This window comes from Pieris napi, chromosome 14 (genome assembly GCF_905475465.1).
Source record: "Pieris napi chromosome 14, ilPieNapi1.2, whole genome shotgun sequence".
NCBI lineage: Eukaryota > Metazoa > Arthropoda > Insecta > Lepidoptera > Pieridae > Pieris > Pieris napi.
In genome coordinates this window covers 1,585,817-1,638,278 of record NC_062247.1, presented here as the reverse complement: position 1 = coordinate 1,638,278, position 52,462 = coordinate 1,585,817, and the positions used below count along the sequence as shown (strand labels likewise).

General features: G+C 33.6%; 2 protein-coding genes across 2 annotated transcripts; both read left to right on the top strand.

Annotated features, from left to right (window-relative positions):
* Positions 1-16,559: 16,559 nt before the first annotated feature.
* LOC125056202 (piggyBac transposable element-derived protein 3-like) lies at positions 16,560-19,056 on the top strand. Its single transcript, XM_047659207.1, has 2 exons — positions 16,560-16,872; positions 17,010-19,056. The coding sequence occupies exon 2, from the start codon at positions 17,013-17,015 to the stop codon at positions 18,972-18,974; it is 1,962 nt and encodes a 653-aa protein (XP_047515163.1). The 5' UTR covers positions 16,560-16,872; positions 17,010-17,012; the 3' UTR covers positions 18,975-19,056.
* Positions 19,057-36,813: 17,757 nt separating this feature from the next.
* Positions 36,814-39,312, top strand: LOC125056201 (piggyBac transposable element-derived protein 3-like). The gene is made up of 2 exons (XM_047659205.1): positions 36,814-37,128; positions 37,266-39,312. Exon 2 carries the CDS (start codon positions 37,269-37,271, stop codon positions 39,228-39,230), a length of 1,962 nt encoding a protein of 653 aa, XP_047515161.1. The 5' UTR covers positions 36,814-37,128; positions 37,266-37,268; the 3' UTR covers positions 39,231-39,312.
* The last annotated feature ends 13,150 nt before the right edge of the window (positions 39,313-52,462 follow it).

Genomic DNA, 52,462 nt, shown 5'->3' with positions numbered 1-52,462 from the left:
CGTTGAGCGAGGAAAGCAGCTCTGAGGTCACCGGTTTAATTTAATTACATTTATTACTCGTCGTTAAAGATATATTAATTAGTTCAAGTGAAGTAGAAATTAAGAAAATCATTCGTTGACTAGTGAATTAAAATTGATGTAAAAGCAATTAATATGTAAATGCTTGCTAATGCTTTAGTTCGACAAAATAGATATAAGCAAAAGTTTATTCGATTGTACTTTGATCGACGATTTGCAAAGGTATCAAAAAATACAATAAATAACCTCATACCTTTTCATTTATTTTCACATATTGAAAGTATGCTTGTTGCTTTGCTGTAATTTGTGTTATAGACAATCTACGTAACCATGGCCAAAATTGTGTTGAAAAATTAAGTGATATTAGTTTGAAAAACATTAGAAATACAAAACTAGAACAGTGAAAATGTGTTTTCAATTCAACTTTTATCGTAGATATTGTCTAGTTTACGCAAACAAAACCTTATTATTTTTATAATTGGACATTCGAGTCCTTTATGACTCTGCTATCTCTGGTGGTGACCTTTTACTTAATTACTATAGACTAAAGAATAAATTTTAAACGTATCAATTCCGTTCAGTAATAATAACTTGTTAATTGCTAATGACAAATTACCTTGAGCTTGTAAACGATGAGAAATAGGGCGGTAAAAATTCCACACGAACGTAACGCCTATTTAAAATTCATTACCGCACCTGTACACGGAATAAGCAATAAAAACTGTCAAATTAACCGTTGTACATGGAATAGATGGGGGCGGAGGAATGATCGAATTCATGGAAAGAGCAGTGTCGCATGACGCTACGTCACGACGGATTGCCGCGTTTTTGAATTGTCATAGTCGAAAATAAATGATAAATTAATTGTCTATGGTTGTTTATAAATATATTCTGTTGTACCATGTATTTGCTATTACGCCATTTTGAATAATTCCTTTTAAAATTACATGCTTGTCATCGTACTTACAAATTGAAATTTAAACTTAAAATATAAAACCGTATTAAAATAAAACAATTATTAATTAGTAAAACGTAATAAGTACAAATTCCATGCAGATATAATTGAAAAAAGATAAATCTTATTATATTTTAATTTCACGTTTCCTTTTATTAAGACTTTAAAACAAAAACAAAAGAACTATTAAACTATCATTTAAATAAATCACGATACAATCTGTAATAAAATATCATCTGTCCTGTATCTCATACCTCGAAATATCTAAGGCAATTGCTATTCCGCTTCAATAAATAAGAAATTGATTGCACTTCCTTGACGTATTTCGAAAAATTAATTGAGCTAAAATATATTTTAGCTTAACAGTGTTAGGAATAAGTTATATATTAATATAATAAAGTTATATGTTAATTTAAATATAATAGAAGGAATTGCGTGCGAAATTTTACAGACATTTTAGGACGAAAATAATGTTGTATACAAAAATGTATGTTTCCATACGTAGTAATATATTTGTTAGTTAATTTTAATATAACTGTCTTTTATAACATCAGTACACAGCGAGGTTTCCAGTTTCATTAGCCGCCATGTAACAAATGAACTAAAAAAGTACATTTAATTTTTTTTCTAAACATTAAATCCTCCTTCTTAATAAACCTTTTTTGTATAAAAAAATAACTATATGTTACATTCGATATTTGAATTTAGTATTGAAATGGAAAAACTGTTTTGTATGCACATGAGTGGGAAAGTGTTATATAGTGAAAATGTAAAATATTAATCGTTTAAATACATTTATTGAACAATATAAATCTGGGCACGTTGCAACACTAGTACTGAATACTGATCGCACTCGCCTCGAGGCATAATGAGCTCAGTCTGTTGTGATACTTTATATTGATAATATAATTGTTCTCGCATTTAGCTCGTGACTATTTGTGAGCAAATACAAAATCGTATTATTTTACGCGATCACTAAACTACACAATTTCATTATAAAAAACAAACGTTTTAATATGCAAAGTTTATACAGATTTATAAATTATTAAATTAACGTTAAAAACACCGTGTTTATAAAAACTGCATCATTTCTCATCTCTTTAAAGTCTACTCTTTCGTTTCTTTCTATCTAATCGTGTAAACGCTGTGATGAAAAGAGCCAGGTGAGTATTTTATTTGAAACGGTGCAACTAGACTTGTATTTTTCATTAAATGCGTTGATCAAACGTAATTTAATCTTGTATTTATTTAATTGTATTTAATCGGCTATTTGCGTAATAACAATTGAAATTCTCCGAAATTTCGTAAACCTGATCGAAAAATCGTACATTAAACTTTCAAGCATAAAAATTAATCGAAAATTCAATATTTACCTCGGAAGAAAGCTTAAAAAGCTTTTAAAACTTCGTGTCATTACACAATTATTTTTAGATTCTCGTGTGATTTTGCTGGAGTCAAAAAATGAATGCAAGCAATGTTTCCCACGGGCACAGAAACCATGGGAAGGGAATTTTAGACGCATTCCTTGTTAACTTAAACATTTCTTCAACATTTTAGTTTTTAGCTATTAATCGTAATAATGTTTCCACTAGTTAAGATAAAACGTACGTAATCATTGTTTCAGGTAAAGGAATCTTAATACATTAATTATTACTATTAAGGACCTATCCTATCGCTAAACTCCAAAAAAGTACATTGTTTCTTTCCATTTTTCGTCATCGTTTCTTGAAGTAGGGCGAATGGAAAAAATATATGGTGGAGTTGAGTAGTTTATGTATCCATTTTGAAAGATCGATACACGATTTAAATAACTTCGCTCGATAGAAAAAAAATCCAAACATAGCCAATTTTTAACACTTTGAATTCATTTTATAACGAAAATGTATATAGAACATGATTTGGAAATTTACACGATATATTTAATCGCAAGCCAAGTAATCCATTTCAGAAAAAAAAATGATAAAATTACATTAATTTAATGTTTTACATAACTAATTGTTATTACGGGCCGACGCGACGCGCCTCTCTGCGCACCGCAGTCCACCCCGAGACACTGACACAGCAATTCGTGCTGGGATAGGGCCTTAATTAAGAAGACTACATTCAAGCAGTAACCAAGATCTTTATGGGACATGGGGTAAACGGCCTGCTCAATTGCCTGCTGCTGCACTTTGAATAAAGTAATAGCAGTCATGGCCACCTGTAACGGTCTTTTCTTTAACCAAAATGCGAATATGAAACTACTAATTTGGTTTTATATTCTTGTTCTGATTAAGTGTCTTAATAGAGACGTAGAAGGAAAACAAATTTAATAAGTTGTTCCCTCTATGGCAGTCTTTACTGCTGGCTTGCAATACATACTTATTTGTTTTAGTTTTCTTTTTTCCCATGTTTATTTCTAATACTATGTAGGTTAAGAATATAGTAAATAAAAAAGAAAGTAGTAAAAAATATAGTAATGCTGTATATTTGTGTGTTATAAATAAAAATCTTAGTATTTATAAAAAAGTCTTTGGTTAGATAATTTTAGGTCAGTCAATGCTTAACGCTCAACCCCATTAAGGGGACTTAGGACATAAACACAAGACGGATTACCTAAATTTACCCGGACCAAACAACAATTTTCTATCCCAGAGAGCCGTCACCGCAGATCGTTTAAATGTCATTATATTCAAGTTGCTTTTTATACCGCAAGCTAATAACGAGTACTTAGAGGGTGTAAAGGGGGAGGGGAGGTCATTGACCTTTGGCTTTAAAGCTTTTAAGCTTGTCAACCTTTAAGGCATTTTTAATCTCATTCGTAAAAATGGAAATTTCTCAATATTTCTTCAAAATTAGGAAAAAAATTAACAGTGCAGCATTTTTTGGAGTTTGGATCTAGTTAATGCTATATTTACTGTTACTACAACTATGTATTTAATGAAATTTGGACGTTTTAAGTTTAATATACTTTATGTGACTTTAATGGAAGGAAACACCCGGGCCCAAAAGAAGGTGGACTGATGACTTGATAGAGATAGGAAGAGAAAGACTTGCAGACTGTTGGCAAAGATCAAGATAAAGTGACATCTGAAAATGGTTGGAGGAGGCCTTCACCCAAGAAGGATCCACACCCACAGGTGACTAACATTTTACTACTATCATTTAGGTGTAAATACTAACAACATTTGAAAATAACTTAAGGATATGGAAATAAAAAAGGCTTTATTGTGTGAAATACAAATAAAATTAATACATAGACAAAGAGTTCAAATTTCGAAATGCGAATCCAAGTTATTTTTTGTTTCCTTTTCAATTTTGAGTATTTTCTGAAGTGGCGAGTCTCACGAAATTTTGAATAATCATTCCATTGTATTCGATTTGACGTTATCCAATACATGAAATTACAGCTTCCGAACAAACGTAACTATCAAATTTAATTGTGATTATTATACTACGGCAATTAGACCGTCATTGATACGTGAGAAAAGTTTATGTGAATCATAAGTTTTTATATGTGGAATTTCGTAGTTATATATTGTCTCTTCTATGGCCTACTTGAATGTCAACTGTCAAGTCACAGACTAGCTATACGTTTTCGAAATCACAATGGCCTTCCATAGTTTAGTCTGTTATTCTTACATCCACACCATTAAAGACACCATTCTAAAATTAACCAACAAAACCCACATTTATAGACTTGAAGAAACTAAAAGTACTTTTTACATATAGTATTCTATTTATACTTCGGATGTGCAATTCCAATAAATTTCTCACCGCGGTATTTATTTGGTTTCATCCATATTCCGCAGACAGACTTTAGCAAGTTTTTAGTATAAGAAGTAAAAGGAAAGAGCAAGAACAGAGCTGTTTTTAAAACTCTTTTGATTTGGAGTGAGATAATAATCGGTTATTATTTTTAAAAATTCTTATAGCCGAAAGCTATGACAAATCTATGTGACACGACTACAACCAAATTTGATGCCCCTAATGACCGAAAATGCTTAGCTTTCGGCGTTTCAGTAATGAATATTTAATTGCTTTGAATTTGTGTACATAGTCAAAGAATTCTTATGTATTTTAAACTAACATAAAGGAACATATTTTTGATTCATGATTATTTATAAATTTTAACTAAAGGGAAATTGCTCTAAAATTTATTCCTATCCACGTGTACCTAGTATCTCAATAGTAAGACTAAAACATATCCATAAAGAGTAAGTTTATATGCTATAAAAATTCGTAGGTTTTTATATATTAACGCTTCTAGGGTCTTCTTGATTGTGATTGGACTGTATGACGTGTGTGTCAAAGACTATTTCATTTTTATTTGTTCTTCAAGTCGTTACTAATGTTAGTCTTTAAGTTTTACTAAATAAAATGGATATGTATCTATCTAAATGGAATAAATTATTATTACGCAACTTCAAACTGTTTAAGTGTAGTATCTACAGTGCAAGACTGTATCTGTGCGAACTGCTACTGAAAAATATTTTATCTTTGATTTTAGAATTATTTTAAAATTAGAATTTAAAAGAACAAGACCTGGCTGTATGGACTAAAGTCCTTTGCCTCTCCCATAATATCATCATCACTTAGCATTTAAATGAGAATGTGGTTAAAATTTTCTCTATTTGAAAAAGCGGTAATCGTGGTCTGTCATTGGCATAACGGTATCCGAATGGACGGCATGATGGCGCATGATTCTATTATAATTGAGGCCCACTTTAAATATACGTGGATGTAATTTCCTTTTATATGTTGCTAGAAAGCAATTCTGATAACAAGCGATCTACGGATGAGGTTTGATAATTATTATCGGAATATGACGGTATAATTTCCTTCATTCAGAGCATGTTTGTGATCTATTAATAAAAATCTATCAAACCGGCAAATAACTTATTTGTCTGTGGTTTTATTTGAAAAAATCTAAACATGTTTCGAAAAGGACTGGGGAATGAACACACCTTTCGCAGAGTTGGAGGTGCTCCTGAATCCTAATGGCCGATTTACATTATCTTAGTGTTTAGGAGAGTGCTTTAGGATAGTACTTTAGTTGAAACATGTAAACGCTACTTGCTTTAGTAAACGCTACGCTAAAGAACTTGCCTTTCAAGTTGTACTAAAGCACTCTCCTAAACACTAAGGTAATGTAAATCGGCCTTAATATGTAGTTACACATTATGCTCACTCACTCACATGCACCCACACACCCAAAAGACTCACGCGTGTTGTAAACAGTTTAAAAATATATATTTTTTTATGGAATTTACTATTATGTTTATTGGGAGATGGGAACCCTGACACCGGTATTTTTTTACTAAAAAGGGTTCCCAAATCACACTCATAATAAACAAATACATTTTTAGTTTTACGGCATTCATAATAGAAAACCTCGGGGAAATTATGTCTATTTGATAGCATCGAGAAGCATTACACAACTATGAAATAGATATAAATAATTTCTAGGTAAATTGCTTTATATTGGCAACACCGAATCTTTTTAAGGAATATGGTAATACTGAGCCACTTCCTTGACAACACTTACATACTAAATGATATGCTTTATTTGGTTAATGTTGCTTCTGTACCATTGTTAGCGGTAACAAGCGAGTATTTAATCACTAAGCCCATTAAAATCGGTGACAACTGAATACTAAATCTTAAATAATAATATGGTATCGTTCAGATAGAACTAGCATAGAACTATCGTGTAGAACTAGCATGGAATTATGGCAATACAAGAAATTGATATTATTTTGGATTCATCATCATCTCTCTTCGTCTCGTCTCTTTATTTTGTCAATTTCTGGACGTAGACCAATTTAGATTTCGTCCAGTACGCCCTGTCCTGTTTTGAATTAAAACTGCTTTAATTTAATACTGTTAATTATATGAACCTATAAAATACATTATTATATATCATATTAGAGAAATTCTTGTTGGATATTAAAATCCGGAGAGATTCTTGCAAGTTCTCGTCTGTTCTACTGTTGTAAGCCGTCAATTTATAGCTATATTTTTTATATGTATGCACGTTCCTCACATCAACACCGACTAAGCAAAATACCCGGTTTAGTATCGCGCAGCCCGGACATAAAACAACCACTATTTAAGCCTTGACTTCTTTATGTGTATAGCGCTAAATAAAATGCATCATGAGCACACTCCAAGTACATCCCCTCACTTTACACAATCACACAACACAGCCGAATCAGGTATTACTTAGTTAAGTATATGTTTTTAAAAATTTTCATTGATTTTTCCCTTCGCAAATGTTTGAACCTTTTTGTATATATAAAGTCTGTCTTTGGGTACCTATATCTTTACTATAATTGTCTTTTGTAATATAACATTTATGTTAGCTGTAGGATTTTTTATTTCTTAGAATTGTTTAAACACAACATTTAAAACACGAAATTAATATTCATGCACAACTAAGTAAAAAATTATAAAAATGGCGTGGGAGCGCTTTACTTATTCATTACAGTTAAATTTGCTGTCTTGCTTATATCGCTGAAATAAGAGAGCGAACACAACTAAATTACTACCTTGAATGTTGCCAAATAAAATGTAATTTTAGTTTTTTTCAATGATTCAGCATTAACGCATGTAGGTTGTATAGCTGTGTTAAAACTGGTGCTCTGTGCTTTTGATTTCTCGTCTATATATAACTAGTCTACACTGTATTTTTGTCTATGCAATAAAGTAGTTTTAGATTAGGGTAATATTTTCCTTTTTCAAAAACACTGAATAAAAAATACAAATCTATGTAGACTTTATCTTATAACGCATTTAAGTCATTTTCCTTACATAAATTTATCATCACACGAGATTAATTGATTTACGAACGAATCAATTTCAAGAAACGACTATCTTAACAGTAGTATTTCAGTTAATTGTAGTATTTTCCGAGTTTGTCCGTCAACAATGATATGGCAGGTTGACTGAAATGTAATTATTTTATTAGGATTCTAATTTTGAATTTTTTATCGTAATGAGTCATACGGGGAGGTTGTATAATAAATTGTCAGTATTGCGGTCAGCCTTGGTTGTGGCCGGACGGAAATTGCCGGCTCTCACGATGTTATACAATACTTCAGTTGACTTAAAACAGGTTTCGTTTTACCTAATACACGTTAAAATTTTTATAGGGGAGCTAACGTTTATTACTGCATACTAAAATTACATGCCTTCGTGTCTACAAACTTGTATTTTGTCTCAAGGTCTGCTTCACACAGTGTTATGAAACATGCCTTTAGCGGGAAATGACGCTTACGTTAAGAATCATATACGAAAAGGTTTTTGTCCCCTTTAACCAAAATAATAGAATAGTAATCTTTATATTTAAAATAAAAAACAGCGTTACAGAATCTTTAGACTGTTAGGGAGTACCCCAAGGACCACTTTCGGGTACACAGTTCTTACGTGGTTCATGTTATAACTAATATTTAATATAAAAGAAAAGTAATGTTTGAAAATTAGCCAATGCTTAGTCTACTTCTAGGGATGATATAGAGAAACCAGAGTTATCGCTACGTGTGACTGTCGTAAAAAACGAATTAGGTTCTGGGAGTCATGTTCACGCTAAGTCTTCCTCTGAATAAACTAAATACTAAATTTTAGTAATAAAACAAGAGATTGTATCTGGTTTATAGATTTTTTTAATGTACTGTATCCTCACGAATGCACTGATGTCGCAGCTTAACCGTTTCGTCGGTTTTGCACCAGAACTATATATTTGTGACAGGTTTCAAAAGATTGAGAGATGAATGTATTTTTACTTTTAAGTTTAAATAAAATTTGTGAGTCGTTTAAGGAAGTATGTAATATAGTATATATTATAATGATTGTTTGGTATCTGTGCTGTAAAAAAATATGTCAGGACTCGCACGATTAAACTATGTGGTCAACGCTGATCCAGTAAATTTTCAAAATGAATACACAAATTACAAACTAGTCACAATACATTTACGGACAGTTTACAAGAATTTATAGCCCTATCGGTTGATTTACGAGACAAACCATTTTATTTAACTTATGTGTTCTGACATAATATGGTTTCAAATTGAGCAATTACTCTACAAAATGAAAATTAACATTTCCAGAAACATCTATGTTAAAACTGAATGCTATGGAAAACAACGATTAGTTAACTAGCTGTGGTTAATCATGCGTTGGTCCGTTTAGAGTTTGAATGGATATTTAAATTTTTACTTGAATTTTTTTAGCGACAATTAAATTTTCAAAATGATTGTGTTCTTGGACCTGGCATATTTGTTTTAATAAAATCTTCGTGGATACAATGTCCAATGGCTTAAGATATTGCAATATTTTCATTGCTATACAAGCGTAATAATTACACGTACATTTTACACGTCATTTTTTATCTATGCAAAATAATTAGTGTCCAAATTTACGCTACCAGGCCATAAAAAAAAACAAATTTAAAATTCGAACTGATCAGACAATAAATAAAACACTAATCGTGCAGTCTTAATATAAAAGATCGAATAAAATATTTTACATGCATTAGCGTGTGTGGTGGCTAGTAAGGCAATAAAAGGGGTAATAACTTAGGGCTTTAAATCACTGCCGAGACCGAGGCTTGCTTGACCCTTTAATGGCTGTCATCGGTGAATGTCAAATGCGTCATTCGGACATTTTGTTTGAGTTTGTTTAAATGATTAATGTAATGTCTTTATTTTAAAATACTTTAAGATTATTTGAGCAAAGTGGAAATTAAAAATTATTTTTCAAACTTTTAAGATAACATAGATTATAAACAATAAACAAACAACTCTCTGCATCTGTTACAGTATTTATCAGACATTTACTAAACAGTTTTATGTTATTTATCGTTATCCTACAGCTAACAAAAAATGATATATAATAACAAACAATTACCCTAAAAATATAGCCAGAGGTGGAATACATAATATTTACCAACAAAAAGGTTAAAATTTTTACAAAAAAGAACATACAATAAAAATGATTTAACTAATAGATTCCTAATTTGGCTGTGTTGTGCAATGGTGTAAAAGTCAGGGTAAGTACGGGAAGGTGAGTATGTTGGGTATGCTCACGATGCAAGGATTTTGCGCTATGGATATTCTTAATCAAGTCAATTCTTAAATATTGGTCATTGTATGTCCGGGCTGCACGATACAAAACTAGGTTTTTTGCATAGTGTTGATGCGAGGAACATGAAACAAAGCACGATTACAAGTCTGGTACGCAGGAACAAGGCCACTAAAACGATAAACAGGTCCTTTTAGAATTCACCTACAATTCGTATGATTAAAATCCCGACTTATTTTAGACAATAATTGTTTTAATTGGACTACGATATTATAAAACAAGACATTACTTAAAATTGTAAGCTCCAAACAAATTGCTTAAGAGAAAATCTTGTTATTTGTCGTTCTCAAAATGGGCGTTGTTCTATTAGCCATAGGATGAAAAGCTAACATTACTGAACGGAGCTGGTAGGCCCACGCTTTCCTAGCCTGTCGACTACTAGGTAATTACTTGAAACCTATATAATATCCTAAGATTAATAGAACGATGGCTTTACTAACTGGAAGTGATTATTTTGATAAATGGTGATAGGACGTTTACATCCAACCACATAAATTTCGCCAGTTTTATTAAGAATTGATCATTCAATCATTTTGTAACAGTTACCCGTATTGCGAGGGATTATTTTGATCATAATAGTGCCGGATGATGAGGTTGGAGACAGCGAGTACATTGGATATTTGTATAACTAAATCCAAAAAATAATTGTTGAGCAGTGTTGGCCAAGTGGCTTTAGCGATTCTCATCCCTGTCGTAGGTTCGATCCCCGGCTCTGCACCAATGGACTTTCTATGTGCGCATTTACCGAACTCGAACGGTGAAGGAAAACATCGTGAGGAAACCGACATGTCTTAGACCCAAAAAGTCGACGGCGTGTGTCGGGCACTGAAGGTTGCCTATTAGATTGAAAAACGATCATGAAACAGATTCCGAAATCTGAGGCCTAGACCTAAAGAGGTTGTAGCGCCACTGATTTTTTTTTATTCCAAATAATTATAAAAGTTAGTAATTCTATTAAATATTTTACTTTTACATACGGTTAAGTCTTAAGTTAAGGGTTGTGACTCTTAATGTCTGGGGCTCAATATCTCAATATTTCATGATAATTTGCTATATCTAATAGACAAGTAGGTACACACGTCGTCAACGTTTTTGCATATGCCAGTTTCCTCGCGATGTTTTACTTCAACGTGGGATCGAGTGTTAAAAACGCACAGACAGAAGTCCATTCCACAGTACACTGTAGCTGTCGTAGGTTCGAATTCCGGCTGAAGTCACACACTGAAGCAGACAAGACTAAAATAACACAATACCTAACGTTTTTAAAATAAGTCTCTCTTTAAAGATTCAAGAGAATTGATGAAAAATTTTGATGACACTTCCTGCCATTCTCTGGTATACATTTGTATAAATATACTGTTTTAATATTGAACGTTTACTTTGATTACTGTCTTCACGTTCAGTGTTCTAGATCGTAACGCTATCTCAACGGGACATAGCTCTATTTTTCCGCTCACAACGTTATCTTTTCCAGCCTAGTGGTTTTGCTTCGCGCTATTTTATTGTTCTCGTGATTAAAGAGCTTACAACGCGAATTGGTTAAATTGCCTTCGTGTTCAGGCTCGTTAAATAACAGTTAAATTCTTATTAAAGTTGTTAAATGATAAACATATTCCCGTTGCCTTTCACTTTAACAATTAGATACAATATTTGAAAAAGCTAAAGAGCTAGATACTGCTACGCTATTCTGGAGTTATAACGTCACTGTAGAATGATTACCTCGTATGTCAAAATACCATTTATTTCTTATTCTTAGACTCTTATGTCATTTAACTAGTATAATCATGAAGGACTTATTTATGTTATTAATAAATAAGTCCTTTTAACCATCCAAAACTATGGACAAAACACATAATAGGTAACGATCATTGACGAAATTAACATTTTTTCCGTTTCCTGTAACGTTCTGTTCTCTGGACATACGAGGTTATCATTCTACAGCGACGATAAGTTGGAACTAACTTATATTAAAGAAGTCTTGATCTTTTCTTAAGGACGGTCATAAATTTGTAAGTTTGACAATGCAGACATCAGACATCTGAACGATGTAGATGATAACCGCTCAAATCATTTCTCAAAAGGGCCATTTCAATTATTTATCGAACGACCGTGTAATTAGAACCATTTAGAAAAGACCTCGCTTTTTGAAAGCATTGTTTAGCGTGCAGTGAATGTACAGCATTTTAGGAGTTCTACAAAATTGGTCGATTTTGTCGGGCATTTGCGCCAAGTTTCTCCCAATTACACCGTTTCTAGGCGGCGATTGGTCGAGGAATCCGAGCTGTCGTGACTCTGATAAAAAACTGACGCAAATCGCCGATACGCCTCGTGCACACAATTTCATGCTTCAAGTTTTGAGAACAATCTAGATTCGTCATACAACAATAACGTGAAAATTGACGAATTAGAAATTTGAAATTCGTGCCGAGACTTAGAATAATTTTTGGAAAATTCTATTAATCTTCTTGATACAATACAGATTCATTTTGATTAATTTAAATCAATAACTAGAAAGGTAAATCTATTGTAAAAATATTTAAATCTAATGCACACAGATACAAATAACATGTAGACAAAGTTCGAACACAAATCGGAAACGAAACGAAAGTACCGAGTTATCTGATGCCAACACTATTTTAGTAGTACATAATTTCGAATTGAAGTTTCATTACTCATATTACATTGACAATGATCTTGCGAAGAAAGGTTATGAGGCCGATGTACTTGGTATTTGGATCGCCCCGCCTACAGCGTCTGTTCCCACCTTCAGTAATCTTATGAAACATCTTTAAATATATTATGTGCTTATTACAACGCCCATACACATCTTAAGCGTACTTAGATGTTTTATTTTGTAATTGTGACGAAATTATACATTTGAAGCGCGTCATTAAATCCTTATACAGTCGGGTATTAAAGTTTTTACTTCAGTTCATTACCAAGAGAGCGCTAAAAGAGAAAATTTCAAATAGTAGAGTCCACCTTTGTTACAGATCATTAGATTAATTTAAATGAGTAATAATTATAACAACAATAAACAGATGAAATTAGATTAATTTGATGGAATATTGAGTTGAAGATAAACATTAATAATGAGGAATTGGATCGCTCCCGCTGAGTCTGGGAACAATGCGCTTGTCGAGTCATCGTATTGCAACTTCGATTTGTCGCGGACCAACTTTTTTATATCTTTAATAATAGGGCTGTCTACACTGTTTTAAGTTGCTTCTTTCCGGCAATTCTGAATTGTTAAAACCGTACATGTAATATTAATGCGATCAAAATTTAAATCCTTTACGTTATAGTTATAGATTTTTGATAACTTATCATTCAAAAACCAAACGAAATTCTCTGTAATCCAGACATCTTGAATGAAGAAAATAAACTATTGTCTTCTTTCTTCATTCAATATCAAATCACAGTAAACTCCTCACCAAGGTCGCTTATAGAACCATGGTGGTAGACAGTCGACGACTCAAATGTTTTAATGTTAAATCTAAGGAAACATACAGACCCCACGGCCAACCCTAGCCATAGACCAGTGTCCATGGGCAGTTGATGCTTATCACCGCGATTCGTTCCACCGAGAGGACACAGCGCGTGACGCTGCCGTATCGATTAGAAATCTCGGATGCCGCAATGAGACGTGCTGTCGAGCCGTGGTCTCTATTAAAACAAGTTCTGTTCTATTTATTTTTTAGATAGATGTATGAACACTACGTATATTATCTTCCTAACTTCTAGTGAGTCAGTTACTACTTTATGCTGAACAAATTAACCACGACGAAGTGTTATCTGTCTTACAATAACCGTAACTCAAATTATAAACCCAGTTGAAATATAGATATACAAATAACTATTCTCGCTCTTTCAGCGGCGTGAAAGTAATAATTTAATTAATACTTAATAATGTATTTATTGAATTATTCAGTATTTCTTTAACTAAACTCACAAACTCACTCAGAGTTCAGGTACGAAGTGGAGTATAGTCCCGTTAAAGAGAAATGTATTGTTCAGAAGATCCGAAATTATGTTAAAATGAGTGTTTTCATAATACCAACGTTACCAAGAAAATGTTTCTAGTCAAATGGTAATGACTTAACAACGCGCGACGTGTCCTTGTGTATGGTAATGCTAGAGTTCAAAAGTCCAAAGAAAGATTCATCTTTGTCAATGTCATTTGCTATAAGAGAAAAACTAAAAATAGCCAGTAATGGAATGCATTTATGATGGCATGTGCCTTGCTCTTTTATTTCTTTGATCCATTAATTTTATCTGAGTAGAGTTAGACATTATTTTTGTAGCACGATTTTGATTGTTTTATCACGCGATTTTTATTAATTACATTGGATTAAAAGCTGTTATCGTGTTCTTAAAGTCAATAAACGATAGGATCAATAGAGATATTTTATATAGCACAATAATAGAAAAAAAACGAAATATATAAACTTATTCTTCAGATTTTAGTTTAAAATTGTTGCGTAAATTTCCAACCGAATCACTTTTGTAAGCACATTGTCTTCTAATAGTTATTTTAACTGAAGGTTAAATGAGGTTGTTTTTGAATCGTCATGAAATGTTAGTCACAGAACCACGTGCTCACAATAATTTTAAACAAATTTCTTGCAAATTGTCTTCACAAATTACAATTTCGATATCCAATTACTTTTTATTCCCAACCACAACTCTACGTGTAATTTTAACCTACAAAGCGCACTTTAAACTATTCTTTATTTTTACTTAGTCTATGTTACCAACTGGCTTGCTGTTGCAATCTGCTACGTCATGCGACTATTTTTTGCCGATAACAACATTTTTTTGCTTATTTTACTTTAATAATTTACTTTACCTCATGTTTTACTTGAATGGTATTAAACCTTTTATTAACATTACGTTTTTTCCTATCCACATAATTTTTCACTCCATTTCTTTCGCTCTTAGAAGAAATAGGATTGTTTAGTTGTACAGGGCCTAAAATACAATGGAACAATGACCCAGATCCGGCGAAAGATAAGTATCATCGATACGCATGCGTGGAATTGATAACGCTAACCAGCCAATGTTTACTCGAGTCGCAGCAACACGCGAAATGCGTCACCCGTGAGAACCAGCAAAACTACTCGAATTGTATTAGAATCGGAGGGCTCTAGCTACTAAAGGTCTATTAAAAAAATAGCAGCTGTCGGAAACGGCAGATGCCAAACGATAGCTGAATTAAACTCACCCATGATAAAGATTGTGGAGAAAGCGCCGGCGCACTCACAAACAGCACACGTGCACGAATGCCGCGGCCGCGCACCTGTCACCGACTGACTCGCCATTTCCATATTTAACAGTATTTATGAGGACCAGGCGCACGCGCAGGCCGGCGCGTCGAGGTGGACTGACTGCCGAGCGGCGCGATACCTGCGCTCACCTGTCCCTCCCTCCCCCCTGCCATCAGGAACCGGATGGCACTCCAAAACAAAACGGTCAACAAAGGACGTGCCACGAATGTTCGCGCCACCGAATGCGTCCACAGAAGGGTCGCCGCCCGGGGGCTGTTTCTGTTCGAGCGGGGACTATTACACAACACCTGACTCACGCGCCGAAAACTTAATGATTTATTGTCGTCGAGTTACCACAACGGACAATCGATTCGGAATAAAACGAATGCGCACAAAGCGAAAACAGCTGAAAGTGTTAATTCGAAATGATTGCTCAATCTAATTGTAGCCTATACAAACAATTGGACAATGGACCTAAATAAGTTTTGAAATCATTTACCATATCAATGATTTTTGTAATGATAGAAATGACGTGTGCATTATCGTAATCGATATTACTGGTCAGGTACACTGATATGACCTCAATTTTAGCGATAATGTACTTTGTAAAACTGATATTATATATTATACTTTGTAAACTGACATACATTTAGAACTATCTATTACTATCACTATTTACTACTATACATAATAAGAAGTTATTAGAAATTAATGGATTAAACTGCTAGCATAATCCGCAATATTGCTGGTATTTTTTTTTCTAATTAACAAAAATTTCTGGTATTTTTATTGTATATTGTCATATATTTTAGATAAAAGAACTAGTAACGTAGATATTGTATTATGTATGGTGCTTAGGTCTTTTCTTGAACAATGAATTTACGTGTACGAGCATAAACTTGTAACCTGAATTGTTTTAGACAAAAACTTTATCTACCATGGAGATAATTAACTCTGAGTAGGGAAAATAGAAGCAAATTTCGATGTTCATTGAAGTGTCAAAATATAATTGTTATTATTATTATATTATTTCCGAGACGTACTCAGCGCTTACTCTGTTCTCTCTCCGTACTTATCTTCTTATCGTTACGTATCGATCGATACAAAATAACTGTTATCATTAATAGGTTAATTTTACAATATTAAATCCTCTAAAATGCAATTCATACGAATTGAACAATTCCAAACTTCAAAATATATTTTAACCCTACACTGCATTCAGTCCCTTATGTGGGACAACCAATAAAATTGATATTTTTTCTGATTTGAACCAAGTAGCGACATCTTTGATTACGCAAAGAAAGTGACAACAATCAATGGCACCCATTTAGTACATTCGTTGAAACTAGATGGCACTACTACATCGCTCAGACAGTCATTCAATTGAAAATTTTGAATGTTAGCCGCGCGCCGTGCTTATTCAATTTGAAAATTTAATAAATAATAGTTGTTTACGGAATACAGCAGTGGATAAATTGTTTTTATGTTGAAATATCTGTGAACTAAACAAATGTAAGTATTTTTATTTTATTTGGCTGTGTTTTGGTACTAAATCTTCACGATTACTGTATGTACCCGATGTGTCACTTCATGCAGCTATGGTCCAATTTTAGGTATGTTTACTAATGGTGTGATGTTTTTTTTTTTAGATAATGGCGAAGAAAACCTTATCCAACGCTCAAATCGAATATTATTTGACAATACCATTAGGCAGTGAAGATGAACAAGACTCCTCAGGTGCTGAAAGTGACGATGACATTGCCGTTATTCGATCTACCGTCAACGAACTTGGTGAAACGTTTGTCGATACGGATGACGAAGAGCAATTTGTTTCACCGAACAGGTATGGATCCGCTGCACCATTATCCTATGGTGGTGATATGCAGCAGCATATATCAAATCCTAGTGGTTCCATTCCTGCTGTTCCAAGTACATCTAGATCAACTGCTTCACGAACACGTCAATCAACAGTTGTATCTTCCGGGTCTACTGCACCAAAAGACGCTGCTCCTGCACCTGCTGCATCCGTCGCCAGAAAAAAGCGAAATATCATCTGGAAAAAAAAATCTTTCCATCCAACAAACCGTGAGTTTTGTGGGCAAACCGATCTAGAGCCACCGGTTACTGAACTTGAAACTCCATTGCAATATTTCTTGTACTTCTTTGATGATTATATTCTAAGCCATATCGTAGAAGAAATGCATAAGTTTAGTGTACAAAAAAACCCAGCAAAGCCTTTTTTTACAAGCGTTACAGAGCTGAAGAAGTACATAGGTGTCTGTCTGCTAATGGGCATTGCCCCACTGCCGCATACTCGAATGTACTGGGAATCTGAATTAGGTTTGCCATTGATAAGAAATACCATGTCAGTAAACCAGTTTGAAAAAATTCGGCAATATCTACACTTCAATGACAATACCACTCAGCCACCAGCAGGTACTGCAGGACACGATCGTCTCCATAAAATCAGACCTTTATTAGAAACCCTAAAAAAAAAATGTCAAGCTATACCCAAACGAGAAGCACTGTCAGTGGATGAGCAGATGTGCGCTACTAAGGCCTCTAACATGCTGCGCCAATATCTACCTAATAAGCCTCATAAATGGGGGTATAAACTGTTGGTGCTGTGTGATGATCGAGGATTTGCGTATGACTTCGAAATATACTCTGGGATGGAGAATAACCCAGATCTGAGGCTTCCTAATGAGCCTGATTTAGGCGCAAGTGCCAACATTGTTATCCGGCTTGCAAGGTGTATTCCCAGGGATAAAAATTACAAGTTATTCTTTGATAACTATTACACATGCCCTGAATTGATTACGTATCTTGCTAATGAAGGAATATATTCAATGGGAACCGTGAACAAAGGACGACTAGGAAAATCTATACAAATACCATCATTGAAAGATCTAAAAAGTAGCAAGAAGGAAAGAGGATATTCAGAGGAATGGGTAGGCAATGTAAATGGCACAGATATTGTCACAGTAATGTGGTTTGACAATAAACCAGTGGTGTTGTCTTCATCTTTTGTTGGAAAAGAGCCTACTCAAAAAGTAAGGAGGTTTTGTAAAAAACAAAAGAAATATATAGATATTGACTGCCCTCAAATTGTACGCAACTACAATAAGCATATGGGTGGAGTCGACTTGCTCGACTCATTCCTGGGAAAGTACAAAATAAAGATGAGGACAAAGAAGTGGTATTTGAGACTGTTTTACCATTTCCTCGACATAGCCACCATAAATAGTTGGTTGCTATATAGAAGAGTTGGGGAAATGCGACAAATAGCTACGCCGCTGAAGTTGAAAGACTTCAAGTTTGAAGTGGCAAAGAGCCTCTGTATGTGTGGTTCATCAATGAATAAAAGAAAAGGCCGGCCGTCGTCTGCAAGTAATGATCTGATAACGACAAAAAGAATGAGAGCCAATGTAGCGATTCTTCCTACTCGTGACGTCAGGTGTGATGGAGTCGAGCACTTTCCTATGTGGGGACAGAAGCGCCAGCGATGCAAGAATCCAGGCTGCAAAGGAAAGTCGTTTGTTGTGTGCGAAAAATGCAGAGTCGAACTTTGTTTGAACAAGGACAAAAACTGCTTCCGTCTGTTTCACCTCTAGGTAGATTAGCAAATTTAGGTAGGTAATTGCATATTGTGCCACATATGGAACTAAATAAAAAAAACATATTTCTCTGTTACTATTACTTTTTTTTTATTTTACCTGTACTTCCCGTGTTCTAGACCACAAATATGATCTGGTAAGATTTTTTTTCTTTAAAAAAAAAAAATCATGCAGTGTAGGGTTAAAACCTTGAACATTTATGTGCGAGTATACTACACTAAGGGTTATAATATAAAATAATATACATTGAAATAAATAACTAAACTTAACATAAACTAAAATATATCATTAAAAGGAGTCCCTTTATATAAATATATTTATAACGGAATTTAATATTTACCGTTCTTCCACATTCGTTTAATACATAACGTTATTGTACACCTCATATCATTGCTTTAGTTCCTCTTAAGGCAAATGCACATACATGCTAGACAGTAATATAGACTATATCGGACGATTTACATTAAAAGCCTCATTTTGGAGTATGATTTAATACGGGTTTAAACTAAAAAAAACTATTTTTTAATGTGTATACATATAAAACTTATTTATTAAATATATACAGGTGCATTGTTTAAACTGTATATTTTATTACAAGGGTATAATTACAGTCGATTGAATACGCCTTTAAAAACTTATACATTAACTAAAATACAGTGGTTTCCTGGAAGAGATGGCTCGATAGCGATAAGGCCGCAAGTTACCTTTCTTTTTATTTAATTATTTTTCTTGTACTGTATTACTGCAACGAATTGTAAATAAATATATTTTAATAAAACATAGCTGCCTTATTTTTAAACAGCAATTCATGAAAATCTGAACTTTAGAATCATTAAGCCTTTTAATACCACTTCTAAAGTTTTATTACGCATTCAATTTGACTGATAATGAAGTCAGATATCGTGGGCTCCCTTTCCGGCAAAAAATTCGATCGACAAGGGTAGGGCTGATCACCTAATTAGACGAGTATAGAAAAAAATATAATTATGATGATTATACGGAATATTATTGGAAGGTTAAACAATCTGTATATGTACTTTATACAATACATAATATATCTAATATATAAAATTCTCGTGTCACAATGTTCGTTCCCATACTCCTCCGAAACGGCTCTACCGATTCTTATGAAATTTTTAATGCATATTCAGTAAGTCTGAGAATCGACCATTATCCATTTTTCTTCCCCCTAAATGTTTAGGGTGATTCCCTCCTACATTTTTATTTTTATTTTCAGACAAAACCTTTTGTTTTTATTTTTTATGATACAGCATACAAAAATATATACAACCCTTAAATATCACCCACTACGATCAACCCCTACTTTTTTAATGGTACCTAGTTATTTTTATTGAACTAAAAAAATTAATATAGCTAAATAATATAACGGGATCAGCTAGTAGGTTATACGATATGCGTTTTGGACTGAATATATTTAGGGTTTTTTTCCCATATATAGGTTTTACAATGATCATTCAAAAACGCGGCCACGTGTACACCAGCCATTACAAAGTATTGTATTAAAATACGGAGCAATAAACATCGCGAAACGTGAGAAAATTGTAACTCAAGAACGAAATTATCCGTATAAATCATCTCGACGACAATGACGGCTGACGTGAATTTTGAAACTGTAAATCTGATGGATTTGTGAGGCCGTTCGTTTAGGTTTAAAACTCGCATTAGCTTTTGTTCGAATTAAGAAAAATCTTGCAATTAAATGTTTAAACATATAGAGGAAGTCTTTAGACATTATTTATTAGAATGTTTAACACTTTATTGTATTACTGTGCATATTTTAGCATGATATGCATACTTTTTTATTACCCTGTTTACATCTCTCTTAAATCTTTAAATCTATATATATAAAAGAAAGTCGTGTTTGTTACAACACTTATAACTCGAGAACGGCTGGACCGATTGCCATGGTTTTTGATTTGTTGGATTTGTTTCCGTCCCGAATAGCAGAATAAGCAATAAAATATCGGATAAGTTATCGAATAACAATAAATTAATTAATTAATTTTACGAATGCAAAAACCATATGGTGCCATCTGTTGACAAAACTACGCATCATTTTACGTCGAATTCGTGTCAGTTCAAGAAATTCCGATCTTGAGGTGAATGAGGAGATGCATAACCATGCTTTGATCCTGATCAAAAGATGTTGGATATCAGAAAGTGCTTAACATGCAGTATCGCCATATTGACGCTAGAGAGAAGATGCCTAATGTGTAAAACTGCCATTCTTCTTTCGCAATGGCAAGCAATAAAACATTTCTGTATTTGCAAAAAAGTTGTATTAATGTAATACTTAACATTAATGAAATCCTAAAATAAGTTAAATTAAAGTAACAACGATATTATAAGGTTGTAGGGCGGAACGAAGTTAGCCAGGTCAGCTAGTTTTTATATATAGACTAGCTGACCCGGCAAACAAATAACGATAAATTATTCAAATCCATCTTCAATTTTATTCACACTTTTGTGTATTTAAAAATCAAGCTAAATTATTATAGTATCGTGTTACGACGTGCTATTAAAATATGGTGTTACGGGCGTTGGAAGGAATGGAAGTTATGACCTAAAGACTAACTGCACTTGACAGTAACACTAAAAGGTTTATTACCCAAAAATTATTTGAAGAAATTTAAAAAACTGTTGTGATGACCTATTAGGTCTGGGCCTCAGATTTCTGTATGTTTTTCGTGATCACTTGTTTTTTCTAAGGAGGAGCTCCGGCCAAGAAGTTACTAATACGTAATTACGTAAACGTAGTTTGTTTACAATTTCGTCAACTTTTTTATTAAGCTTGACATATAAAATAATGCACATTTAAAAATAAAATAAGACCTTTAAATTTTTTATTAAATTGTGAAAGTGTTAATTACGCTAATTAAAAAATCTCACCGCAGGTGTTTGCAATGTTAGGCAATGGTTGTTTTTAAAATAATTAAAAGTTTATTTTATTAATTCACCCCGTTCTCTCAAAATATTAGCCTAAAATTATTGTTCATATCTAAACATTACAACAAATAAACAGTATTAAGAAAAATATTACCTACATAGTAATAATAATAATAGTTAAAAATTAATAAAAGAAAATTAAAAAACTAAGTTTGGTCCCTATGGCAGTCTTTGACGCAGCATTTCCTCGTTGTATTGCAATACTTATTCGTTCAGCGAGGAAGGCATCAGCTCTGGGGTCACCAGTACTATCTACCAGGCGCAAACTTAAATCTTTAATTAGCGCCAGTGCACATGAACCCTACGGCCCAAGAGTCTGCTCCAAAGGAAACAAAATCGAAGTTGGAGGAAAGACTCTTATATTTGAGCCGTTTATTATTTTCCGCCTGAAAGTTAACATTTTTACATTTCTATCATCCCATTCTTTTTAGATATCTGTGTGCCGTTTTTTGGCAACGGCCTCTTCCAAATCCTACCATTCTATTCTACACTGTGCCATGTACAGCAGGTACATTACGTTAGCATTACGTTACCTTTATTATTTGGTCTATCCACCTTCTAAATTGGCTTCATATTTTTTATTTATTGTACCTTTAGTACTCTTGCCATGTGCCCTGCCCATTTCTACTTCAGTTTATTTATTTTTATTGTAGCATCTGCTTCCTTAGTTGTTCTTCTTAATAATGTATTATTTTCTTCCCTATCATACATCGTTCCATCGATCTTTGACACACCTGTATGCTGCGCTTTAGGGGGACGCCCAAGTTTGAGTTTCATATGTTAGTATAGCAAATATGCAATATTAGATTTAAATTGTCCACTTACTCCTCGCAATCAGACAAATAACTTAATTCAATTTGAGATTTGCTTCCAAAGAGCCAAGTCATGCTAATTAGTCGATTCATCAAGGAACACTGTTCTAGCCAATCTTACACTCGTAGATAGGGTACTGGACATTATTTGCAATAGTTATATCTTTTAATTACCATGCTCATTTTCTTATTTTTGATGACTTTTCTTGTACATTACAATAAAGCGAATCGTGCCACGGCATTTTTGTGCTAACCTTAAGGTGGGTACTGACCAAGGTAACGAGCTGTAACGTAACACGTTACACAGCGAGCATTCGTGCAGTCAGTACGTCGTGTTACAGCGTAAAATGATCGATGCCTAACACGCTCGATGCGAATGCTACTTTACACCTCGTAACTTTGGTCAGTTGCTACCTTTAGATTTTAACGACAATATAACGTAATTTTAAACTTGACAGTTAACAATATACAAACGTACATCAAAGTGGAATGTGGGTTTAAAGATGTAACAAAAAGTAAACACCTTGCATGGGGTTGCGATGGGCAAATGAGGTCACTGTTCTTCGCCATCTGCCTATTAGCCATAATAGACATAGCTGTCAGAGATCCATAATAGAACGACTGGTTTTTAGGTAGCAGCAACGACACATGGTAACGCAGTGAAATTTTCTCTATATAGACGTTACATTTATTACTAACAAAAACACACACACATAATAACAATAGAAATTGAAAGAAATAGAAATTTATTTTTATTTATTTTCTCACAAAAACTTAAACTTAGGACATAAGCAAGTGACAGTTATATTCTTACTTCTGTTTATGGAAAAAGCTAGTCTGTGTGAGACTGATGCCTGCTAAAGGTAAGAGTACCTGTGTTACAGGTCATCAGGCCTCCACCACTTCGGATCGACAGAAGATCTTATACAACAATAATCAAAGAAATATTTTTTCCCCTTTTCAAGTTTCGTTTCAAGTGTGTAATGCGTGTGTGCAGTTGTTGTAATTGACCCTGGCTCAGCATTATGCTGAGGAGCAGACTGTTCCACAGCGCTGGTCATTCTGCCAGAGACCACAGCAGCTAGTTTTTGCCTCAGTCGAAAAAAATAAAAAGATTGTAATAGAAACATAACTTAGTAGAAAAAAAAATATATTAGTAAAAGTTAGTAGTTGAAGTAATAAAGTCTTGTGTAAAAGTGTGTGTGTAGTGTGGATGTCAATAAAATAAAATTTATAAAAAAAAGAGTGTGTACTTATGTACACGCGTTAGAAGTTATACTTCTTTGGCGTATGGAACAAAAATAACTAAAATGCAGTAGTGAATAATGATAAATATTAAAATTAATCAATAAAATTATTATTAGTAAATACTATCACCGTCGTATATGAAATTGATTTAATAAAAACACCAAAATAATATTTATTTATTCACAAAATCGCGCATCGTAAAATTTCACTGTCATCAATTTTTCATAACGCGCCTAAAGAAGTATAACTTCAAAAAGTTAAAAATAAGAATAATTGTTAAGAAGTAGATAAATAAATATTTTTGGGCAGATTAAAAACTTGATTTCGTGGGATTTTTCTTGAGTAAGTAGATGTACTTTATAACTGCGACTAAATTTGAGATTTGTTCTTTGTGAAAGAAAAATCAAATAAAAAACAATAGACAACGAGCTCTTCTATATTTAAGATTGAAAAGGTCAAAGCCATTCGTATGAGTGAATTAGTGTGAGAGCACGTTAGTCTTAAGTGCTAAACAGTGGTGGAAAAAAATAGTACACGAGAACAGAGTGTCTTCCCGCTAATAATAATAATAATAAATCGTTTATTTGTAAAGAAAATAGTACATATTACAAAAAAAAACACAATCAGCCAAATAAAAATAGCCATTCATAAGTCACATTAATTAATGTCATAATAATAAGAACAGTTAGTCAGAAAAGAGTGGCGGAGAGTTTATTGCTAGTTCTTCTCTTCCGTTCTACGCCCTTGATTTGAGAACTGGCAGTAAATGTAAAATTAGAAGCATTACATATATATTTATTTTTTTACCTTTGACTTGTTACCTATATGAATAAGTGATTTTGATTTTGTTAAGTTATTAATAATTGTTGTCAAAACTTATGGTCTAAATACTTTCCCACGCTATAATAAACGCAGATAATAAATCCATTGATACACGGCCGTAATTCAAACCCACGAAACCGAGTTGAGAGACGCATGCTTTAGCCACTACGCCAATAATGCTATATGTTTCTGCGGCATATTATTATTTTTAACATAAAATATATCGTTTGAGCGCCTAACCTAATTTTAGTATGTTAATTCGTCGGATTGCCTAGTTCTTTTAATCTTTTAAAACAGCTGTTAAATTTACATATGTATATTATTATAATTAAATCATTTAAGATATTACTGTTAGAGCTTGGAAAAGACTTCATAGTATGTTGATTTATAAATACTTTTCCATAAATTAATACACGTTTTGCCGCAGGGGGAATATAATGTTTGCATAAACAAAAAGAATTATGTTTTTTATTACTTATACATAATAAAAAATAACTTTACATTAAATGTACGTCTTAGGTTAATTATCTATTTATTTTGTATTAAGTAATTTTATTCTATAAGTTTAGTTAAATCGTCTGTAATTCGATTTTACAATAATTATATTAATTAAATTTTCTCGTCAGTTACAATTTTATGATTAATACTTAATTATCGTCATCATTATATCAGCTTTCTATTATGAGTATGATTGTGAACTAAGAAAACGTTGTGTAGTTCCCGATTTAGTGAAATTGAATCAAGAAAATGTAACAAGTTGTTTTTTCTATTTATTTTAGGATTTTTCTTATTAAAATTCAAAATCCCTCACTCACTGGTATTGTTGACTACTTATGAAACTCCAATCCCTTCGCCTAAAAGTGATGGTACCATGGTTACCATTTGTATATTGAAAAAACGTAGTTTCCACAACAGCACCACGGTCTAAATAACCACTTAAGTTCTTTCCATATTATTTCTCAATAAGACTCCAATAAAATCGGTTTATTAAGTGTGAAAAAGACGCTTTTGCATCGTCGGTGGCTCGTGCCACGACAGGTGCACGATCGGCGCGTGCGCAGATGCAAGCACATCTTTGCGGATGCATCTTGTCTATGCCCTTTGCTAACAGCTGACTGTTCTAATTTATTAAACACTTAAAGAATTTATTGAATTTAAAGGAATGAATAGGGTTAGTATTCTGTGAAACTGAGCATAAGAAGCCTCTCTGGCCAACAACGTGCTGTGCCCTACTCGTCAAACATGAACGAATTCTTAAAAGCCGGCGCAACGTACTTGAACGCCTTCTGGCAATGTAACTGTCCATGGGCATCACTTAGCATCAGATGAGCCTGCTCGTTTGCCCCCCGTAACATAAAAAAAATATCTTTAACAAGGGTTGTCTGGGAATAATAGCAAAGGAAATTTATAAGAACGCCCGTTGTACTTAGTATTTGCATTGGTTACCGAATTTTCTGTCATAAGAGAGGCGCTCGACAGCAACCGATGGAAACAGGTGCTCCGCCCCAGATGTTTCATTGCTGACCACGACGCTCAGACATGAACTGCGAGAGAGAGAGAGAGAGAGCGAATTTTAATGTTTTTTTTTAGTACAAAGCAATAAATTAAAAAATAACCAGAGAAAAACTGTGCAAAGTGTGTATATCAGATCCGTCGTGTACGTGCGGTGCGACTCACAAACAAGTCAGACAGTGATACATCTCATTATAGAATGTCCTGTATTTGGAGCCTCCAGGTGCGATCTCGAGCAACAAATCGATATAAAGGTAACGACCGAGCACCCGAAATAGTAAGAAACTTCAGATCGCAACTGGAAGATTTCTGCAGTAGCATAGTGAGATGTGTCACTCACTGCAACAAGAGCGTAGCAGAGGTGAGACGGGCCTCCACTAGCCTATGAATATAAAATACAAATATGATGTAATATATGTATTTCTATATATGGATATATATATATTAGGAAATTTCTTAATGTATATATATATATATATATATATATATATGTCTAAAATATATGTATAAAATATATGTATGTACAAAATATATGTATAAAATAAGGTCCCGCACCACAAGAGTCGGGGATAATGGGAAATTTATATAATAATAAAAAACTGTGTAGGTACACAAATCTCAACGTGCGTATCCGGCTGTACTATATTGTTATATCTTAATTAATAATTGCACAGACGGTGAATGAAAATATCATAACGTCAACATGATCAAAACATGACCACTTCGTCAATGTGTAAGGCTATTCACCTCCCTATCTATAAAGAAAAAACGTTCAAATTGTCTTTGGCTTACGTGAGTACACAGTTAAATATAACTATTAACGCGATTCATACCAATAATAACTCGTTTCAGAAACAAAATTGCAATAAATAAACCATTTATCTGCGAGAAAGTGCAGTGCAGTACATTGAGATTGATCAATTAAAAATAGGCATGCAAATGTTATATTAATTTTAATTTAGTCATTTAATAAGGACATCAACACAATGTCATAATACCTAATAGAGCAAGATCCCAGGGCCGCCAGACGTCACGTATTTTCTGACGGATGAAATGTGGACGATTGGGTAGTGTTAGTATGTACTATGATCGTATGCCTACCTGCTAGCTTGGTCAAACGGCCAATTTCCAGGTATCAGGTAATCAAGGTACACAAAAACATTACTTACTTCACGTAAATTCTCATGGCTGATTTTTATATATGTTTTCGAGTGTATAGTTAGAAATAAATTGTCAATACTCCCAGACACTTTCCGTCGGCCATATTGCTTAACAGACGCTTTAAGGGTCTCAAAATAATTAGTCAACTTCACGTAAATTCTGACGCTCCATTTTTATATATGTTCATCCGACAACTATTATAAAAGCTTTGACAAGAAGACAGACCGATCCAAGGGGCCAATCATCCCCTAAACTAAATTTTAATATCTCTATGAGTGGGAGAGCATTATCTACGCGCATGAGACTGAGTGAGACCGACTGCGCTGTTAAAGCCATGAAAATTACTTGAACAGATATTTTATAATTTTTAGAACTTTTGTTGACAAGTAAATTATAGCAACAAAAATAAGAAAAAAATTGACACATAATAAATAATACTAAAGTTAGCCGACATTTTTTATTTTTTTTGTCAATTTATTAATTAGAACTAAAAAATATTTTTTTAAAATACCACTTATATTTAAATAGCAGCAATTTTTTTAATTAATTATTTATTGGAAATTTGGAAACAAAGTGGAAAAATATTAATTCTTCAATATTTCTTAACAGTGGCTTTTAATCTTCATTATCATCATCATCAAATATCAATCTTGAAATTGAATATCTAAATCGTGATCGTCATCATCAGCATTATCCTTATTTTCTTCCTCTGTAAAAAACAAGTTAAACAATGAAGGTCTGAAAAAACTAAAAAGATACAAATAATATGAGAAACGAAAATAATTTACCTGATTGTTCTTCCAGCGACTCACTGACAAAACCCGGTAATTGATCTCCATCGAACCAATGAAAATCATATTTACCATCTTGTAGCATCCAGCCATTGTTTTTGGGGTTGAAAATATTTATCATCTTCATACTTGCATTGTTCCAAAGCTAGCCCGTCGAAACTGTTGCCAAAGCTCACTTTTACAAGGTGGTAAGTTACTGGCATCGAAGTTTCTTAAATTCTTTCGATTGAATTCTTCATTTATATCAGATACCATGTATGTAAATGATAAACAACTGTAGTCTGGCAGCATCTACATCAATTATTCCAGGAACGTTGTAAACATCACAGATAAATTTTTGTATTATGTTGAATACACGTTCTTCTTCATATACATCATCAACAAAATCCAACGTACCAAAAGGGTGAATTGCTTGTTGGTACTCTTCATTTTTCTTCAAAATATTAAACGGCTTTTGCTTGCCCTTTTTGAATAATAATAATTTTTCAAGTAATTTTCATGGCTTTAACAGCGCAGTCGGTCTCACTCAGTCTCATGCGCGTAGATAATGCTCTCGCGCTCCCACTCACAGAGATATTAAAATTTAGTTTAGGGGATGATTGGCCCCTTGGATCGGTCTGTCTTCTTGTCAAAGCTTTTAAAATAGTTGTCGGATGAACATATATAAAAATGGAGCGTCAGAATTTACGTGAAGTTTACTAATTATTTTGAGACCCTTAAAGCGTCTGTTAAGCAATATGGCCGACGGAAAGTGTCTGGGAGTATTGACAATTTATTTCTAACTATACACTCGAAAACATATATAAAAATCAGCCATGAGAATTTACGTGAAGTAAGTAATGTTTTTGTGTACCTTGATTACCTGATACCTGGAAATTGGCCGTTTGACCAAGCTAGCAGGTAGGCATACGATCATAGTACATACTAACACTACCCAATCGTCCACATTTCATCCGTCAGAAAATACGTGACGTCTGGCGGCTCTGGGATCTTGGACCATAATACGTTAAGCTATTTATAATTGTTGTCAAACTTATGGTCCAAATAATCGCCTTTAAAAATTTAATCACCTTCCCCTTGAAAGCATTACGCGGCATTGATCTATAACTTCTAGGAAGATTATTAAATAGTTTGATACCCATATCAATATCATTCTTAGGTAAGGAAGATGAGAGCTATATTTTTATACCATTAAGCCATACATACTCTCATCCCGTAAGTTCGATCCCCGGGTGTGCACCATTGGACTTTCTATGTGCGCATTTAATTTCGTGCCTTGCTTTAGGCCCAAAAAGTCAACGGCGTGTTTCAGACATAGGAGGCTGATAATAATACTTGCTAAAGACATACAGAAACAGAAATCTGACACCCAGAAAAGATGGCGCCGCTGATTTTTTTTTTAAATTTTAAATGTGCTTATAATTATTATGGGGGAAGATTTTATCAAACATAATATGATGCGAAACAGTAATTTAAAATAGTATTACGCTGCTTGCTTTAATGGGTCTAGTCTAATTAACTTATCAGTGCAATTATGACCGCCGTAAGTCTGTCATGCATGCACGGTGTTTTGCCTACACTTTGTATGGAAATAGAGCATTTTAATCAATCAGTGCGTGTGTAGAAGTTCCCGTTGTGTATATGCCGTTATTCATGAAGTACACAAGTTTTAACTAACTATTTAAAATACAAACAAATAGTTTGAGTATGAAGATATTTGTTTATTTATTCACCACATTGTAAACTCTTTATAACGAATTTCAGGGGATTGAACATTTCTTTCGTTATAGGGAGGGAAAAAAAACACACTTAAGTATGTTGTTGATGTCTAAATATGAAAATATTTCTTCGTTATAGAGATCGTACACTGCGGTATAAAGAGTGAATGAAGGAAATTATTTTTTTTACGTTTTAGTAAGTTTTTTTCACGCCATTCGTTATAAAGAGTTTACACTGTTTAATGAATTTTCACAGTATATGTTTCAAGCTATCTATTCTAAATTACATGACAATTATTATGAACATAAATGTTACAAAAAATAAAAATACTACACTTCCAATTTTAGATTTTACTGGTTTTTGAAGTGAAACTTCTTTAGGCGCATAAGGGTAAAATTTTGACGGAACGTCACGAAGATGTGCAGCGTTTTGTCAAAGAAAAGAGAGAAAATCATTATTATTTTATTAACTAAATTACAATTTTTATTTGTTGGTTTTGTATTTTTATAACGGCACAGAGCCAAGACCATTTTTGCTAACACCCAGTTGGCTATTTTAGAAAATGGGGACATATGATAATAAAGAATTTGTCATATTATTTGGTAATTGTTACCAGATTTATGGTGGTATTTCCATACATAACAAAAACTAATTTTAGTTCTGGTTTTTAATTAGCCTTAGTATCATTCATTAATATAGAAAGCTGGCAAAATTAAATTATGGAATTTTGGCAGCTTAATTACTCAATAATTAATTTACAAAGAAGTTTCACTTCTGACATGTGTACTTTGTACGCACGCACTTTTTTTTATTAAACACGGATTAGGTATCAAATAGTGATGGGTAGTCATTGAAATTTTAGAATAATTCATTAATACTAGAATGGGAACAAACTTCCACTAAAAACATGAGATATACACAGTAGGTCACTACTCTCATTACCTTGAGATTTTGTTAAGCATAATTGTAACTACACGACACAATAAGTGATGTCACCCGACGAGTAACTTGTGATCCAACCTCACTTGACAATATGATTTGGTTATACTATGGTTACATTTGGCAATGTTTTTTATAAAAAAAAAAACAGTTTTTCTAGTTATAATAATAATAGCTCATACAATCACGAAATATTCAGATATAGTTTTTTTCTGCTTTACCAAAAATTTCTGGTATTTTTATTGTATGGTTATTTTATCTTACATATATTTTAATTGTATTTTTTAATATAATTTTATAGCACTTGTTTAATTAAATTGTCATACATTTTAGATGGAGGAGTTTGTAAAATATGCCGAAGATATAGTACTATGATTTGGTAAACTTTAATAAATAAATAGATATTTTTTTTCCTAGAATAAAGTTCACAAAATAGAGTCCGTCTTTACGCGAATTACAATTTAGTCCTGGATCATATTGTGAAATATCTCAGCAATACACTTTTTAAAAATATACTGTGGACTTTCCATCAGGATTTTGCACCTGGTCACACGGCACGAACTACCCAAGCCTGGCTTGAAACCAACGTTCCGGAAAGAGCTGAAGACTGGCCCTCACCTAGTCAACCCTTTAGACTTCAATATATCTCTCTCTTCTCTTAAAAGTCTATTAAAAAGTCTTTGGAGCAAGCAGTGGCGAAATTTCCCTTGGCCGGATGAACATAGGTTATAGAATATTTAAAAAAAAGCCAGAGATCTGAGAACTTGAATAGATGTGAAAAAATAGCGTACGCTGTGTGAAGTGCTACAGTATTATAGAAGACATTAATATCTACAAAAAGGTGATACCAACGTGTAACAAAATAATTGTATTTATCGAGGCCCAATAAACATCATACTGGAACCGTATTATTGCGGGTGAAACCAAATAATATTGGAACAAAATATAGCCTACCAGTGATTAATTTAAATTAGTATAACTTGCTTACTATACTCAATTTGAAGTCTTGTAATACGGTCAATAACCTTTGCTTTTCACGGACTCTGAACAACTTTAATTACAAGTAAATACATACCAGTACGCTATGGATGTAACTAACGTAGGGTGACCATTTATATGAGATACACATGACTTGGTTAGTTTTTTGTTAAGTAACGGCCCCAGACCTATAAATGTATATAATATATGTATATGTACTGTCTATGCTGTAATCTGTAAAAACTTATTACCGTTTAATGTCGTAATTAATTTATTATCCAAAATCGATTTATCTTTGATTCGTTTTTCGGTTACGCGCCATGTTGCTTTTTGAAGTCAAACTTCTTTATCGGCGTTGGAATGAAAGTTCTTTATCGACGTATGGGAGAAATTTTGTAGCAAATCGTCACGTTTTTATTTATTATTTACTAGCTGGCCTGGCGAACATCGTACCGCCTAACAGTCTATTCTTTATTTTTTTTAAATACTTATTCTGCTATTCGGGACACCAGTCTAGCTAGTAAGATAAAAAAAGAAAGTTGATAAGACAACAAATACATTATGTCAAAAATAAAAATTTACCTTCCCGGAACCCCTCCACTAACACTTGAACTCTATAATATGGTATTAAAGTTCAAATTGACTTTTAAATACTATTACGAATATTTTGTATGGAAATATAGAAAAATTGTTTTTAGACTTTTTCTCTCATTTTTTTTAATTTTTCTCTCCGTAAGAACCATCCTCATACTTCAAGGAATATTATTTAAAAAAAATCAGACAAATCGGTCAAGCCGTTTTCATGTTATGTCGTGACAACGGAAAACGGGTTTCATTTTTATATATATAGATTATTCATTATTTATTAGTTATTATTCGACACTTAATATTTTAATGACAATTAAATACATTAAATTCCTAACATATATTCCTTTTTTCGTCCCTCTAAGTATCGGAAATCTAAACTTTTAGATTTGTATAAATATGAACAACACTTAAAGATTAGTTTGCCACAGAAGTTTCACTTCTGACATGTGTACTTTGTACACACACACTTTTTTTTTGAAACAAAATCACGGCATTTATATGATTATATATGAGTTGTTCTTATTCATCGGCCCTGGTGAGCTTTGGACACAAATTTTAGATCCAAAATATGTCTATTCTCTCGCGACGTTTTCATTCACAGCTGAATGTTTGCGAATGTAAATAAGAAACACTTTATTACTAAACTAAATATTTAATTTTGAATTATGTTTGTGAAAACTGAATGACCCCCATAGGTTATATTCGTTTAAAGACTCAGACTAAGACTAATTGCAGAGAAATAAATATTCAAATTCAAATTCAAATTCAAATTCAAATTCAAAAATCATTTATTCACGTCGGTAACACAATGTACACTTGTGATTCGTCATTAAAGATATAAATATTAATGCTTCTAATTTTACATTTACTGCCAGTTCTCAAATCAAGGGCGTAGAACGGAAGAGAAGAACTGGCAATAAACTCTCCGCCACTCTTTTTAATCGCCATGTTTGTTTTTTTTTTTTTTTTACACAACGGTTGTAAGGAGCTGCAACCATTACACCATGTTCCACATGACATTTTAAGTAATTAATAATAAGAACATAAATAAAAACAAAGACTTGTCCCCTATCAGCAGGAGGCATGGTGAAATAGGAGCACGCACTTACATTCTCGTGGGAACAACACGCAAACACATAGTCGAAATAATTAACATCACCGCATACACGAATTCAAGTACGACCAGTAACCACAAGCAGCACCCGTTCACGAGTATGACGCATGGCCAGCCATCGGCCCCCTCGCCATATTTTAGGGAGAGAGACAACCCGACGCATGGACACCGCCACAAGCAATGACATTTAAGCGAGCATGACGATCCTTGAAATGTGGACTTGGCTATATAAGAAAATAATAATAATACTGAAATAATTGGATACCACATGGATCACGGTTTGTTCCCACTTTACATTAAAACAGTCGTGGATGTTGACGATCGCCCCAGAGTCTGGAAATGCAGCCGAGAGATTCAGTCGTGTTACCTATAATATATACTGGAGCAACTCATATCCAAGCACTAGGATCGTTTAAATATTCATTTATATTATAATAAGCCTTAGTAAGCAGTTTTACTTTAATGTACGATTTAAATTTATTTATTGACAACGCTTGTATCTCACTAGGGATTTTGTTGAAAAAACGTATACAATTGCCTTGGAAAGAATTACTCGTTTTATGCAGCCTTCTGGTTGGTGCGCTAATTTTGTCTTTATTACGAGTACTATAATTATGGAAGCTACTATTCTTTTTAAAGATATCTATATTTTTCCGCACATACAAAATATTCTCATAAATGTATTGACTTGCCAGAGTCAAAATATGTAATTCCTTAAATTTGCTTCGGACCGACTCCCGTGGGGACAACCCACAGATCGCTCTTATAGCCCGCTTTTGCACTACAAATATCGATTTAATGTCAGCTGCATTACCCCACAAAATAACACCATATGACATTATACTATGAAAATAGCTGAAATAAACAAGCTTTGCTGTGTTCTCATCCGTAAGATCGCGTATCTTTTTAACTGCGAACGCTGCGGAACTTAGCCTATTCGAAAGACCTTCTATGTGTCGGCCCCACTGGAGTTTACTATCTAAAGTAATTCCCAAGAACACCGCATTATCAACAAAGTCTATTTCCTCGTCTTTAATTATTATTTGAGAATGACTACTTTTTACATTTGTAGTTACAAATTTAACACATTTTGTCTTCTTTTCGTTTAACTTAAGATTATTTGTATTAAACCAGTGAACTACACTGGAGATGGCACTGTTTACGTTATCAAGTGATGGATTTTGTCGTTTCACTTTAAATAAAAGCGAAGTGTCATCAGCAAACAGTACTATCTCGTGAAGCTCCTTTACAAGAAATGGCAGGTCATTTATATAGACAAGGAATAAGAAGGGACCAAGTATGGAGCCCTGCGGTACTCCCATAGTAACAGAGGATCCCTGTGATATAGCTCCATTTACATTTACCTTTTGAATTCTATTTCTATTCTATTCTTATTCTATTCTATTTAACCCCTTTATTTATAAAAATTAAACCAGAGCTATTTTACCGTTTTAACTAAAGTACTCACCTGTCCCTTTCATCACAAGTGTAAACACAATTTGACAAAAAGAGACGGTAAATTTGTAATAAACATTGCTATCAGTGATGTAAGCATATCTTTAATCTATCGTAAAGCTTGGTAACCATTGCAAATAATGTTCAGTACGCTATCTACGAGTGTAAGATTGGCTAGAACAGTGTTCCTTAATGAATCGACTAATTAGCATGACTTTGCTCTTAGGATGCAAATCTCCAATTGAATTAAGTAATTTGTCTGATTGCGTGGAGTAAGTGGACAATTTAAATCTAGTATTGCATATTTGCTAGAGCAGTGTTGGCCTAGTGGCTTCCGCGTGAGACTTTCATACCTGATGTCGTAGGTTCGATCCCCGGCTGTGTACCAATGGACTTTCTTTCTATGGGTGCATTTAACATTCGCTCGGAGAGAGCAATTGTCGATCTACTTTGCACTGAATATTTTGAAAATAGAATAGACTGCATGGGCCCCTTCCAGAACAGGCATTGTGTTGGCTGTATCTGCCAGGAAGGTTAGATCTCGGTAGAATTGTATTTTTATGGAGCACACTAACTAGAAACACATTAAGAAAAAGCAACCAATGATTTAAATACTTTTTCTTATTATTATTATCATCAAATTATATATCAATTTCGATCATGTTTACCAACGCTGTGTCAGCATTGTTCGAAGAATGTTTATGTAGCGATTAAGCAATCCATTGTATTGACATTTTTATTTGGTCACCTGTTATTATTTTGAATTTTATTTTTAGTATAACTAACGTTAGTAGTTTGATTTGCTATTTTAAAAGAGTACCAAGAGTTTTCTACGCCGGCTTTTTCTCTCGGCCTACACCCTCTGTCTTCTTTGCCGATAAGTAGGGATTAATAATTTAATGACATGGAATAAATGATACCGGTATCTTATGTTCCATAATATACATATTTTATTTTTATTTTATAGTAACATACTGTCCAACGCCTAGATTAATTTAATTATGTCGAAGGCTTTTTGTATATTTACATATATTATGAATTTATGACCTATAAAGAGCTATTAGCCTATTGACTAGGTGATAGATTTGCAACCGTTTTTACAACAAACCCCCAAGAGAAATTAGAGAATTATCACTAAATAAATTCAAATTCTCTCGCTAAACGTAAAGTAATCTTTTTATAAAAAAATAAAGCTTGTTATAAATTTGACGAATATTTAAATGATGTAGGAGCAATGGTGTTAGTGTCAGTCATCAGTGACTTCATAGTCATTATTATTATTAAAAGTAATTTATCATTACTTTGATATTTATTATTCATTATTATTATCGACCATTGAATAGTCGTTGATTTATAGATCTAGAAACATTGACAAATTGAATAAACCGTTCGCATTACGGTTTTGAACTAATTTGACTTTGATGTTATTAAATTATATTGACAATGGCAGCTGATACCAGCGCCATTTCTCCGACATATATTTATATAATCAATAAATAAAGTTCTAGTCAGGCGTATAGCGTGTTAGCTTTGCATAAAATATGAGAATAAAAACACTATTCAAAGTCATATACGGAAAAAGGCATCATTAATAGATCCAAAGGCTATATTTCCTAAAGCAGTGAGAATATTTACATATTAACGGTCTTTTGGAGGAGAAAAATAAATAGTAACTAGAAGTAGAATAGATTATATTATATGGTCGGCTACGACATTGATTTAACAATTTTTATTTTAACCCTACACTGCATTCAGTCCCTTATGTGGGACAACCAATAAAATTGATATTTTTTCTGATTTGAACCAAGTAGCGACATCTTTGATTACGCAAAGAAAGTGACAACAATCAATGGCACCCATTTAGTACATTCGTTGAAACTAGATGGCACTACTACATCGCTCAGACAGTCATTCAATTGAAAATTTTGAATGTTAGCCGCGCGCCGTGCTTATTCAATTTGAAAATTTAATAAATAATAGTTGTTTACGGAATACAGCAGTGGATAAATTGTTTTTATGTTGAAATATCTGTGAACTAAACAAATGTAAGTATTTTTATTTTATTTGGCTGTGTTTTGGTACTAAATCTTCACGATTACTGTATGTACCCGATGTGTCACTTCATGCAGCTATGGTCCAATTTTAGGTATGTTTACTAATGGTGTGATGTTTTTTTTTTTAGATAATGGCGAAGAAAACCTTATCCAACGCTCAAATCGAATATTATTTGACAATACCATTAGGCAGTGAAGATGAACAAGACTCCTCAGGTGCTGAAAGTGACGATGACATTGCCGTTATTCGATCTACCGTCAACGAACTTGGTGAAACGTTTGTCGATACGGATGACGAAGAGCAATTTGTTTCACCGAACAGGTATGGATCCGCTGCACCATTATCCTATGGTGGTGATATGCAGCAGCATATATCAAATCCTAGTGGTTCCATTCCTGCTGTTCCAAGTACATCTAGATCAACTGCTTCACGAACACGTCAATCAACAGTTGTATCTTCCGGGTCTACTGCACCAAAAGACGCTGCTCCTGCACCTGCTGCATCCGTCGCCAGAAAAAAGCGAAATATCATCTGGAAAAAAAAATCTTTCCATCCAACAAACCGTGAGTTTTGTGGGCAAACCGATCTAGAGCCACCGGTTACTGAACTTGAAACTCCATTGCAATATTTCTTGTACTTCTTTGATGATTATATTCTAAGCCATATCGTAGAAGAAATGCATAAGTTTAGTGTACAAAAAAACCCAGCAAAGCCTTTTTTTACAAGCGTTACAGAGCTGAAGAAGTACATAGGTGTCTGTCTGCTAATGGGCATTGCCCCACTGCCGCATACTCGAATGTACTGGGAATCTGAATTAGGTTTGCCATTGATAAGAAATACCATGTCAGTAAACCAGTTTGAAAAAATTCGGCAATATCTACACTTCAATGACAATACCACTCAGCCACCAGCAGGTACTGCAGGACACGATCGTCTCCATAAAATCAGACCTTTATTAGAAACCCTAAAAAAAAAATGTCAAGCTATACCCAAACGAGAAGCACTGTCAGTGGATGAGCAGATGTGCGCTACTAAGGCCTCTAACATGCTGCGCCAATATCTACCTAATAAGCCTCATAAATGGGGGTATAAACTGTTGGTGCTGTGTGATGATCGAGGATTTGCGTATGACTTCGAAATATACTCTGGGATGGAGAATAACCCAGATCTGAGGCTTCCTAATGAGCCTGATTTAGGCGCAAGTGCCAACATTGTTATCCGGCTTGCAAGGTGTATTCCCAGGGATAAAAATTACAAGTTATTCTTTGATAACTATTACACATGCCCTGAATTGATTACGTATCTTGCTAATGAAGGAATATATTCAATGGGAACCGTGAACAAAGGACGACTAGGAAAATCTATACAAATACCATCATTGAAAGATCTAAAAAGTAGCAAGAAGGAAAGAGGATATTCAGAGGAATGGGTAGGCAATGTAAATGGCACAGATATTGTCACAGTAATGTGGTTTGACAATAAACCAGTGGTGTTGTCTTCATCTTTTGTTGGAAAAGAGCCTACTCAAAAAGTAAGGAGGTTTTGTAAAAAACAAAAGAAATATATAGATATTGACTGCCCTCAAATTGTACGCAACTACAATAAGCATATGGGTGGAGTCGACTTGCTCGACTCATTCCTGGGAAAGTACAAAATAAAGATGAGGACAAAGAAGTGGTATTTGAGACTGTTTTACCATTTCCTCGACATAGCCACCATAAATAGTTGGTTGCTATATAGAAGAGTTGGGGAAATGCGACAAATAGCTACGCCGCTGAAGTTGAAAGACTTCAAGTTTGAAGTGGCAAAGAGCCTCTGTATGTGTGGTTCATCAATGAATAAAAGAAAAGGCCGGCCGTCGTCTGCAAGTAATGATCTGATAACGACAAAAAGAATGAGAGCCAATGTAGCGATTCTTCCTACTCGTGACGTCAGGTGTGATGGAGTCGAGCACTTTCCTATGTGGGGACAGAAGCGCCAGCGATGCAAGAATCCAGGCTGCAAAGGAAAGTCGTTTGTTGTGTGCGAAAAATGCAGAGTCGAACTTTGTTTGAACAAGGACAAAAACTGCTTCCGTCTGTTTCACCTCTAGGTAGATTAGCAAATTTAGGTAGGTAATTGCATATTGTGCCACATATGGAACTAAATAAAAAAAACATATTTCTCTGTTACTATTACTTTTTTTTTATTTTACCTGTACTTCCCGTGTTCTAGACCACAAATATGATCTGGTAAGATTTTTTTTCTTTAAAAAAAAAAAATCATGCAGTGTAGGGTTAAGATAATATATTTATATTACAACCAAGCACGTGTAGGAAAAAGGCTACACTATGAAGGTAATGTTCTAAATAAATATTTTTCGAAAATTCGATAAAACCTCCCTCGGTAAGAGACACTTTATCAAAAGCTTGATTTAAGTCCCTTTCTCAGTTTGTAGCATTAAAATCAGTCAACAGATCTTAGTGCTATTTGTGAACTGTACTTCTCTTTATAATTAACGTATATGTAAGTGTAATTATGTGTTAGACGAATTCAAGGATTTGTAGGATCAGTAGATATCTGTCCGATTTCTACAACTAGGGTTTTTAAGGCAGTTTTTGCCGCGTTCCACCACTATGTGGAACCAGCTGCCCACTAAAGTATTTCCGAACCAATTCGACTTGCGAGCACTCTGGCAATGTAAGTGTATATGGGCAGTGGTATCACTTAACATTATGTGAGCATCCTGCCCATTTGCCCTCAGATATATTTAAAAAAAAATCCTCAAATTATATAATTTTTGTCACCCATCTGTTGTTTTAATATACATCCTAATGTACTCTCAGAACGCTAAATGGATACATTTTAATCCATCTCTTGAAATTCAAAGCGATGTTTCTTGAAAAATTTGACTAACAAGTTTTCTAGTTTTGACTTTCCTTGTAATGAAAATACCAGATTTTAAACGATATGATTTCTAGGTAAACGCTGCAGGTTTAGATGTTAACTGATGCAGATCCAGACAATTACATTATAACGATCACCAAACAGGAATCTCAAACTTGTTTGACATTTATTTTCACACGTATTCCTCATGCTTAAATGCTGTCCGTGAATAACTGTCAGACCTTGTAGTACCAAATAAGAACATCGAAAGACCTCAAAGTCAATATTTTTTTTTTTATTGGCTATTCACACCAATTGACCTAGTCCCATGCTAAGCTGGTGAAGCTTGTGTTATGGGTACTAGGCAACGGATATACATACATATTATAGATAGATAGACATATACATACATATTTAAACACCCAAGACCTAAGCACAACACCAAATGCTCATCACAACGATGTTTGTCTCAGCCGGGGATCGAACCCGGGACCCATGGATTCGCAGTCAGGGGTACTAACCACTAGACCAATGAGCCGTCAAATTAAAATACTTTCTACACATTACTTTATTTGACTCAAAAACATTACATTTTATACTTACATTTAAAAGATTGTAAACACTAGGCTACGAATCGTTGAGATACAATTTTCATTGTGGTTAACCTTATACATAATATACTTCTATGAGGACTAGCATTTAAACTAGGCCTAGCCTGTATCTTAAACGCTAACATTGTATCAACCTTTAAATCTAATCATAGGTAAATAAATTACAAGTATAATCAAGTTTTTGTAATGATGAACTGAATATAAAGCCATCGTGTCGTCATTTATATATTTATAAAAGCCTACACACTGATACATTGGTAGAAGAAAAATAAAATAAAATACAATATATTATATTATATAATATAATAATAAAAAAAAATTTAAAAGGTGAGTTGATTCACATCTATAAACCTATCTTCAATAAATATGTATCCTATTATATTCGTAATAAAATATAAAACAACGGCAATTTAAGATATTTTATAAAGAAATAAAATATTTTCATTTTATTTACTTTTTTCTAAACTGTTTTAAACATGTACCACGGAATAATTGTTTTCTAGTTACCCACAACACAGGGCCTCCTTAGTGTCCCCACTAGCGATATATGAATTATGTCAACCCTTTGGTCATAAATAAAGTTTTTATTATTTCTTTTTTGGACAAATGTAGTCTCTGGACCTATCCGAATTTCCCTCCAACTAGAATACGTATCTATTTATGATTTTATCTGGCTATATGATTTTTCTTAAAAAAATTGTATTGTATACGGCAAAACAATTTATATTTCAATACGTCTAACTGCGAGCAACTGAATTTCAGTAAATCGTTCATTTTCAAACATCGTATGACTCAATTCTAATCTATATAAAAGTTAATTACTATTTTAACATCCTTAATGAAACAGACACGGCTTCAAAATGGCGTCACGAATCGTTCAAAATCGTACCAATTTTGTGTTTCGTGTCGAAACGCAGTCACTATAAAATGTAGCGTAAAAGATTGTCTACGGTCGTTGCACTTGGCCGACGAATTTATTTTTCTTATTTATGAAATATTCCGTTTTAAGCAGTTTCGTTATGGCGCGTGGGTTCAATGAAGACTATTCGTTAATCATTTGAAGCCCAAAATACGTATAATTATACAAATGATGTTCTAACGTTAATACTGTACCTAAGTTTGCCGCCAACTTTAGACCAAATTAAAATTAATAAGGCTGCAGTCTGGGTGCATTCACTGAAATATTGAACAGACTTTTGTATATCTATCAAATAGCGTCCCCTAGAAAAGCCCGTTCAATACTCATGAAAGACATTCAATTCGGTGACCTGCCCTGCGATTCTGTAACTCACTTTTCGAACTCACACAGCGGTTTTCGCATCGGCGGTCGCTCTCAAATCAGTCGTGAAGCAGTCATTTTATGATTTAGCTTCTGAAAAGATGGGAGCTTGTAGTTTATTGTTTATCGAAAACCGCTGCGTGAGTTCGAAAAGTGAGTTACAGAATCGCAGGACTGCTGTCTGCCTGTTCCTAGCGATGTCTGTTGGTTTCTTAATCGCTAATCACCTAGGGTTCATAAAGTATAACAAAAGATGGCGCGTGATAGTAATTCAACAGGATATTGAGTCCTGTCAAATTCATGTGAATTTGATTTCATGTGAAATTGACACGAACGGTCTTTTCGTTTGATAGTTTTCATTTTAAATGTTTATAAATATCAAAATTTATAACCTGTGTCAATTTCTATTGCACGGTATATTTACTTAATTCAAATATCATTAATATTATTTTGTACTTTATTGTATATCAATTAGAGGATTAAAGAATATTTTATAACAGAGGTCGGTTGAGTGTCAACAAAAGGAACTCGGTTGGTTGAGTTTTATTAATTACTTGCCGAGAGCTTCCCACGCCCCGTGAACTCAATGTCTAAAAAACATATTAAACTTAAGTTAAATACTTATCAGGTATTTAGTAATTATACGTGCATTTAAAAGGTTTCGATTAAGTTATAAAATACAGTAAAGCATATGTTGCATCCATAAATTATTCTAAACTTCTCTTTACAAGAAAGAGTACTTAAATTTAAAACTTTATAAACGGTTTCAAGCGCGATTTATAAAATTATTTAATTCGAGTTGTTATATTTAAATACGACTTTTTCACTTAGTTGTCAGAACAGTCTTTGCACTTATCACAAGCCCAATCTTTTAATTGGCGACTTTCATCAAACATTTATCAGGTTTTAAAACGCTGCGATTGTCAAAATTAAGTTACGTCCCGGCTCCATAACATTTCATTTTATTGAGTTATTTTATCATTAATTATAATAAAACCTTTTTCTGTAAATGGTTGATGTCACTGGATATAAATAATTTTTATAAGTTAACTCAAATCCTGAGAAAACGTATCAACATAGACCGTTTAATATAGACTCGCCTTACGGGCATAATCACCGCTATATCGAAAATAATAAAATTTATATTTATTGAAAAACATTTGACTTAAAAATAACAAAATGTGTAAAACTGAGCCACAAAACGAATTCTTAATAGTAATTTTTTTGTTTTAATTCGAGATTATCTATAGATTTAAGGACAGAGCACAGGATTTTAACTCTCGATTGATTCATTAAATATAGTTTACTGTTCTACAAATAAACAAAATTCGCGCTTCTCGAAATTGTCAAAGTAGTCAAAATTAAAACATCCGCGGACCCTTACGTGAACCTATTAAACAATCAAAATGTGATATAAGTTTAATGTTTGTTACATGAATATTACTTTGTTTATTCTACGGACATGATTTATTATGTAATGCATGTCTGGGACAATTATGTATGGTAGAGAATGCGCTCGAAATATGTATGAGTTAATTCAGTGACCTAGGAAGTATTTATATCGAAGTATTTATAACCAGTTAAGTGTATTGGTATGGAGAAAGGTTTTTTTTAGATTTCTGTATCTGTATTCATGATCATTTGTGAACCTAATAGGCAAGTATCATCCTTTTGTGCCTGACACACGTCGTCGACTTTTTGGGTCTAAGGCAAGCCTGTTGACGATGTTTTCCTTCACCGTTCGAGCAAATGTTTAATGCGCACATAGATAGTCCATTGGTGCACAACCGGGGATCGAACTTACGAATGAGAGTTGCTACCTGAAGCCACTAGAGTCTAGACCAACACTGCTTGGTATAATTAAATCATAAAGTCATATATATATGTTAACTCATATATATATGTTAACTCATAAAGAATTCTAAGTACGAATGTAAGGTAAATAAACTTGGTGTTACCATTACACTTCCGTTGGAAGCTGGATGAGCGAGAAAGCCAATTATTTTGTATAAAGGATTTCCGTCAACGGTATCCGAGATTATATTGATCAGAAAAACTGGTTTTACATCCAGGATGGTATTATGAGTTAAAATACTTTTTAACGACCTTAAATGACATTGAACTGTACATTACTCATGTTTAGTTATATTTAAGGAAAGTCGCAATACATAACTTGCATGTTATTGTGTTGTATTTATTTGTATAAAAAAACGTATTAAATTCTTATTTTCACTGTTGATTTGTATTCTTTATTTTATTTAAACTTAATTTAAATAGTTGTAATAGTATTTATATTTTTAAGTACATTGTATTGATGTTTTACATTTAGGTTTGTTACTACGCGTATTTATTTATATCTTAATACTAATACAATACAAAACTTTAATATTAAAAATAAACTAATAACATAATATAAACAAAACAAGAAAACATAAAACCTAAATCTTTTAATAACTAATTATAAATATATTATGCAATTCATGAGAATTCAGTGTGAATGTGTGAGTAAATATAAGTAAGTACATATAAAGTACATATTAAGGTCCATTCAGAACTAACATTGAAAGAGAGAAACATAATCTAATAGATAATGATAAGACACAGTAAATTGGTTGCTATCAACATTATTGTTATATTATAATATTCCTGTTCACTTACATAGAAATATTAAACTTAATGCTAATAATAGTATGAAAATTGCCTTTTCATTTCAAGTTTATTAATGCAACGCGTATAAAAAGTGAAAATGATTATATTAGTATATTTATAAAAGTAAAATGAGTATATTTTTAGTAAAATAAGAAAGTATTCATTACAAAAGTATTAATTTACTACAACAATAGAAAAAAAATCAGTGGCGCTACAACATCTTTAGGTCTTGGCCTCAGATTTCTGAATCTGTTTCATGATTAAATCTAATAGTAGGTGATCAGCCTCCAGTGCCTGACACACGCGGTCGACTTTTTGGTTCTAAGACATGTCGGTTTCTTCACGATGTTTTCCTTCACCGCTCGAGCAAATGTTAAATGCGCACATAGAAAGAAAGTCCATTGGTGCACAGCCGGGGATCGAACCTACCTCAGGTATGAGAGTGGCACGCCGAAGCCACTAGGCCAACACTACTTACTACCACTACCACAATAGCCTAAGGGCAAAATACCCCAGAAATGTAAATACATTTCTTAAAGTAAAAGTATTGGCATTCATTTTAAAAGACTAAAGTAAAAGATCATGACCAAAGACAAATTAGATGAGAAAAATGTCGAGAATCTTCGATTAAAATATCTCAAATCCGGAAGACTATGGATTCCACAACACTTGTCTCTGGACGGAATACCAAGCATCCGTTCCGCACCTCGCTCGACCAAAAAACTGGAATGCCATTTACTAGATCCCCGAGTGAACAATTGTTGTATAGGGCTGGTAATGTTCAATAAATATAACATGGAACTTACATATATGGCATCATGAAGCTTGTAAATAAAAATATATCAATGGCGGTACAACCTTTTTAGGTTCTCATATTTCTGTATCATGATCATGATCATTTGTATATCTATAGGCAAGTAGGTTGTCAGTCTCCAGTGCCTGACACACGCCGTCGACTCTTTGGGTGTAAGGCAAGCCGGTTCCCTCACGATGTTTTCCTGCACCGTTCAAGCGAATGATAAATGCGCAAAGACAGAAAGTCCATTGATGCACAGCTGGGGATCGAACCTACGACCTAAGGGATGAGAGTTTTAATATAGCTCAGTACACAAACATTTTTTTTGAAGAAACAAAAGAACATAAAATTATTAGGAGTTATAAACAAGTTTACTTAAGAATAATTATAATATTTTAGGTAATTTAATTATTTCATTGAAATAATGGCCTTACGAATATCCAGTTCTGTATAAAAAAGTGCGTGCGTACAAAGTACACATGTCAGAAGTGAAACTTCTTTGGCTAACTAATTTTTAAGTCTTTTTCATATTTATACAAATCTAAAACTTTAGATTTCCGAGACTTAGAGGAAGGGAAAAAGGAAGATATGTTAGGAATTTAATGAATGTCGTTGTCATTAAAATATTAAGTGTCGAAAATTAGTACAAATTATAAATTTTATTCTTCGATAATAAAAACACGTGGCATTTTAAATTACAATTCATCATTTGAGATTTCAGTAAATTATTTTGCATAAAATATAAAATACTAATATTTCATAAATTCTCTTTACGAAATTTTAATTCTCCCTTTAATTCGCCCTTCTCACTCTCTCACAATCGGTCTCAACTCTCCCATCTTCGTGACGTTCCGTAAAAAATTTACCCTCGTGCGCAGAGTTTCACTTCAAAAAAGTTATCCTTTTCCTACCTACTACTTATTCCTTTTTATAAACTATATCAGTTATGACACTGTCTAATAATAATATGAATTTATGAAAGAAGGCAGCCCTAAGAAAAATATTGGCCTAACCAATCACCTTTGGAATCTGTCGACGCCTGCGATGAAGAGATTCCTCTGATAAACCTATTTTAATGCCAATAGCTTGCTGCCGATCGCGCTAATAACGGTGGCAATTACTTTGACGTATAGCGTTCTAGACATAGCTTTTATACATCTGGTATATTTATTTATAACTATAACATATTTATTATATACTAGTAGACTCGGCCAAGCGTTGCTGTGGCTAAGATTTTTCTTATAGTAGTAAACTATTCAAGAGAAACGGCAGGAGAACACCAATCCACCATGCTTTTTTGGTGGTTATGCCATTAAATTGTAGCTTATGTGAAACGTTGGTATTTATTTTGATAAGGATCAATACCTAGGTAGGAATAAAGAGCCTTTTCTAGCGGTGGTATTTTAATAAAAAAAAATAATAAAAAGGCGCTTACTGTGACGTAACTATAAAAGATAGAGACATGCTGCCGTGACATTTTTTATAGATAGTGATGTGTCCTGAAAAATTGTAATACATCACTTTGTTCTATCATTAATAGTTTTCGCAGCGCACGCGATTGAATAATAGATAGATTATTCAAGTTTTAGTAAGCATCCCTAATTTTTTTGATATTTTTGATAAAACAAAACATAGCCTATGTCACTCGGGAATAGTGTAGCTTGCCAACGGTGAAAGAATTTTTGAAGTCGGTCCAGTAGTTTCGGAGCCTATTCATTTCAAACAAACAAAAAATCAAATCTTTCCTCTTTATAATATTAGTATAGATAACAACTTGACAATGCGATAGTTGTGTAACTTAATTATAACAAACACATTAGAAAAATGGAAGCACAGATATAGCGAAGATGAAACTGCAAAAACTAAGTTATTCCTTCCAAATGTTGTTTCGGCCTTTTCAATAAATAAACATATTAAACCAACGGGTTTGATTACACAGATGTTGACAGGTCACAGTAGATTCTTGTCGTATCTTCAGAGTTGGACAAAATGCTGCCAGTGCTTGTAGCAATACAGCTGCAGAGATGGTGTTACATGTCCTGACTGAGTGTTCAATCACCAATGTATGGCTACGACAGGTATAACACTGTTATGGGAATGAAAGTAACAGAGAGGAAGTTGGAAGAAATAATATTGAACAAATATCTTTCTAAAATTTGCTGTTAATATTATACAAAAAGTTGTTAAAAGAAATAAGTACTACTTAATCATCCTACTTAGCAACGCTATTTACTTAAGTTAAACTTATACATATGTTATTCTGGCGACAATATAGTCGGGCATATAACAAAAATATAACGCTCTAGCTAGGTCTGGATATATGTACATTGTTACTCCCCCCCCTCACACTTTGAAATCAATTTTCCTTTAGTTTTTATAATTTATGATTCATGTAATTTTTGACAAGCACAAAAATTGGCCGCACAGCATATTATATGACAAATACATATTTAAGTTGACGCCTGATTTTCTATTTATGAAAGTTATTATTATTACTATGTAGGTTAAGAATAGTGTAAATACTTTTTAAATATGTGAAATAAATAATATTACAACTGACAAAAAACTGTATAACGAAACTTGCTAAATTAAATCTAAATATATTTTACCGATTTAAGTTCGCGACCGTTGAAGTGTTGCTTTTCAAAATATTGCCTGAATAGAAACCTAGGTTTTTGCCTACACAGGAACAATTGAGGTGAATGAACCCTTGACAGCGCATCGACTTCGGATCGAATCGATTGATAGGATCGCTAGTCTTGATTCGGAGCGAATTGGAATAGTCTTATTTCGGTTAAATTTAAAAGGCTCTATGTATACATTGTATTATTTATTTATAGTATGTCAAAATACCATACCAGGCTGTTTATCCACACATATAGGTCCTGGTTTAGATTACCAGCGAAATAATAACTGTTTCAGGTAGCCAGATAAATCGTTTACTTGCCACGAGTTATAGGATTTCTAATTTACACTGTAACGAAATTTTAAAAAATATTGGCGTGAATTGAGATCCTGGATAATAGCCAGTATATTAACGAGAAATATTACGTAAATTGACGCAAAATTAATGTAAATATTAAATTTAAAGACGCGTTGGCCTAGTGCTAGACGCTTCAGCGTGCTACTCTCATCCCTGAGGTCGTAGCTTCGATTCCCGGATGTGCACCAATGGACATTCTTTCTCCCGCATATAATATTTGCTTGAACGGTGCAGGAAAACATTGTGAGGGAACTGGCTTGCCTTAGACCCAAAAACTCGACGGCGTGTGTCAGGCACAGGATCACCTACTTGCTTATTAGGTTGTAGCGCCACTGATTTATTATTTTTTACATAATTAAGTCTCTTCTCAAAAGTTTAATTAACGATCACATTAAATCTGAATTCAAACTAATTATTCGTACTTTCATTTTGGATTTATTACTAACTTAGATTTTTCCTATAACTAGTCTAATCCAGTTTGTAAAGCAGTTTGTAGACAAGTAGCGTGCGCGAGCGCAGATGTGATCTGTGATGGAATGTTATATTACTGATACGATTACTGGTTGATGACAGATCATCTTGAATCGTTACATTTGATGGATTTTTATTGCATTTTATGCTATAAACAAGCTTAGAAGAAATTGCCCTTTAACACCTGCAACGCCAGGACGATTGCAAGTACGCAGCCGGCTTATGTTGTCATTATTTATAATTACTATTAATAGTAATTATAGTTACGTCGAATACCATTCGACAAAAAAGTAGTTAAAATAATTATTACGATTTCAGCGCTGTTGGGTTTTATTATTTCAGTTTATATATTTATTTTATTTGCAAAAGCTTGCCAACGCTCAACATACATTTGTAAATAAGAAAAATAAAATACAAGATATAATATGTCAAGCACTTATAAACAAACAACAAACACGAAGAGACTAAAAATACATAGTTTCATACATTATAAAAACTAAAGGAAAATTGATTTCAAAGTGTGAAAGCAACTATGGATATCCAGACCTTATCAGAATGCTCAATCTGGATATCGGTGAGTTTTTGCCGAACTTCGTTTGTCTAAAAGGAGGGACAAATGGGAAGCCTGGGATATCTAGAGGGTACACGAAGGAGGCTGACCTGATCTTAAGTGATACCGCCGCCCATGGACACTCTCAATGCCAGAGGGATCGCGAGTGCGTTGCCGGCCTTTTAAGAATTGGTACGCTCTTTTCTTGAAGTCGAATTGTTTCGGAAATACTTCAGTGGGTAGCTGGCTTCACAACGCTCAGTTGTGGAATGGCGGACGTCGAGGTGATACGGGTGGAATTCGTATTCCTCGACGTCCGATGATGAATCTCAGCTGCAGGTATTAATCCGAACAACTCCTCTGAACACTCTTCATGGTAACCTAATTCATAAATATTTTAAATGCTAACGATACGATTCTTCATATTTCTACATTCTGATTCCTATTGATTCTCATTTAATAACATTCTCTTTATTTTAAATGTTTTTTTATTCATCCTCGTGTCATATAACTCGAGATAAAAGTACATATAGTCGTGTGAAAACAGTCACAAGTCTGCATAGGTTTTGATTAGTTTACGTGATCACTCGCTTAGCAATTTACTTTCATATACAGTGGTTAAATCTTGATTGGTAGACCTAGAATTTTTATCTAGGCTAATATGTTAGTCTGTGAGCAATGCTAGCCTAGTGGCTTCAGCGTACGACTCATCCCAGAGGTCGAGGTTCGATCCCCGGCTGTGCACGAATGGACTTTCTATGAGCGCATCTAACACTCGCTCGAACAGTAAAGGAAAACATTATGAGGGAACCGGCTTGCCTTAGACCCAAAAAGTAGACGGCGTGTGTCACAGGCACGTGCCACAGTTGGCTGATCACCTACTTGCCTTTTAGATTTACATATGATCATAAAACATATTCAGAAATCTGAGGACCAGATCTCAAAAGGTAGAGCCACTGATTTTTTTAATAGGTTAGTCTGTTAGTTTTCTATTGTAATCTTTTTCACTTATAAGCATTTCTTAAACGTTGATTATTATTGATATAGTTAATAAATTCTCCGTAGAAACATGTCACTGTCTGAACCCCGTAAAGTTTTCTGTTTTGTTGAGGTTTTTACGAGTTAAGCGTTCTTCTATCAAATTTGCCATCGCAAATCTCTCATTACACTGAATTTCTTTAAATATAACGCATAAAAAAGTATCTTTATACAATTTCACTTTGACGTCGAAAGTCAATACTTTTTATCGATTGTCTACTTGTAAATAAAAACGTCAAGCCGTTTTCGATTCGAAAGTTTTTCTTGGCTCGTTCTTCACTCGCCATTGAAAGGTAGAAAAACCTCAAATCACGAAATTTGTGGTTTTTAGGTACTTATCTAATGCGACCGAATAAGCATCGTGACACTACTTCTGCCCACGACTTCGTTCGTAAAATATTTAAAATCAAGAAAGATATACATATACATAATTGTATACAAGAGTAGGTATATTATAGTCTAAAAAATTATCCGTAAAACTGCAGTTCCATACAGTTGAAAACACTACACAACAGAAACATCAGATATTTGTATGAATATCGTATTATTGTATATTATTCGATCAAGGTCAGGGCCCCTGCCCTTAGGGGTCTGAATAGGACCACGCTTTATCACTAGTTATTAGTTTAGTTCAAAGAAAAACACTAAAGTCTTGTTTGGAGAAAATACAGATTTTGTAAACTTCATTTACTTGTATCGCAATAATTATTACCTTTAAAATAAAACAATCAGTGGTGCTACAACCTTTTTAGGTCTAGGTCTCATATTTTTGTATCTTTTTCATGATAATTCGTTAATCTAATAGGCTAGTAAATGATCAGCCTCCTGTGCCTGACACGCTGCCTACTTGGGTCTAAGGCAAGCCGAATTCCTCACGATGTTTTCACCGTTCGCGTTCGTGCGAATATTAATTGCGCACTTAGAAAGTCCATTGATGCACAGATTAGGACTTAACCGACGACCTCAGGGATGAGAGTCACACGCTGAAGCCACTAGGCCAACACTGCTCAATATATTAATATTTTAGACAATATCGGGGACCTCTTTCAGTATGTTTATCTGATTACAATAGTATAATAAATCAATTACACACTTTTAGGACATAACGAGGTTTGGATACTTTTACGTTTACATATTCGAACTTAATAATGTTTACTATTATAAATATGTTGGCTGTTTCTAAACATACATACGTATTTTAGACTTTATACAGTAACCAAGTATTGTACGAGTTCTTTGGAAAGCCCGAAAGTCTTAGGTTTTTCGGAAAATATGAAATTACTGTTTTCGTAAATACTATCAAAGTTTAAAATAGCTTCAATACTTCCAGAATTCATTCCAAAAACTAAGAACTTTTTCTACTTCTATTAATTTAACTAAAACTAGATTTAAGTATCAAGTAACAAGTCTTGTTGTCAGTAGCATATCTAAGTGTTATTTAAACAAAAAATAAGCTATAAAATTTCCACGAAGCAGCAAGGAGTGCGCTGGCGCAGAACGATCTCGGTTGTTGACCGACACCAACGTCCATATCTTTATATAACATTTACAGGATTTAAACGCGTAATATAGGTTAATGAGCCTTTTGTTGGTGTACCCATAACCCCACAATGGGGCGTGGGGTAGACAAGTGCATCCTCTTGTCTATTACTAAATTCTAGTCAAACGTTAAAGGAAATAAGTAATAAACAATCTATATATATATATATACCCAATTCGAAAACAGTTGTTTCGCCAAGAAACCTTGGCACTCTGTTATAGGCCGCTAGCACACCATATATTACTGGACCATATTTCATACCTGTCAAGAGCGTGTTAAAAATTTCATCCACTTTAAATTTTTTGATCAAATTCTTCGTTAAGCTCTGAATGCCTTTGATGTAACAAACTCGGCTTTTGCGAGATTCAAAATATTTGACATTTTCCCAAACATGTACATTAATTAAGCCGTGAGGTTTATGTTGCGTTATTATAGGCAGATCTATAGACTTCATACAATGCTTAGAGGCGATTAGTACTTGGAGAAACTGATCGTGGTTGGTAACACAGAAGGCAAAAGATCACGTGGCTGTTCACCAACCA

Bases quoted from the DNA above. Each gene is read 5' to 3' on its own strand.
- LOC125056202 (XM_047659207.1), top strand. From the start codon at position 17,013: ATGGCGAAGAAAACCTTATCCAACGCTCAAATCGAATATTATTTGACA.
- LOC125056201 (XM_047659205.1), top strand. From the start codon at position 37,269: ATGGCGAAGAAAACCTTATCCAACGCTCAAATCGAATATTATTTGACA.